The 61,962-nt window shown below is 37.7% G+C and overlaps 1 protein-coding gene across 1 annotated transcript; it reads right to left on the bottom strand.

Annotated features, from left to right (window-relative positions):
- Nucleotides 1-13,490: 13,490 nt before the first annotated feature.
- GPR63 (G protein-coupled receptor 63) lies at nt 13,491-58,050 on the bottom strand. Its single transcript, XM_011955168.1, has 2 exons — nt 57,695-58,050; nt 13,491-19,253 (listed from the first exon to the last, which is right to left on the bottom strand). Exon 2 carries the CDS (start codon nt 19,101-19,103, stop codon nt 17,844-17,846), a length of 1,260 nt encoding a protein of 419 aa, XP_011810558.1. The 5' UTR covers nt 19,104-19,253; nt 57,695-58,050; the 3' UTR covers nt 13,491-17,843.
- Nucleotides 58,051-61,962: the final 3,912 nt, after the last annotated feature.

The raw sequence follows: 61,962 nt of genomic DNA, 5'->3' as shown, positions 1-61,962 counted from the left end.
GAAAGAAAGAAAGAAAGAAAGAAAGAAAGAAAGAAAGAAAGAAAGAAATCTTAAATCTCAAACTGGTAAGCTAGATGCCTTAACACATCCTTCCCACTACCTAAGCCACTTCATCACCCACTCTTCTCCCTCTCCCTCTTTCTTCTTCTTCTCCTTCTTCTTCTTCCTCTTCTTGTTTTCTTCCACAAGGTCTTGCTCTGTCACCCAGGCTGAAGTACAGGGACGCAATCTCGGCTCACTGCAACCTCTGCCTCCTGGGTTCAAGCAATCCTCCCACCTCACCCTCCCAAGTAGCTGGGACTACAAGCATGTGCCACCACACCATGCCCGGCTAATTTTCGTGTTTTTTGTTTGTTTGTTTGTTTTCGCTTTTGTTTTTTGGTAGAGATGAGGTTAAGTCATGTTTTGCAGGCTATCTACTATTTTCTTCTTATGCCCCAAGAAGAAAAAATCTGTGAGAAACATTTAACTACAGAAGAAATGTAAAGAAATCAGCTATGGTATATAGTTATTATGAAGAATGAGTTGTATCCAGGTAGACCAACCTATAAAAACAGCCATGATCTATTAATTTGAAAATAAAACAAAGACATTGTACAACAATATATACACCATGACCCGATTTTTGTAAAATGAATAAACAAGAAAACAAAACTAAACACAATAGAAGTTCATAAATCTCTGTGAGCCCAGAGGAATATACACAGGTACATCTAGCCAAAGGTTAGTATTAGCTACCTCAGGAAAGTACAATTAGAAAGAAGAAAGTAGAAATTAAAGTTCTCTGTTGTATTTCTATGCTTTGACTTTTGAAAATAAATATTTATTATCTTATAATTAAACAAAACAAAAATGTAAGGGATGAAAGCTAAACTAAGGAAGACCCATGTATCATACATGAGAAATAATTTTTGATTCAGTTCAGTATTTGTTCAGTGTAGGGACTGATTAGATATATAATATTACATATGGTGCACTTTGCTAAAGTAATAGAAAATCTGATTCAAACTGGCTTAAATAAGGACATTTATTGGTACACATAACCAGAAGTCAGTCATGACGTGGATTTTAGGAGTGACACCTGTGCATTGATTTCATCCTCATTCCGAAGGAAAAAGAGGCAGAGTTCTGAGATACATCTCCACGTCCAGAATATGAGCAACCTCCTTTTTGGAAGCTACCCCAGGAGATGAAGGAAATGCTTTCAGGAAATCTTTCCTTGTGCTTCATCAGTTCAAACTGTATCACACTCCTAATCATGATAAACTCATTGGCAAAAAAAAAAAAGGAAAATTTAGATCAATCAAACTACTGTTAGAGTGGGGTGTGAGGATGGCCTCTTCTGAGATATTCAGGGATGAATATTCAGGGATGAATATCTGAACAAATTTCCATTAGCAAAGAGAAAGAAGAAATTGTGGCTTTGGTCAAACAACAGTGAACAATGGTGGCATGTCTTTACCCTAAGAGTGTTTACACTGTTGCAGAAGGCAAGCAATAAAAAGAAATTCTAACTGTGAAGAGTGTTATGAAAAGGGAAGTATATACAGTGCTATGCTTTCAGAATAGATAGCAAGGATTTACCATTGACAAGTGGGGGTGCGGAAGTTTACAGAAGACCACCCTGAGGAATGTTTAAGACCTGAAGAAGAGAGAGGAACTCTACTAAATCCAAATTTATGACTTAAATTAGATAAGTAAAATAACATTTGTACCAGAATTTCACTGAATTCTTCTCACTCTGCACTGACCCATAAAGCTTCACTAGAAACTTGTGATCATTTGTATCTCTGTTAAGGGAAGGGTCAAGGCACATCAGAATTCTTCTCAGCTTATGGCAATTTCCTGACATGCTAGTTGCTACCTGGTTAAGTCAAACTGCTTAAAGATAAATTTTTTACTAATAACATATGAAGACATGAAGTCCAGTAGGTGTGATATGTTTAAAGAACTGAAAGCAATGCCAATGGCCAGAGCCTAGAGAAACCAATGCTAAGGTTACATCTGGTGTATGTTAGGAAAACTCCCACAAATTATCAAGGAAAAGACAAATGCCCTGACAGAAAAATGGGAAAAGTAGTTCACGAGAAATAGAAAAAGGAAATAAACATGAAATATTGCTTGGTCTACTAACAATAAAAGAAAAGCATTTTGAAATACATTCCATTTCTCATTTACCAAAATAAAAATTAAAAACTAATTCTGGAGTTCAGTCTTCAATTAGGACATAGGCATTTGCTACAGTGAATATAAACTCATACAACTTTTCTAAACAGCAATTTGACAATAAGTCCAAAATTTCAAAAATGACTGACTGCCTTCTGAACCTCACAATTCAACCCCTTGGAATTTATCTCAAATGAAACCAACAAAACCCACAAGTGTGAGTAAATATGTTCAGGGATGTTCATCACAGCATTTTATGTAATATTGTAAAGCAATACTGAATGGAATTGTTACTGAGTGAAAAGCAAATTAAAATAGTATTAGAATCTGACTTCTCAGCCAAGTACAGTGGCTCACACCTGCAATCTCAGCACTTTGGGAGGCTGAGGCAGGAGAATCACTTGAGGGCAGGAGTTTGAGACCAGTATGGACAACATAGCAAGAACCCGTTTCTACAAAAAATAAAATATATATAGCTGGGCATGGGGGCATGTGGCTGTAGTCCTAGCTACTTACTTGGGAAGTTGAGGTGGGAAGATGGCTTAAGCCCAGACTTTGAGGCTGCAGTGAGCTTTGATTGCACCATTGCACTCCAGCCGGGGCAAGGGAGCCTCAGAAGAACTGCAGATTAAGGTCTGGGTGGTGTACAGGAATCTGGAGGAAATCTTGGGCCAGGTGAAATATCATCCCAGGAAACTTGCAGCCATGATTCCAGAGGCATAATTTGAATTATAGTCAAGAAAATACAACAAATTTAGAGCCAAGCATCAGATCCTGGGAGTAAAATGAAATCATAAATTGAAGAATTAAGAAATGAGCTCAGAAGATGGGAAAATCTCATTTATGAGTATGTGAGGGCCATGAGACACATAGGATGTTTCAGGTGCACTTTTATATGGATGCCTGTTTATCACAGTTGACCTCCAGTACCAGTTCCATGTGATCCTCCACCCAAACATTTCTGAGCCATAAGCCCTATCCTAGTGTACATCCATCAGTGGTAATCAGTGGTATTTACTCAGACTTAAACAAAGTAGCTGGGCCTATGCACCAGGACCCAGGGGACAGGATTTTCTCCAACTACTACTCTATGGGACTGTGTCCAGCCCACCTGGATTCTATGAGCACCCAGTGTTCATTGTCTTATTGGAATAGTTAGAAGAGGGAAGAAGACACGAAGAAAAGAATAAGCTAGAAAGAGAAGAAGAAAACTAGCAGTTGCACTTACTAAAGCAGACTACAGCATTTACAAATCATCAGATAAAGGGCACCTTGAATAGACAGAGGTGAATATTTACAAAAGCAGCTGGTTTCCCTGGGATGTAACTGTAAATGTACCCACTGATTGTGCAGCAGCATTCTTCCTCCACTCACATAGTTTATGTCCAGCCCTCCACCAATGAGAAGATATGGCTGGCTAGTCAGTTGACCTTCTATTCACAGACAGTTAACTTTGTGGCCTACAGTAATAAATCATAGACGTGTCTCAAAAGCCTTCCTGGTGTCAAACACTCTGGTTCTCATTGACCCGGAATGAAACCTGTGCCAGCAACCAGAACTTCAAGATACAGCAATGCATTAGCTGATGCCCCGGGAGAGACGGCAGATGGGTGTGAAGGCATTGGTGCCAGGCTGGAATGACCTAACATGGCCTGAAATACAAATCCTCATGCAGATCTGGGGAAAGTCTGTTTAGTCACAAGTGTGGGATTGTTCATCTGTTTGTCTTTCTTCTCAGCCAGGATATCAAGACTGTCAGTCATTCTGCCTCATCCATAAATTTCACAGCCTGGGATACAGAGCTCATCAATGCCATAAGGAAGTGAGGACTCAGACTGTGTCAGAGGAAATCTTTCTGGCATGGGTCTGAAAATGGAAGCTGAAGCTATACACGGACTAACTCTCCTGGGCTACTATCAAACAGTGAGGGAAACCCACAGTCTCAGGTGAAGGTTTTCTCTCTTTGGGATGCTGTAACCACAAACAAGTGGCCACTGTTGGCTCTACTATGCAGAAATGACTTTGTTTTCACCAAAATTCATTTCCTTTTCATCTGGGGCACACAAGCTAGACCATATTTCTGCCTCTACTGCAGGAAGGTGTATCCACATAACCAACTTCTATCCACGGGAATATCTGTGAAAGTGATGGAAGCCATTTTCAAGTTTGGCCCATAAAAATCTTCCAGGTATCCAGGCATGGTATCTTTTTTATCACTGGCTGTATATTGTAATACAGCTGTATATTGGAATACTAGCTGTATATTGGAATACATTGGAATCTGCATGCTGAAGATACTAGAGCTTCCATCATTCTGGATTCCTGGGTGACTGCTTGGAACCAACGGGGGACATTTGAATTGGATTGTTATATGAAAATGAAATCAACTATTCTTATATTAAGCAATTGATTTGAGGGGTTTATTGTCACAAAAGCTATCACTACTTTAATGAATACACAGATTGATTTTCCTGTCACATTTGTGGGGTCACGGTAATACACCTAGAATAATGTTTGGACCAGTGATTACCCAGGCAGCCTGAGGAAGCATGGCTAGAGAAAGAATTTTAATTCCTTTAAGAGGAAGCAAAACTAACTGCTAGAAAAATAGCCCCAACAGTCAGAGTCAGTGGAGGAAGTCATTCACAAGATATTAAGCCATAAGACTTTAGCCAGGATGCCAGTGAGCAAGTCAAGTTGCAGAGCATGAAGACAATCAGAGCACATGGTATGGAACAAGGGCAGAGGAGATGTGAGGGCAACAAAAGTCTGTTTTCTTCAAATGATAATAGAGAGAGATTTGAAGGCATAAAAGAACTATGTAAAACCAGGTAACTTCAGCCCCTACCTTTAAGCCAGCTCTGCACCGCATTAACTTCCTGAGGTCTTTACACACTGGCATCATATCCATTTCTTAAGGTTTACAAATTCTTGGGTCATTTCCCAAATTCTCTCATCTACCGTTGGTGTGCACTTGTGTTGTAATAGATTTTATTATTATTTCTGTGTGATAAGGCCAACACATCAGGAAATGACTGCCATTGAAAAGATAGTTTGTGCTACTAACAGTTCCCAAGAAAGAGTACATGTCACGCCATAGGAGGCTATACTGGGATCTGTCACAGGGCAGAGAGAGAAGGGGAACTGCGGGCTGAAGCCTCTATTGTGCATTGCTCAGGGGTGAGGCAGGGTATGCAGACTTGGGATTGGCTAGTGTGACTAATCCAGCAGGCTCTGGAGCCTAAGGGCTGTTCCTAATTGTCTGAATGGGGGAATTAGGGCAGGTGGGGTTTATGGCTAACTTAGGGAATAAAAGCTTGATAGGGAAGGTGTTTGTGGGTATGGACTTAATTAGCTGCTCAAGAAGGGCAACTGGCCAGCCTCTAACCAGGGCCCCCAAACTAGATCAAGACAGCATTTGAATAGCTGTATTATAACCTGTCCCACAGTGACAGTGTTTTGATGGTTCACTTACTAGCCCTCACCATATCCCATGTCCCAGATTTTAATTTTTGTCATCTGCGTGATTGCTGAGTATACCCTTGAGTAAACCTGGATAATGGTTTCCTTTCCAAAAGAGGAAGGAACTGCTGTTTTTACTCTAGTGTTACTCCTAACCCTTCTAACATCCATAGTACTGCCAGCTACTTTGGGAATTACATTGAAAGCACCCAGATAAGCACTCAGGCTACAGAAAGGGTCAAATTTCCATGAGACTCTGCTTCTGAGAATCAGGGCTTCATGACCAGAGCGACGGGCCTCCAGATCTCCTGAGATCCCATGGTCAAGCTAGCATTCCTGAGAAAGGAGGTGTTTGGCTTTCAGTTAATGAAGACCTGAGTAGGAACTTCACCAGCCTGAGTCCCTACTCACTACCTAAATCTTTTCTGCCTTTCTGACGGTCACCATGTCTGAAAATTTTCCCAGGAATAACCTAGCACAAAGAAACTACCATTGTTTGTATTATCTAGATCTCAAAAGTCTTCTATTGCCCTGGCCTCCAGAAGCTGCATGCCTGCCTGGCCTGCCTAGATTTCTGCCCTACACTCAGACCTTCTCTGAAGATATAAGAGCCAATAATGCTTAATAGGGATCTTGAATTCATTTCCTGTGTCTCTTGCTTGCAAATGAGAAACATTTTACTTTAGGCCACAATGTGGTTATGTATGTTTTACCTGTATCAGAAATTGTGGGGTGGCACTGCTGCAAATTATCAGCGCTGAGTGGGGTTTAGTAATGCTGAACCTGGTATATACTGAGATGAAGAAGTGATGAATAATGTAGACAAATCACAAGCTTAGAGCCAGCCGACCATGGAGGAGTTGAGGACAAGCTGAGCAGGGCCAGAGGCAACAGGATGAGTCATGAGGCCCAAGCTAGGTTGATTGGGACCATCGGATTCTAAAGGAAAATCCTTCATGAATGAGGAAGAATAAAGTGGAGGAAACAAAAAAGTACAGGTAAGAGGTTGGATTGGCAGTATTACAACGTAAAAAGCACCTGAGTTTCAGTGTCTGTACAGACACAGGTTTAAATTTTTGTTCTGAAACCAGCCCAACTGTCCCATAGAACTGATGGTTATGATTTCTTTTGAAAAAAACTAGAAATTGACCCTTGTAGTCTTAAAACTTGAGAAACTTGCATTGTCTTATCTGAGTTCCTTTCTCAGGAAACCAACCATCAGGCCTCCCAGACAGTGTCAAGAAACTGAAATTTTCCAATCTATCACTGCATCTGGACAACGAGACATCAGACCCAACACCTGTCACGATCGCCTAACCAACCACTTGCTGCCTGTTAACCAACTCCTCTTCCTTACCCTCTTCTCTAATTCCTGTTTTCCCACGTGGAGTTCCATTTCTTCCCTGCTATATAAACCCCTAATTTTAGTCACTTGCAGAGACAGATTTGAGATTGATCTCCCATTCTTGGCCGCAACACTAGAAGCCTTCTTCCCTGGTGATACTCATCTCAGTGACGGGCTTTCTCCATAGTGAGCAGCAGGACTTAGAAGGAACCTCTGGTGTTTTCATAACAGTACCCCCACTTTATGAGTCCTGTAGCCTCTTAAAATTCAATTAACCACTTGAAGCTTTAAAGATTTATAAAATAGAATAATATCTACCTCCCAGAGTCATTATAAGGACTGGCGATTATACATTTAAAGATAAAGTATTTGCATCACCTAGCAGGCATCAAATAAATGACTTCCATTAATGTAATTATTTGGTTGTGGACTTTCTTTGGGCTTAAACAGCAATAAAAGTCTTAACCAGGAACTGACAACCAAAATCATTATTTGTAACACTTACCTCGCTTCAACCAACATTGAACCTGTATTTAGCATTTACATATTTTAGAACTTCTTCATTAAGCAAAGTAAACACCTTTTATATGTAAAAGTCTGAGCTAGCTACAAAAAACACAGTGCTACCCACTCCTACCCCATGCACATACCACAATGTTTCCTGGTTTTGTTTTGTTTTGTTTTGTTTTGGAGACGGTCTCACTCTGTCGCCCAGGCTGGAGTGCAGTGGCCAATCTTGGCTCACTGCAACCTCTGTCTCCCGGGTTCGAGCAATTCTTCTGTCTCAGCCTCCCAAGTAGCTGGGACTATAGGCACACGCCACCACGCCAGGCTAATTTTTTGTATTTTAGTAGAGACGGAGTTTCACTGTGCTGCCCAGGCTGGTCTGGAACTCCTGAGCTCAGGCAATCCGCCCACCTCAGCCTCCCAAAATGCTAGGATTACAGGCATGAGCCACTGCACCCAGCCAACGTTTCCTGTTTTTACAGACTATCCATCTTTGTTTTAAATGGTCAGTGTTTTAAAGATGTGTTACTAAATTTAAGTTTTCCTCACTTCTATACAATAGTAGACTGATTTGGCTGCCTCTTTGTTCTTCTAAATTTTTTTTTTTTTATTAAGCCAACTGTTTGTTCTGGCACCACGTTAAAGTATGTACCTTTTAGTCTATTTATACGTGTCACATCTTGGATTGACTTTTTATTCCCAGTTTCTTCCTGGCAAAGACAATGAACACAGTGAGCATACTTAATAAATGTTACATAATAATAACTATTAAATGTTCCTTAAAAAATCTCAAGCAGATTTTTTATCTTTAGCTTCTACTTTGGGATAATTATATCCTTTCACAAAGCTATTTATAGCTCCCATCAGGAAGAACAACTAAAAAAATGTGTTCACAGTCCTGCCAAAACTGTGGTGAAAGTGATTTAAACTCTGAAGATCCGTTGCAAGTGTTCAAAATGGCATTCGACATATGTATATCTAATTCCAACAACAGAAAACTTTTCCCAACCCGAATCTCCATGACGGAGGTGGTCATGGAATATGACTTGTGCATATCCCCATCATCATTCATTCTGATTACCCAAAACAGTCACAGAAACACACCTTACATGCTGGTGTTATCAGTCCATCTGTATGTGCACTCTTCAGCTGCATCATAAGTCATGTTCTCCTTCTACCCCATGAAGAGCCTGAGCCCAAGCATATTTAGTTGAGACCACAAGATGCAGTCACAGGGCAACCTTATAAATAAGTGAAATGGAGGACCTCTGGCATGACATGAATTGGAAATCATAGGGTCAAAAATATATATATATATGGTTCAGAATTCAGGGCTGCCGGATTTAGCAAGTACAAATTAGCAATCTTATTCACTCTACACATTAATCCCCAAACTTGCCTAGATGGTATAAGAAAACCCCCAGATTACTTTCTCTCTTAAGTCCAGGAAGCAGGTTAGAATAGTAGGTGAGTCACCAGAGACTGAAGACATGGGCGTTGATCTCAGTTCTTGCTAGCTAGAACTTATTTGGCTTGGAAAAGTCCATTCTAGTTTTTATCAGCAAGATTCTATTATCAAAAGGTCCACTTCCAGACTTTGAGAGGGTACTGCTCTCTGTGAGCCACCATGGTAGATGCTGGGGAAACCATGAACAAGCCTAGTGCCCGGCCCTCAGGGAGCTTAGCATCCAGTAGGAAAGAAAGTGTAATTAAAGGAGAAAGGTGGGGCTAGAAATAAAGATCTATATCTATATAAGAAGTCTTAGGTTAGGGAGGTGGGAAGAGGTGGCTGGCATCACATCTCTGTTAGATTACATTTTTATATTTCCCTTCAGTATGCCTCTTGTTTTACTGTAGATTTGTTTTCACGAGAAGGCTTTTGCCCTCAGGAGAAATCAAATAGAACCCACTGCTTGGCAACAGCAGCCTTCGCATAGATTCACATACAGTGATGTCTTGCCTTCTAGGTTAATCATAGCTTTTGAGATTACCTTTGGGGAAACTGTGTAAGAAAAATCTTTTTTTCTCTCCTGTCAGAGAGAAATGTCTTCTGTGCCATTTGCAGTTACCTTGCTAATAAGTCCACAGAGAGGTGGTAAGTACAGAAAGGTATCTCTGGCTGACAGCTTCCCCAGGAGTCCCAACATCCATGAACAAAGAGTTCTTCCAGTTTAAGTCCAGCAAAAGTGATAGCAATACTTACCAGAGCAGGTGGGCTATGGAAGGTCGGCTTAGGTCCCCTCAGAAGTTTAAGTCCAGACAGCGTAGATGAACTCCTGAAAAAATGTTATCTTATTTAAAATACTATAAAAGTTCCATTATTATTGCTTCTACTAATAAAAACATACCTATTTGATAAAGATATTTTCCAGAATCATTTGTCTGGCCTCTTTTTACTTGAGAGCAGGTTTTTCCAAAGCTTGCAACCTCACTATTCAGCCCTTTCCTTTCTGACAGTAAAATCTCACTGACTCAAATGAAGTGGGAAAGAGCTCTAAAGTTGGGAGCTGAGGAGTCTGGTTTGAATCCCAACTCTGTCTCCTAACTGCTGCAAAAATTTGGTCCAGTCATTTAATTGCCCCAGAACTAGTTCCTTGTCTGCTTACTAGGGCATAATGTATTCAAAAACCTCTAATGGAGGTTCTGTCACAAAACAGATGATAAATTACATAATTTAACAATATTCTGTCTCATTATTTTCAAATACATCTAACAAATTACAGTACCACAGTTTTTTGGGACAGTTTTTTATACAAATTACTCAATCGATTAAGCAATTCTAATTCTTATAATAATCATGAGTTTAAGGGTATCTTAAAATACTGCCATTTTACAACATGTTGAAATTTTGGTGACACAGCAAGAATTTCAAAACTGGTGTGGGGACCCAAAGGGCCCAACTTTGTGCTCAGTACTATCTGATTAATCTTTGAGAGTTAAATATGCTCCAGTAACAATTTATATTATTAATTGGTTTAATCAACCTTAGATAAACTATATACAAACCAGTGCCTACTTATCCTACATTCCAAACTGATGGGTGTTACTGTATTTATATATATATATAACAGATAGGTTTTTTTTTTTTTTTTTGGACAGAGTCTTGCTCAGTCGCCCAAGCTGGAGTGCAGTGGTGCGATCTCAGCTCACTGCAACCTCTGCCTCCTGGGTTCAAGCGATTCTCAGGTTTCAGCCTCCCAAGTAGTTGGGATTACAGGCATGTGCCACCATGCCCAGCTAATTTTTGTATTTTAGTAGAGACAAGGTTTCGCCATGTTGGCCAGGCTGGTCTTGAACTCCTGGGCTCAAGCAATCTGCCTGCCTCAGCCTCCCAATTGCAGGGATTACAGGTGTTAGCCACCACACCCAGCCAAAGATAGACATTTAATGACATGCAGAGAAGTCCCACTGAGTCAGTTTATATATGAAGATGCCAATATCATTCTGATCCCCACACACTGATCTCTTCTGAACACTGGTTTTCTCTTCAGTCATTGTTTAAAAAAAAAAAAAAAAAATGTCTACTAACAATATTAATTGAGTGCATACCACGGCCCAGCTCTGACTCAACACTGGGGATGCAGCAGTAAGCAAAACACTGCCTTACTGGCTCAAGGGGCTCAGTCTGGTGAAGGAAATCACCACTTCTTAGGGTGAGCTCTTTCACAGGAGTTTTCCTCTGTGGAACTGCTGGAGTCCTTGGCAGTTCTTCTTTATTCTTTGGGTTTTTGGTCCCCAGAACACCTAGGCAGGTGGCTCCAGCAAGGGTAGGGTACAGGGGAGAGCAGTGATCAGGAAAGTCTCACACTGCCTCCTCCAACATGTAGGCCCCACCCAGCCTTGCCAGATCTTCATCACCTCCAGCTCCCTCATTCTTGGCTACTACAGATAACTCCCAGTACTTCAGACAAATTAGTACATAATGGAACCCCAATTATGCACCAGGGTGAGAGTCTATTCAAAAGGAGTTCTGGGATCCATGTGATCTGAGGAAATTAGTTGGGTGCTCCAATATTTCTGCTGCAGTCAGCAGGTTCTGTGAATGTTCTATGACATTACAGATGGTGTGTCCCAGGCTCTAAGGGCCCCAGTCAGCCTAATAGTCTTATTTATGACTTATCCAAATACAGTTCATGACTTAAAAACAAGACTAAACCAGTCTCAGTTTAGCATTAATATCCCCATCTTGCAATACAGATTTTGCTGCTGATTTTCTGATGCATTAAGAGTAATACTCATTCAGTATGACATTTAGTAAGCTCCACTCAAGAGGGGATTGGTTCAGTTATCAGAGAATAATAGGGGAAGGTGGCCTAGATGTGAATCCTAGCTATTCCTGAAAAATGTACTTAACTTCTTGGGAACAGTTACCTCAGCTAGAAAAGGGGAAATACTGTGCATTAAACAGATTGAAGGTGTATTTAACCACAATTAGAGGCCAAAATATGGCATCTGTTATTATTGGTACTATTATTGTACTTTCATGCTTAGAATTAATAACTATAAATGCTTTTAAATTCTTTAAAAGTATCACCTTTGATAAGTATCACAGAAAATGAGAACTTATATAGAAAGGATACTCGTTTACATAATCATCTGATCAATTACTCCCTTTTAAGGAAGTTTCAAAATCAAGTAAATATCAGAGCAAAATATGGTGCCCTGTGATTATGCATATTAAACATAATGTAGTCAGAATGTGTATCCCATCCTCTGCAACAAGTTTAACTTGGTCATTTTGTTATTAAACTCCCACTTATGCAACACAGATTTATGTGGCTGTATTTTTGGACCACCACCTCCAGCATCATAGAAGGATTTTATTTCAGACAGTACTTTAAATTTGGAGATCTCCATTGTGATGGTCTTCTGATGAGTTAATTTAGCTAAGCTATAGTTCCCAGTTATTCCATCAAATACTAATCTAGGTGTTGCTGTTAAGTATTTTGTAGATGTGATTAAAGTCTATAATCAGTCCACACTAACTAAAGGAGATTAATAATCTGGATGGGATTGATTCAAGCAGTTGAAAGGCCCAAAGATTAGAGCTGAGGTTTCCCTAAGGAAGAAACTCCATCTGTGGACAGCACCTTCAGCCTGTGCCTGAGAGTTCCAGCCTTCCCTTCCTGAAAGCCTGCCTTTCATATTTCGGACCTGCCTAGCCAGCCCTACAATCATATAAGCTAATTCTTTGCAATAAATCTTAATCTCTCCTACTGGTTCTGCTTCTCTGCTTAAATCTTCACTGATACAGCCATGAAACCCACTTTTTTTTCTTTTTTATATTAAATCTAATTGACTGCACCTTGATAGTGAAGGCAGAAATTGCTCTATAAGAGTTCTCTTTATTAGGGATGAATTGAGTGGGGTTCATTAGTCTCATAGTAGATGTGACTATTCTTTTAATTCAACATGTTGCTTTAATATCTATTTTGCTGTGTCTTTCTTACCTTTTTGTGTCAGAAGGAAACATCAAATGTAGATTCAATAACAACCTGCTTTTGTAAATCAACCTTCTTTTGTGACTTAAAACCCTCATGTTTAACTGGCACAAAACTGAAACTCTTATATACAAATAAATGATGTTTCCTATGGATTTATAAGTACAGAAAGGCCTTTGCTTTCAGAAATGGAAATGCAGTATGAAATCATTTCATCAAAATAGAAGCAGACATTATCATTGCTTTGCCAAACTGACAATCTAATTTTAAATAATTCAGCAGTAAAATTTTCATCACTTTACTAGACAGAATTTCTTAAAGCTGTTTAACAGTTTTATAACTCTACTAACAATTGTTGACTATACTACTAGTTTTTTTGTCATATCATCTTGAACTACTCTGAGAACTTCTAAAACTAGAATACAGTTATATGCACACAGGTCTTGAGGTCTAATTTGAAAATAAGCACAATTTGAAGCTAAATTCCGCTTTTAACAGAAATTATTATTCATGATAAACTTTTCTAAATGAGATGCAGTAGTCCTTTTTTTAAAAAAAACTCCACTTTAGAAATGTTAAATATTTATTTATTTTCTTATCAGGAGCTCTTTTCTTGGTTGTGATAAGAATATGCACAAATAACCATATTTTTTGATTTTTTGATATTTAAATATTAGAACCCATAATTCAAGGTGTTTCTTTTTCTCCATATAGGTCAGTTACTATTGTAAAATAAATTAATTTTAATCACAAAGGTCTAGTACCAATAGATATCTGAGAAACTTATAATTTGCCTCCAATAACAAACTTGTGCTTTGACATTTTTTATTATAAAAACTGAGTTTTCAATGAAGGCAGTTTAGCAGGACTATAGTTGTGAAAATAAATCTGAATGTAGCCATTCTTTAAACTAAAAATCATTGTAGAATAAAATGTCAAGCAAGTGAAAACTTTTCCGTGATATATACAGAAATGATACATACATAAATATTTTCACATAAACAAAAACAAAGATCAAGAAAAAATTTAAATATCTTTGTGGGCAACAGAAATACAGAGATTAAAAAGGTTATTTTTATTTTACTTCAATGCTTCCATCGAACACAACTGGCAGAGCAATAGGAATTAGATAAACCTTTACATTTCTTCAGGGAATTACATACAATAAAGACACCTTTCTACAAGGAAATAAAATATTAGCATAATTAGACTGCTGACAGTCATGACTTTCAATTTAGTCACCCTGTTTGCTCTACTGTGAAGCTATATGCTTTATCAGTATTTTGCCAGTTGGAAGAAAATAAAGCTAACACTGGCAAGATCCAGCACAAACACAGGTGGCAGCAAATTAGGCACAATGTTATGTGGATTTTCCTCTCAATGTGGATTACCCATGCCTAGAAGATAATGGCTTGCAACGCAAAACAAACATTGTGGGATAAACCAGACAATATTTAAATAGATATATTTTCTACAGGAATGTTTCCTGAAGTGTTTCCCAGGGACTACCTGAGCCAGAGTCAGGCAGAGTGCTCAATAAAATAAAAATGCACATTCCTGGGCTCAACCACAGACCCTCTGGGGGCCCAAGAATCTGTACTGCTAACAAGCTCCCTTGGGAATGCTTAAACACATATTAAAAGTTTAAATAACATTACTTCATACTATTTGGAATTTCTCTTGCATCTTTCTTTTGACCACAAATATTTCATTTGTGGTCATGCTTCTTACTAGCCAGAAGGAAGAACAGGCAAACAAAAAACCATTTCGGATTATGCCTGTCAGCACTGAGAATTAGTAGTGGTATCTTTCCCTGCCTCAAGAAAATATGGGGGAATAGGCAACAAATGATTTTGCTCCTACATTTCTCAAAGGTGCTCCATAGTACTTATTTTTAAAGCTTTCAAAATGTATACATAATAAAAATGTTCAAAATGATTTGTAAACTCTCATCAGATCAAGATAATCCAGTGTAAAAAAAACTGCTGTTCAGTGTTGTTGCTGAATTCTCACAAAGACCCCTTCATAATCTTTGTTCACAAACAGGGAGCGTCTCGGCAGGCACTCCAGAACTCTCACCAAATGAGGCACTGCCTATTAAGTAGCATGAAAGTACCTAAAGACTGCCCATAAAACAGGAACAAAGAAAACAAAGCTCAGTTTCAACTCCAGCCAAAAAGGAGTCTTCATGACCTACCAATATGTAAGATGAATACAGATCATGCTGACTTTCCTCAGAGAAAGTCTAATAAAAAAAAGTCCTTATCGATATCTGCTTGAAATCTAGTTTATATTGAAAATGGAAAGCAAAATACAACATGCTACTAGTATCTACTACAGTGCTTATGTCCTATAAAATCCCTATGGACAAAAACAATTTTACTTGTGAATAAAAATTAGAAATGAAAGGGGTAGGTGACTATCATTTGAAGATAATCCCAAAAACATGTTGAATAATATGCTTGAGTCCCCAAAGAGCTCTTTAACTGGACAATGAGTTCCAACACCAGTACAATTTCCTTAACAGCAGGGTTTCCCAGGTCTTTCATGATGTCATCAACCTTTCAATGCCCTAAACTCCGGATACAGTGCCACAAGCTCTTCAGATATTTAATATTAAGAAACAGCTAATGAAGTAAAATGTAAAGAAGTAATACTAGAGACCAAAGAGTGAGGTGATGCTGAAGTCAGCTTGGCTCTTCAAAAATCTATACCCTAGTATGGAGGAAAGCACATTTGAGTTCGACAGGACATCAGAGATTCATCTAATCCAACTCTCTGGTTTTACAAATGAAGAAATAGAAGCTTATTTTTTCCACTGGCTCACAAAGCACTAACATCCTGAAAAGATGCTATAAGTCCACAGTTAACTTACTTAATTAATCAATGATGTAGCCAAGTGGCTATACTTTCAGCCCTTATCCCTGTGGGCTGTTTTATAAAGTGAGCCACTGGTAACAGAGAAGCTGACCAAGGTCCTAGATGCACCTGGGAGCAGACTGTCAGCAAGAGAAAAATAATTTGAAATGTCAGACATGCCCTATTAAAACTTGTTCTAGGCTCAGACCAGGGTTCATTTTCCCTTCTTTGTAGGAGACACACATCTGAGTACGTTCACAAACTCCAGCTCTGCTAGGACAAGCATTGGGGCAACAATACTGTTTTGCCCAGAACACTTAGAACTGACACAGGTGGACAACTAGAAACCCCCAAACCCGCAGGCTCAAGACCTACACACAGCTCTTTAATTTCTCAATAATTGTTAGTCACTTGTTTTGCAAATCAAAAACAAAACAAAAAAATCACTGGATTTCCTTCATAGCCTTATTTATCTAAGATTTTTAAGTCTCACATTAAACAGTGGTTGTAAATCAGGTGTGGTGGCTCACACCTGTAATCCCAACATTTTGGGAGGCCAAGGCAGGCAGATCGTTTGAGCTCAGGAGTCTGAGACCAGCCTGGGTAACATGGTGAAACCTTGTCTTTACAAAAGAAAATACAAAAAATTAGCTGGGTGTGGTGGCACACGTGTGTGTGTGTGTGGTTCCAGCTATTCAGGAGGCTGAGACAGGAGGATTACCTGAGCCTGCAAGGTTGAGGCTACAATGAGCCATGATCACATCACTGCACTCCAGCCTGGGTGGCAAAGCGAGACTCTGTCTCCAAAAAGCAAAAAGTGGTTATAAGTGATTTTATTTTTTCTTTTCTATTTTCCAGTGTTTCTGTAATGCCTTGATATTTCTTTCGGTAGTAAGAAAATAAAGGCTAATTTTTAAAAAGAATATTATAGTCTAAAACATTAAAGGATGCATAGAGTTCCCTCTTGACTATGAGACATCTAAACTGAATGAACTGTCTGTGTGGCACACTGGAACAGCACAGCCTCAGGATTCTGACAGATTTTTGGATCCCAGCTCTACCATTAACCTTGGGCAGGATTTTAGTCCCTCTGAGACCTGCTTTCTTCACCTCTAAGAATGAAAACAATAATACCTACCTCACAGCATCCTGTGAGGATAAAATGATGCACAGTGCCTGAAACGTAGGTCCATAAATGTCAACTCCTTCTCCCTATACTCCACAAAAACCCTTGAGTAAAAGGAATCACCACAGCCTGCACCAGCCACCTGCCATCCCCCTCACTACATTCACCTTTTAAATTTGCAAGGATGCTGTCTCCTTGATTTTGTGCTATTGCTCTGAAGAGTTGCTATTGTGCTTAGAAAAATTTCCACATTTTATGTTCTCTCTTTTACAACTGTACATGCAGATAAAACATTTTTTAAAACTATCTTCCCATAAATGATAATGTACATGTTTCCTAAAGCACATATCATGTATAAAAACAATTCTGAAAAATAAGACTGAATTAATTTGTACACTGTCTCTTAAAGTGCACCAAAGTAAATAGTAATGACCTTTAAAATGTCACTAACCTTCTTGGGTTAGTTTTTAAAATAAAACTAAATATATATTGATTGAGATGTTTGGCTCCAATGCGATGGTAAAAAGCAGCAGTGTCTTCCAGAAAAAAAAAGTCTTGATAAACTCAACTAAGCATACCTTAGCAGCACATAAAATGCCTACAATTCAATATAACTGCAGGCTCAATAAAGCACAATCCTGATTCCTACTATGAAAACAAAATCAATCAACGAAAAACCCAAAAACTAAAAAAAAATCTCCTCACCCTAAATTGAGGATTTCTATTGAACCCTGGAGGTAATATTTGTAATCACTTTCCTATTGTTTATTCCTGGTAACAGAACCATAATTACCATTCTTTCTTTACATTGCTCACACACACATACATACACAAAGTCTATAAAAAACAATAAAGTATAAGTGGAGAGGCTATGAGAAAGAAACTTCAATGTCAATAAAGAACAAGCATCACCCAAAATGTCAGTCAGTTCCAATATTCACACCACCGTCCGATGTTCCCCACACACATAGACCGCACTGGGACGTATCCGTCGCCTTGTGTGACCAGGGAGCTGCGGCAAAAACTTGAAGGACTTAGGCATCATGTCCAGGCAAGCATCATGGAATTTCTTAATCCTCCAGTAGTAGATCAGTGGATTCAATGCAGACTTGAGGTAGCAGAGCCACAGTAGCCAGGTGCTAATCTCAAAAAAGTTGTGCTGATAGTAAAAGTGCTTACTGAATGTTGCCACAAGGCTGTAAGTGGTGAACGGGGCCCAGCAGACAATGAAGACAGCAAAGAGAATCAAAATAGTGGTGAAGGCACGTGTTTTAAAGCCCATGTCAATGCTCATCTGGAAAGGTCTCTGTAGACTCATGAGACCCAGTTTGCTGGCCTGGCTGAGGCATATACCTTCAGGGTAGCTATGGATCCTCAAGGCATTGTGCCGAAGGGTGTTGAGTATGCCCATAAATGAATACAGTATTACCAGGAAGGGTATGAAGAAAGAAATGAGAGAAATCAAAATCACATAAGCCTGGTAGCCTGGATTGGTTGTGTACCCAAACACACACTGGGGAGCTCGGGAAGGTATCTGCAGGTCAGGGTTTCCTACGGCTAAAGGAAAAGCTACACAAAAGGAAGTTGCCCAAGAAACTGCAATCAGAACCTTAGCTCTATATGGGTTTAGCTTATCCTGCCTCTGGACTATAATAAGGAACCTATCTATGCTAATGATGAGCAGGATGGCTACTCCTTCTATCACAAATAACCAGAAAAACATAGCAGATACCCTACAGAAGAATTTTCCAAAAATCCATTGGGTAGTAAGGATAGTTACCAGGGCAAAGGGCATGTTCAGCACTGCAAGCAACATGTCTGCAAAAGCCAGGCTGGCAAGGAGGATGTTAATTGCAGATCGCATGGCAGCTTTTTGGTAAACCATGAGGCAAACAACCAAGTTCCCAAGAAAAGACACAAACAGAATGAATATCATTATAGCAGAAAGGGTAATCTGAAGAGGCAAGTTTAGGCTCTTAAATGCTGCTGGTGTTGCAGGCACAGCTGTACTATTCACTGTCAAGGAACTCAAACCAGTGGGAGCCATGGTTTCAAAACTGTATCTAAGCAATGGACTGATGTCAGGATGCTGGAATGGTGGAGGGAGTGTAATATTCATGTAGGTGTTTTCATACACTACAAATGTTGTGTTGGATGTCCCGGTATGGAAAGCAGTCAACACTGCCGAGAAGACCATGGTTTCAGTAGGATGGAAGATGCAAGCGGAGATGCAGGTGTTCTTCAAGCATTTCAACACAGAACAGCAGTATCAGGTTCCATTGATGGGCTTGGAAATACATTCTGGAAAATGGACAATGAGTTCCATCTTCCACAAGAGTCCTTTTGCCTGAAAACAAAACCAAAACACAAAAAGTAAATGAGAAATGAGATTTGTAAATAACATTTAACTCCAGGGCTGCCTTTCATCATGAAGGATCAGTTTTGCTTTTTGACCCTTTAAAAATATTTTAGCCTCCAGTGTAATCAACACTAAAATACTGTTCTGTTATCTTTCGTCAACCATGGTGGAAATTTCATGACATTCACATATAAAGCAAAAGTGCAAGGAATCTCAAAACGTATTACTACCCCAAAGACAAAAGTTATAATTTTACTGTTAATTTTTAAAATATTTCCAGTGGCTTTAATTTTAATTAAATGTTAATTTTAATTTTCGTGCTTTTCTATAGTCACTATTAATACAGATTTTTATTACCTGGTTCTCCTGAGAGCACTATTTTTTTTAATTAATAGTTCTTTGGTACAAGTTCTTACTCTAATTTTACATTAGCACAAAACCAGACGACAAAGAAACCTAAAGCAGGTTTCCTATTTCACACATAACAATTTTTAGTTCTAACATCCTTATTAAGTAGGTACTAGGTAATTGTCAATGAAGATCCGAAACATTTTATTGGCTTGCTTTCTATTTATTTATCCAATTAATTCACCAATTTTTTTCATTTTTAGTTTTTGAATTAAAAACTCATTCATTTTTAATTTCTTTCCAGAAGTTCCACCACCAACCGTACTGGAAAATTTACTCAAGAGGAGAAGAAAAAGTCTAAGTAAGAAGTCTTGGTAATATTTTCAGAAGTTTTATTTTATTAAAGCTCTCTTTGTTTCTTATAGTCTCTCTTCTCTCCCAAGTCCACTGACTTTCATCCTTTCTTTTCTGATATATATCCATGTATCTTCTCTATTTTCTTCTCCCTAAATAACCAATCTTATTTTGTGTTAGCAACTTGATCACAATGTGTCAACCAAATAACAAAGTTAGAGAAGTTAAAGGAGAGATGACTAAAAAAAATTCAGGTATGAAGAATCTACTCCAGAAAACTTACCAAGATATTTAGTTAGCTTGCTCCAAAGAGTTTCTTATCACATTTCTCTTATCCTAACCCCCAATTTCTTAACCAGATTTCTGTAGCTCTAGAGTTTTCTGTAAGGGACTTTCTTAATCTGCTGTCTTACACATTTTGTGGTATGGGTTTTTCCTTATGTAGGTCTTTACTGGAGAGGTAACCTCTTTATAGTTAGAAAGAAGTCTCTGAATTTCTGGCTAGATTCCTTTAATAAGCTCTTAAAAGACTGGAAAAACATAAATGTACAGCAGTTTAAAACAAATTGCAGTTTACTCATAATTTTGACTTAGAATCAGTCATTGAACTTCTTTTTTTTTTTTTTTTTAAACAGAGTTTCACTTTTGTTGCCCAGGCTGGAGTGCAACGGCACGATCTCGGCTCACCATAACCTCCGCCTCCCACATTCAAGCAATTCTCCTGCCTCAGCCTCCCCAGTAGCTGGGATTACAGGTATGTGCCACTACGCCCAGCTAACTTTGTACTTTTAGTAGAGATGGGGGTTCTCCATGTTGGTCAGGCTGTTCTCGAACTCCCGACCTCAGGCGATCCACGTGCCTCAGCCTCCCAAAGTGCTGGGATTACAGGCATCAGTCACTGCACCCAGCCTAGTCATTGATTTTAAGGGTCATTGTCAAAATTTCATTCATTCACTTACTAGTGTATGATGGGCAGGAATATCACATTTCTAAGATCCAAGATCCAGCAATGTAGCCAAATCAGGGACTCTCTACCATACCTATAGTTCTACAATCCCATTTTTTTTGTCCAGGGCTGCCTTTATAAAAAAGAAGAATCCTGATCTACTCCTTCAAAATATCAACTTTACTACTTACTTTCACTTCTACAGTTTAATTTCTTTGCCCTTACTAGATTTTATCTATCCTCACATATTCACTTTGTAATACAAAACATACCTGGATATGATGCCACACTAAGCCAGCTGCTCTTTAACTTTATTAACCACAAAGGGGCCAGTGGAAAGACAGCAGTGGTAGTTGGAAGATTTTACACCATAATCACCATCAGCCTCTACAGAAGTACCCTAAATATACATATAATTAAGACTAAAGGCTGTGCGTAATTATAAATTAATCTCAATACAAGTCTACCTCTATAGAGGTAGAGGTAATTTCTCTAGAAAAATTATAAATAGACAATTGTGTATTTTTTTATCTACTAATGTGTCTTTCATTTATACCTCTTGTCCTTTTGGTTTATATACTTTGTTTGAAAAAATCGCTTTACTGTCATTTCAGTGTGATTTTGGGGATGTGGACTGTGGTCAGTCTGCATTTTTAACCAGAAATTTAGAAGCCTTTTATTTGCTCACCATTTTCGTTTCAGTATCTGGCACGTAGTAGGTTCTTAAACAGATATTTGATGAAAAAAAAAATTCTTCTTTTTTTTTATTTATTTTTTTGACAGAGTCTCACTCTGTTGCCCAGGCTGCAGTGCAGTGGCATGATCTCAGCTCACTGCAAGCTCCGCCTCCTGGGTTCACACCATTCTCCTGCCTCAGCCTCCAGAGTAGCTGGGACTACAGGCACCCGCCACCACACCCAGCTAATTTTTTTTTTTTTTGTATTTTTAGTAAAGATGGGGTTTCACCTGGTTAGCCAGGATGTTTTTTAATGTTTTAAGGCAAAAAAAAAAAAAAGCAAATGGTATTGTGGTAACTGACTTAAGAAAGCAGAACAGAGAACAATTTATTCTCAATACTTCCAGGGAAATATGCTTCAAAGAAACTGAAACAATCCTGTAGATCCCCAGAGAATCTCTGGATGCCAGTTACCAGAGAGAGTATAGGTAGAGCTGAAAACTGGAAAGCTGACTGAAAATCGGAGACACTGGAACCCCACTCCACACCTAGTTCTCCTCCTCTCTGAACAATCGTATGAAAGCACCTATCTCCATTTCAGTAGCCCAACTCTGTGGCACAACTGAACCTGAAAAGCACCAAACTTGAAAATATCAGTGCAAGGCTGAAAACGGGGAAACTGAGTGAATGCATATTCAATTTGAGAACGTAGCTCCTTTCGCCATCCTGCTCTCAGACTGCCAGAAGCCAGGAACATGTTGCCTATGCAGAAGACTGAAAGGCTGTAACTAAATAGCCACAGAGGAAAAACCTCTAGATACTAATATCTGATGGTAGAATGCCAGCTTGGTGCCCAGTCACCTTGTATATGGAAGCCCACCCACTGTCAAACCAGCCCATAAGCAGAGACTCTAATCAACTTTTCAGTGACTATTAAATATAAATAGTCAATTTCTCTAAGAAATACAGAGTTTAACAAAGAGATTAAACAAAGACATTTTTGTAGTTAAACATTAAGGGAAATAACTTGAATTTAAAATACTAAGGAACATAGCATGAACAGACTTAATAATGCCTTTGCTTCGGTACCTGTACAGTGGTCTTCATTCACTTCACTCCTGGCTCACTGGAATGTAAATATTCCCTGGCCTTCTTCCTTTTCTTATGAAGTATAATAACCAAAGCAGTGCTCTTGAATGCTCACAGTAACTACATTAAAATATTCTTTCCTCTAAGCATTTCTCATCAAGTATCACTGTGACCTGAAGTTTCTTTGAATTTTATATAAGACTAAGTAAAAAAGTTTCATACTTAAAATTTGTATTTCCAAATGAAATAGGACAGTAGTAGCACGAGATTAGCAATTAGCTTAGGTTGGTAACATTTACACAGCAGTCCTAATGTTAAATCCAATCTAGACTAGTCTTTATTTGCCATTTGTTGGAAATGTTTAACAAATCTTCCAAGTGAGAAAAATTTTAAATTATGTGTGAATGTGTGCACATGATATATGCATACATAATACACATATGTTTATACAAACACACCACATGTATGTACATTTGTAAAACTCACATATGGTAGAAGTGACTGGATTTATGATTCTCTCTTATTGCATCTACAGAAACAATGCTGGGGTTATCAGGTTAATGATATAAGTGGAGTGTTTTATATTTGGAGTGTGCCAGAATGTCACATTTATAGGGCTTCAGTAGCTAGAATGGTCAGTGGAGGTTGCGGTATTCTCTTGGTTCTCTTTCCTTAGTCTTACCTGCCACTGGAGTGCTTTATTTTATTTTTTTTAAGCAGGGTATATCACCCAGGCTGGAGTGCAGTGGCACAATCACAGCTCATGGCAGCCTCAACCTCCCAAGCTCAAATGATCTTTGGAGTGCTTTAAATACTTGTTTTATTCTCCGAAAAGGCTATATTCTTCTAGAAGGCAGCCATTGATTTTATTAATCCCATTGCTCCCTATACCCACTATGATTTGCACACAGTCCGATAAATATTTAGATAACTAAATTCACCTGCACTGTTTTGTGGGATCAATTTTTTGTTTACTCATTTTAATATTCATGAAATCCACACATTTTAAAAGTAATTTTAAGGTGATCATCAAACCCTGTCCCAACCTTCACCACCCCATTTCTGTTTTTAGTAATAGTCATTCTTAATTAAAGGTTTTTTCATATATTTATTCTTTATATATCTAAATAACATGAAGAAATTACTTTTTGGTTTATCAATTATATATATTAACTCCTGATTTCCTGTAAGTACAGATGTAGATTTAGCTGTCACAGCATTGCCCAATTTATTTCTTTTCCCTTTGTATTATCAAAATCTTTATTTGAAACTTTTAAGTTACAGTAGTGTAATAATGTAGTTATATAAATAGTATACTTACTGATAAGCCAACAGAATATTTTCCTTTCTTAACTTTTAGAAATCCTAAAATTAATAATTCACTTACATATTTATTCTCCATTTTTTTTTGTTTTGTTTTGGCTGTTTGGATATTTTTGTGAAGTTTTTGTTCAAGTCCTTTGCTCATCTTTCAGCTGGGTTGTTTATCTTTTTCTTATAAATTTGTTAGTATTTATATATACATATATATACATACACACACACATACACTTTTTTCCCCAAAGGATGAGGCTGCATAATTTATAAGGAACAGAGGTTTATTTTGGCTCACAATTCTGCAGGGTGTGTGAGAAGCATGGTGCCAGCATCTGCTCCTGGAGAGGTTTCAGGAGGCTTACAATCATGGTGGAAGGTGAAGGGCAAGAGTAGGAAAAGAGAGCAAGAGGGGTTAGTGCCACAGCCTTTTAAACAACCAAATCTTGCGTGAACTCAGAGCAAAAACTCATTCACTATTCGGAGGACAGCATCAAGCCTTTCATGAGGGATCCACCCTATGACTCAAATAGCTCACCAGGTCCAAACCTCCAACATTGGGGATTACATTTCAACATAAGATTTGGAGGGAACAAACATCCCAACCATGTCAGTATCATATTCTATGGTACTGCTTCTATTCAGAGCAGAAGTTTATGGAAATCTCATGATTAATGAAGTTTGGGCTCAGTACAACTCCCACTCATCCCAGAACTCATGCCATGGTTATTCTACCAGTTTTGAAATGCAGTATTAGAACAGACAAACTCAGCAGATTCCCTCACTGGTTCTCTAATCTGTGGAGCAAGGGCTATAATGGTAGGAAAGGTTAACTGCAAACCCCTAGAACTATCTATTTCTACCTGTGAAAATAGTAAACCAAAAGCAACATTTAATTCCTGCAGAGATTGCAAAGATTAGAGTCACCATGAAGGACTTGGAAGAAGAAGGTGATCAATTCTGCCATATCTCTATTCAAGTTGCCTCTTTGACTTTGTAGAAAACAGATGGATTCTGAAGAGTGCAGATGCTGTACCAGATGTGGTTTTACTGATGGAGCGCATCAACGTATTTCCTGGCATCTGGTATATGGCTACCGATCTGTCAAATTCTGATTTTCTCTATATGTGTTAGCAAAGACTACTTGAAGCATTTGCTTACCCTACTATCCTACCTCAGGGCTCGGTCAAGTCTCCAGCATACTATCATAATCTAGTCCACAGGGACCTTGGTTGTACATAGAATGTCATGCTGTCCATTACATGCTGACTACATCTTTTAAATTTTCTAGGGGTCTTAGTAGTATTCCAAGATATCCCCTTCGAAGTGATAGCTCTCTTGCCTACCACTAATACAGAGACACAGCATTTAGTTGGCTTTTCTGGACTCTGGAGGCAACATACACCTCATTTGGGTATGTTATTCTGACCTACTGATCAAGTAGCTTGAAAAGCTGCCATATTTGAGTAATCAGTAATAATAAGAGAAGGCTCCACAACAGATCCAGGCTACTATGAAACCTGCTCTGCCACTGAGCCGAAAGATTCACTGGTGTTTTAAATGTCTGTGGCACACAGGGATACTGTATAGCATTTGGCAGGGCCCTTAAAAGTCAGACCAGATCTTTAGTATTTTGGAACAAAGCTATGGAACATGAGTGCTCCACATAAACTTGGTGCTGTCTGACCTTCTGAAGCCATACAGTTGGGTTTGCATGGAGCATTTCAGCCTTATGCAGAAGGGTATGTATGAAATCAGACCTGGCAGGTGCTCAGGGTACAGTTCGGTTACATGAGCAAATGGCTGAGATTCCCACAGCTCCTATTTTTGCTGTAATGATCCTCTCTTTAAACTTCACCTGTGACCTCACCGAGAGGAGTTTCTCATGACCAGTTAACTAAAGAAGAAAAAAATTTAGGCCTGATTTATTGTGCAGAGTTGTAGCATTACAGCCCCAGTTGGAAGCCCTTAAGGGCAGAGCAGAGAAAACCTCCCAGTGGGCAACATTTTGAATACTATACTTGGTTGTTCATTTTGAAGAAATTCATGCCAGAGATGAAAAACTACATTCATTCATAGACAGCAGCTAATGGTTTGACTGGCTAGTCATGTAAATGCTCACCAAATAGCAATTTTCAATAGAAGAGCTTGATAATCAGGCAGACAAGACGACCTACTCTATTGAGATCAACTAACCTCTTTCTCTAGTCACTCTTGTCCTTCCCTAAAGGGTTCGTGAACAACATAGCCATGGCAGAAGGGACAGAGGTTGTACATGTGCTCAACAACATGGACTTCCACTCACCCAGATCAATCTAGCTATAGCCACTGAACACGCAACATGGGAACACAGGGAACAAAACTAAACTTACTGAATATGACATAATCTCCTGGAGACACTAGCCAGCTACTTGGTGACAAGTGGATTACACGGACTACTTCCATGATTGGTGACTTTGCTTTTATTAGAATATATCCATATGCTGGATAATTTTACCAAATTAGGCCATCAAGCATAATATCAATATATTTAGTATCCTGTGCCTCCTTCCTTTCACACAATATCCTACACATATCAGAAAAAAGTAATCAGAAAGTTAATAATCACCTCCACTGTGGTTACAGATTTCAAATAAAAACAGTGGGAACTCAAAAAAAAAAAAAAAAAAAAACTTAAAATTTTGTTTTTTAAGTATCCAGAAGCATAAAGGAACAGACATTTCAAGATATTCAGTATTCAAAGGGGCAATCTGCATTCTTAAGAATAACCTTTCATCTCCTGAGTTTTGTTAGGAAGTATAATATCAAAGAACTGCCTTAAGCTCTTTGAATATGTTAGCTTTAAAAATTTCACAGCAACTATGATATTCCTACTGCTATAATATCCATTTTAAGGATGACAGAACAATTGCACAGAATGGTCAAGTAACATGTCCAAGGTCACATGACTAATAACGGGCAAAGCTGAGAATTAAACCCAGGAAGTCTGTTCTCAGCCACTATGCTATGCTATAAAACAGAGAATATAACATACAGAAATGCCACCAGTACAAGAAAAACGTAACACTTTGTTTGTTTTCTTTTACACATCACTTGTATATTTTCAAAAACATATTGCTAAATTTAAAAAGCAATTACAATAAATTTAGAAATGATGTGGAAATGAATCAGGATTATATATATATATTTTACCAGGATATTCATGTAAATGTAGGGCTCTATGCCTTGATTACAGAAGTCTAGGTCTGCCAAAAATATATGACACACGGAATGTAAATATGCATGAAAAATACAAATACTTTTTTTTCCTTTCAAAAAATAAGACTCAGTAAAAAGAATCTTAACAGTACTGAATTTGCTCGGTGTTTCCCAATGCAGATGATACAAATATCTGGTAAAAATACAATAAAGCTCCAAAGTAATGAGATTAGTTTTCCCATACGGTTGCTAAAACTGGAGTGACCACCTTTTAATCACAATTTCACGTGAAACAAAGTAAAAATTCTACAATCCCAATAGAAGTGAATATTTAGTGAGTAAAAGGAAAGATTTCTTCAGGCCAGTTCTTTCAGTGCCCAAAAGAATTCCCCAATGCTGCAGTAATATAAATGCTGGCTGTTTTTCAGAAGAGTTTCACAGGCTGAAGTCCTGAGAGTGTCCATAAAACTCTGCAAAGCAGTCCTCATCAAAACTGGGACTGCAGAGAAAAGAAGCAAAAAAGTGGGACACCTACACTGAACTCCAGTCAACTAAACAGGGCCAGCTTCTTTCTTTATCTCGTCCTGCCATCTCTAATTCTTCAAGATGGTTTTATTTTCTTTCCTTTCTGCTCCTTTCCTTTTCCTCTTCTTTTATATTATTTTGACTGTATCTCTATACTGAAAATTTTCAAAACCAACCTCACTTTCTAATTTCCAATAAAAGACCATCCTTGGATCCACATACATGCTGGAGTATACTGGCTTTACCAGCCCATTAGAATCATAGCCTCTCTTCTACAACTTCCATCTCTAACCCCTCTAGGAGAATCCTGCTATCTTTGCCTCACCAGTTAGGCCTTCAAATGGCCCTGTATTCAGAGTGCATGCTAACTAATGTGTCTAACTGCCTATTATTTCTACCATGACTCAGACTGCAAATCTTACAAAAGAGATAGAAGCACCATATTACAACTTAGAAAGAAACTCATTATACACAATTCTGCCTTGATGTTAAAATTCATTAGGCTGCCTAGACAGAGATATAAAGATATACAGATTAGATACAGATACAGGCATGTATCCATATCTACAGATAGATATTAAGTATATATACAACCAAAAAATTATTTCATGGTTCAATATGTTCTCTTTATATGAAATTTGATTTGAATCATTTTCTGTATTTTTCTCTTCCTTCAACTCCATAGTAACCCAGTACTACATAAAACCTATCAACTTTCACAAATGCTAAGAAAATGTCATCTAAATATGGCCAACCTCAAGCCTTTCCTAAATTAACTTACTATAAGGATGTCAAAAGTAGAGAAAAAAAAATCTGGGTAATAGTCTTGGCCCTTCCATTTATAAAAGATGTTCAGGCAAGTCAGTGAACTTTCCTGACTCTTAAATGTCCTTATCTCAAAGATGCAGATAAAAACCACATCATAGGTTGGTGAATTAAATAAGATAGATGAAAGTGAATTATAAACTACAAAGTGATATCAAATTACAGCATATTATAACCATAATCTTCTACAGACTTCTCTTGCAGGAAGTCAGGGAACCCGAAGTGAGGGACCCGCTGAAGCCATGGCAGAAGAACATAAATTGTGAGTATTTCATGGACATTTGTTAGTTCCCCAAATTAATACTTTTATAGTTTCCTATGCCTATCTTTACTGTAATCTCTGAACATAAACTGTGAAGATTTCATGGACATTTATCACTTCCCCAATCAATACTCTTATAATTTCCTATGCCTGTCTTTACTTTAATCTCTTAATCCCATCATCTTCATAAACTGAGGATGTATGTCGCCTCAGGACCCTGTGATGATTGCGTTATCTGCACAAATTGTTTGTAAAGCATGTGTGTTTGAACAATATGAAATCTGCGCACCTTGAAAAGAACAGGATAACAGCGATTTTCAGGGAACAAGGGAGATAACCATAAAGTCTGACTGCCTGAAGGGCTGGACAGAACAGAGTCATATTTCTCTCTTTCAGAAAGCAAATAGGAGAAATATCGCTGAATTCTTTTCTCAGTAAAGAATAACCCTGGGAAAATTAATGCATTCCCAGGGGGAGGTCTCTAAAATGGCCACTGTGGGAGTGTCTGTCTTATGCAGTTGTAGACAAGGGATGAAATACACCCTGGTCTCCTGCAGTGACCTCAGGCTTGCTAGGATTAGGAAATTCCGGCCTGGTGAATTCTAGTCAGACCAGTTGTCTGCTGTTGAACCCTGTTTCCTATTAAGATGTTTATCAATGACAATGTGTTCCCAGCAGGGCACGGACGGACCTTCATCAGTAATTCTAGTTTCGCCCTGGCCTTAGTGATCTCACTCTGCCTCTCTGCCCTTGTGATACTGTATTGCCTTTGAAGCATGTGATATTTGTGACTCATTCCCTATTCGTACACCCCTCCCATTTTGAAACCCCTAATAAAAACTTGCTGGTTTTGCGGCTCAAGGGGCATCATGGAACCTGCTGATATGTGATGTCACCCCTGGAGACTCAGCTGTAAAATTTCTCTCTTTTGTACTCTTTCTCTTTATTTCTCAGACCAGCCAACACTTAAGGAAAATAGAAAAGAACCTACATTGAAATATGGGGGGCTGGTTACCCTGACAGATTTTGACTATGTTATGCAATCAATATCTCTATTATAGCCTATTGGTGGAGTATGAACTGGTACAACATTTTGGGAGTAAGAGTAGGCAGTACTTCTTAATATTAAACAATTTAAATATTATCTAGAATTCTACATGATAAAAACACTAGCATAAACATGCAGGTAAGAATGTTCATTGTAGCATTACTCCATAGTGAAAAACTCAACATCTTTTTAATACTCATCAATAAGATAACAGTTAAATAAGCTGGGGCACAGTGGCTCATGCCTGTAATCCCAGCAGTTTGGGAGGCTGAGGCAGCCTTGAGGTTAAGATCGCTTGAGGTTAAGAGCTCGAGACCAGCCTGGCCAACATGGTGAAACTCTGTCTCTATTAAAAATACAAAAATTAGCTGGGTGTGGTGGCACGTATCTCTAATCCCAGCTACTCAGTGGCTGAGGCATGAGAATCACTTGAACCCAAGAGGCAGAGGTTGCAGTGAGCTGAGATTGTGCCACTGCACTCCAGCACAGGCGACAGTGTTAGACTCCATTTCAAAAAAAAAAAGATAACAGTTAAATAAAGTGCGGTACATACATACTAGAAATACCATGCAGCTGTCACAAATATGTCAATCTAGAATAGTGACATCAGAGAATGTTCATTATATACTAAAAAAAAAAAAAAATTAACATGCAGAATGACACACAACATAGTCCCATTGTTATGTATGTATGTAGATGTGTGTGTGTATATATATATACATGCATGTGTTTGTGCATATGTACATACATATAGACAAACAGACCAAATGGACAAAAGGGATTTCTTTTCTGGTATGAAATTAAGGGAGTAAAATATTATTTTACCCATACACTTACAGTTTTGTATAATTTTTTTCACATTAAATCAATATTGATCTTGTACTATTCTGTCACACTTTTCTTCCTGTTTCCTGTATAAAATTCCTTGAGGATGCAAGCTGCAACCTATCTTTTTTGTAACATATCTGACCTAACACAAAGCTATGTATCCTAGTGTTGCTTAAGATACGATAACCATTTATGTCACTCTAACCATGGAAAAGAAGGTAAGAAGCAAACCACAGTCTGCAGATTCTGCAGGACCTGGGCTCAAGCTTCTCAGGGGTCCCAGCAGAGACCTCCCAACAGCCCCGGTCCCAGTCCAATCCTCTAAAATGCTGTACTCACTGCATATGCTCTAAAGGTTGGCCTTGATTCCACTGATCCCAGGATGCTGGGAAGAATCGAGTGGCAACACTATGAAAAAATTGCTGTTCTAAAATTACTCTTCTATCCCCTAATGGATAATCAGAAACTGGCTGCTAGTAAAGCCTAGGAGAGGACTAAGGGAATAACCCACGTCTTCCAGCCAACTCATCACTGACAGCGGAATAAAACAGATAGGAATCTGAAATACTGGTGTTACTCAAGAGTGTCTGCTTTTGTCTTGAACAAAATGAAAGTCTAAAAGAAAGAATGCCTAAAAGAAAGGAGAGCTCTTGTGACATTATGGAGCATCTCTCTCTCATTCTGGGCCAGAAGCTGCACTTGAAAAGATGTCACATCATGTTCTTCTATTATTTGCCACACTCCTAGCCAAGAAGAAGTTCACTTGGTCTTCCCTTCATTCCCATCTTTCCTCTCATCTAAGAAAGAAAAAAAATTGCAAACTAAGAGAGGAAAGAAAAAAACGTATCACATATAAGTTTATATTCCTTCCTATATTAGGCCCTTGCTACATATCCAGAGATTCTAATTAAAACCAGGAGAATGGTAGTTGAAGGACACACCAGGATGGAAGTATACTCCTGAGTTCTGTTATGAAAAAGGTAGAACCAGAAAAAAAGAACCAACCATTTCACTTCAGAAGCAATGCAATTTTCAACTTTATTTCATTTTTTTTTTTAAAGGCAATCACTTTCATTGGGCAACCTACTTTGCAATTAAAATGAATAGTCCATAAATTTAGATCACTATAACAATGTCTACATTTTTTTGTTGTTGAATTCTGTTATTCTCTGGTTTACCTGTAAATAGAGTCAAAGGAAGCTTTGAAAACAAACCAAAAAAGAATACACAATAATCACATAGAGTGAGACAGGGTAAGGAAGAGCTTATCTAAAGTTAGTTTTTATATAGGGCACATCATCATGGTATCAAAATTACCTTATATGCAAGGCATATCTAACCTAAAACCTATATGCAATAAAGCTAACGAAAAAAATGCTGTGTGTACATTTTAAGCATGAACCACAAGTAGTGTTCTATTTATAATGCCATTCCATTCCTAATATATTTCTAATTCCAACCAGAATATTCACCACAAAAAAAGAAGAATTTTCTCACTAATGTTCAAAGGAACACTCAGTTTTTCCATGGACTTTTAAAAAATTAGATTATTAAACACAAAGATTTATTTGCCTTCCTGTTACTTTATCCCAAAAATACTAAAAAGAAACTAAATGCCAGCAAGGGCTCTGTTTCAGAGAATATGCTAAGTGACTTCTGATGACAATTAAAACTGAAACTCAAGTGGCAGGAAAGGTCAATATTTAATAGAAGAGAAAATTAATTATAATTGAAAACTTTAAAATGTATTTTTAAGTGGCTAAAAGATTAACCTTTTAGAAATGCAAAAAGCAAAAGAAGTGATAAGTCCTATGGGTGACAGGTTTTGTTCATATTCCCTTTGTCTCCTATTTCTATTTCTTTTTATTTTTTTATTTTATTGATGCATATTTTACGTAATTGTGTGGTACATGTGACCATATGTTAAATGTATAGAATGCGTAATAATCAAGTCGGGGTATCTGGAGTATCCATCATCTAGAGTATTTAACATTTCTATGTGTTGGGAACATTTCAAGTTCTCTCTTCTAGCTAGTTTGAAATATAAAGAACATTGCTGCTAACTATAGTCACCCTACTCTGCTATTGAACATTAGAACTTATACCTTCTATCTAACTGTATCTTTGTATCCATTAACCAACCTCTCTTCATCCTCTCTTCCTCTTCTGGTATCTTCCTAGCTCCCGGTATCTATCATTCTATTCTCTACCTCCAGGACATATCTCCTTTGACTCCCACATGAATAAGACATCTGGTACTTGTCTTTCTGTTCCTAGACTATTTAACTTACCATAGTGACCTCCAGTTCCATCCACCTTGCTGCAAATAACATGCTTTCATGTTTTATGGCTAAATAGCACTCCATTGTGTACATATACATGTTCTTTAGCCCTTTGTCTGTTGATGAACATTTAGGTTGATTCCATATCAATACTGCTATGATAAACATGCAACCACAGGTATCTTGGATATACAAATTCCTTTTGCTTTGAATACATACCCAGTACTGAAATTGCTGGATTGTATGGTAGTTTTACTCTTTGTTTTTAGAGAAAACTCCATACTGATCCAGTGGTCATTCAGGAGCATGTTTAATTTCCATTTATTTGTGAAGTTTCCAAAGTTCCTCTTGTTATTGATTCCATTGTCATCTGCAAAGATACTTGATATGGTTTCAATTCTGTTGACATTTGTTTTGCATCCCAACACATGGTTTATCCTAGAAAAATGTTCCATGTGCTGATGAGAAGAATGTGTATTCTGTAGCTGTTGGGTGAAATACTCTGAAAATGTCTGTTAGGTCCAATCCAAGGTTTCTCTGTTAATTTTCTGTCTAGATGATCTAACACTGAGAATGGGGTGTTGAAGTCCCCTACATAGTCTTTAGTCTCCCCTACAAGTTTGTTTTACTTTTGAGATGTCATCTATTCTTTGATCTTTATCTCTGAGCAGTGGCTACAATTATATATTCTCTGTCTCTGAGGAATAACTATGGTTTATTAACATAAGAGTGAGCCATAAAGATGGCATCATATGAACATCTGCATAAGATTACCTGATACTAAACTGGAGTAAAACAAAACCTTATATAAAAAGTGGTATACTTGAAATGTAGGATATAAAAAAATTACTATAAAAATGCAACAAAAAAGAAAACAATTCTAGTACTGTTACTTCAAAGCAAAAGAAAACTATTTTTTGTAAATGACATTCAATGGTACTCAGAAAATAACCCATAGACTTGTTCAATCTCCAACTTTATATCTCATACATACAATAGTATATACATATAAAACCTTAGTAAGTTTTCAAGCAAAGGAGGAAATGTAAATTATAGATGAGGAAGCTGAGCCACAAACTATGTAACTTGCCCAAGGTCACATAGCTGGTAAACAGTAGAGTGAGGATTGGAACTCAGGTAAACTGCCTCTCATCTTTGAGTTATCATTTTACTAGGGGCAGAAAAAAGTCTTATCCCAGAAAAAGAAACAAAATTTCAGATGTGCAATTATTATAGCTACCAATTCTTGAATGTCTACCATGTACCAGACCTTAACATATATTATTGCTAATCCTGACAAACCACCCCAAAGACAGAAGTTATGTTCCCCATTTTCGAGAGCATTAAACCAAGGCTTAGAGGGCAATGTGCCGCCAATCACAGAGCTGGTGGGAGGGCTGGAATTAGAACCCAGGGTGCCTGGCTCCACAGTTTCTGCTCTTTCCAAAATATTTTACTGCTTCTCACATAACCTATGAAAGAGAATGGACTTTTATTCCACGTAATATAGCAATTTGCAATGTTAAAAATGCTGTCCCTCATCCCCGGTCTAACACCTTGAGGGTTTTATTTTTAGACCAGCCTTTCCCAAAGGCTTCAAGTTTTCTACAGAACTCCATTCCCTGAGGGCCTGAGGCAGCATGAGCGCAAATAATGTGTTTTACAAAATGACCAAAAAAAAAAAAAAAATGTAGAGCAGTGACTAAAACAAGGACATTTCTGTGAGTTATATCATACTTTCACAATTAATAGAGCCAAAATGTGGATAAGGAAAATTCCATTATCCCTTATCCTCAGACACAATTTTCATACTGCTGACTAAAAATTACACTGGATGATTTCTTGAAATCCAAACACTTAAGACTTGGATAAACTATGGGAATGAAGAATGTTTTAGATTTTCTAAATTTTTATGTGCATGCTTTAGAACTCTGAAATCAGTTTAAAGTGGTCTAACACTTCAACTCCTTCAAAATGCAACTGGTAAGGTTGACACTCACCATTTATATGAATGCTTCCAGGAGCGAGATTAATTTAACTTCATGTGAGGAAGCCAAGATATACAATTCCCCTTTTAAATTTGTGGAGATTTATAAAACAGGTACTTTCTGATATATCACAAAGGAGAATTTGATCTTAAGTTAGTGATTTGCATGGATGTGAGAAAGAAAATAACAACTCAAAATTGGAATGGCTCTGATTCTACTTATAGGAGGTATCTAAAATAGTCAAACTCATAGAAGAGAATAGAATGGTAGTTGCCAGGGACTGGGGAGAGGGAGAAATGGGGACGTGTTCTTCAATGGTTATAAAGTTTGTTATGCAGCAAGAGTAAGTTCTAATAATCTGGGGTACAACATAGTACCTGTATTAACAATAGAGTATTGCGTATTTTAATATACATTAAGATAACAGATCTGATGTTGTGTTCTTACAAGAACATACACATACAAAACAACATGAGGAAAATTTTGGAGGTGATGAATATGTTCAGTGCCTTGGTTGTGGTGAAGATATCGCAGGTGTACGCATATGTCCAAACTCTTCAGGATGTATATATTAAAGGTGTACAATTTTTTGTATATCATATATATCAATAAAGCTAAAAAATGTGATGCCTCATGAACTTAGACTTGAGATGATGCTCCTAAATAGACAAACTTTCATACAGATAAACCACCGAACACAGCATGACATAAGAAAACATTCCTCAAGGGTTTCCTGCCCTTCTCTCTACATTATTTTTTAAATGTAATCCGCTTCATGTTAATAAGACCTGTACCACATAACAGATACCAAGACAGAATACAAAAGAAAAGAGGACACAACCCTTGCCTTCAAAAATATTAAAACATTATAAAGATTAATGAAAAGGCTAATTATTCTGGTCTATTAATATAGTATCTTCAAATGCATGGATTCTTATTTGTTAATACAGGCAATATTACATATTAAAAATTCTTAAAAATCAACAAATAATAATGTATATTCGCAAGTAAATCACAAATACAAGGTGCAAAAAAACAACAATTGTTTGAAACAGTGTTCAGTCTCACTCAAGCAAAAACAAGAATTCAAACATAATGGAATATTAATTTTTTGTCTAGATTTTCAAAGGTTTAAACAAGATGAAAATAATTCTAGCAAGTTGATACTCCACCAATGGGAATGTAAGCCTATAGTAATTCAGGAAGCTATTTCAACAGCCTTAAAAACATTCCTAGAGACTTCCACTTCTAGCAAATAAAGTCAAGCCTGCAGCAGACAAACACTCCCACCAAAAACAACCAAAAAAGCTGGATAACATTTTCAAATCTCTTTGAAGACATCTAAGAGCCACCAAAGCAGGGAGAACCTGAGAGGCTATGATCTGAGAGAAATGAAGTATAGAAAAGTGAGGCACTCTGCAATTCGGGTTATTTTTCACCTGAAGGCATGAGCTAATTCTGAAATGCTAGCTCAGAGGTTTTCTCAAGGCAGCTGAGAAACCGAGAGCCTGCAAAGTGGCAGCTGAAAGGATTAAAAGCTGCTGAAAAGCTTGAGAGTCTGGTAAAAGAGGCAGCCGAAAGGCTGGGAAGCTGGGTAGAGCACAGTCTCAGTGGGCTGGAAGCTGGCGTTCTGGGTTCATGGAAAGGTTGGGAGAAACAACATCTGAAAGACGTCACTCGTGGAATAGGCATGAAGAAAAAATTGAATAGCTCTCATAACAACCAAATATCAGCCTCTAATTAGCTCAAGTAAGTTTCTTAACATTTATTAAGTTTCCAAATCAAATATATTTTTAAGGCACAAACAGGATGTCAAAAGCACTGCCTTTATAAAGAGTGATAAATTCACCAAAAGGTGAAATTACAAGAACAGAAAGGCAAACCAAAAGGCGGAAGACATTTGCAATCACATACTGACAAAGGACTTATCCTTTGAATATATATATTTAAATGCCAACAAATTTGTAAGAAAAAGATAAACAACCCAGGCTGAAAGATAGGCAAAGGATTTGAACAAAAACTTCACAAACATATCCAAACAGCCAAAACAAAACAATACAAAACAAAATCCACAACATATGTAAACGTGTTCTTCCTCACCACTCATCAGGGAAATGCAAATGAAAATCACAAAAAAAACCCAACAGAATGACTAAAGTTGAAAAACTAAATATAAAACATAGCAAATATTGACCAGGATGTGATGTAAATGAAACTTTCATTCACTGGGCGTGGAAATGGGTAACTAGATAACAGTATGCTGTCTATGGTAAATTTATAGTTATGCCCACTCTGTTACCCAGTAATCCCACTCCTGAGTAATGAACAGAGATACTTAGATTTGTACACCAAAAGTTCAATACAAGTATATTCCTGGAAGCATTATTTGAAATATTAGAACAGCAAAAATGTCCATCAATAGAACTGATAAATCAATGTCATTATATTCATATAATCTAATACTCCACAGCCATGAAAATGGGCAAAACTACTATAACACAATACAGGGATGAATCTCACAAATATAACATTGAACAAAAGACAGACACAAATATGTATATACAATATTATTCAATTTATATAAAATTCAAACACAGGCAAAACTCATCTATGATGTTAGCAGTTTATTGGTTACCTTTGGGGAAGAGTAGGAGTTATGACTGGGAAAGGGTTTCTGGGAGGTTCATATATTCAGTTTCTTTCAAATTTCACTGAACTGTGCCTTTATGATTGGTACATCTTTCTGACTCTTATGTAGAACTTCAAAAAGTTTATGAAAATTAAATATTAAAACTTTCTAGAAATTTTACTCCTCAGGATCCATACTTAAGAAATAACTTTATATTACCCAAAGCAATCTATACATTCACAGCAATCTTTCAAAATGTCAATGACATTCTTCACAGAAATATTTTTTAAAATGCTAAAATTTCTATGGAGCCACAGAAGATCCCTTATAGCCAGAGTAATCCTGAGCAAAAAGTTAAAAAAATTTCATGGCTGGGCGTGGTGGCTCAGGCCTGTAATCCCAGCACTTTAGGAGGCCAGGGCAGGTGGATCGCCTGAGGTCAAGAGTTTGCGACTAGCCTGGCCAACATGGTGAAACACCTTCTTTACTAAAATTACAAAAATTAGCCAAGTGAAGTAGTTCATGTCTATAATCCCAGCTACTTGGGAGGCTGAGGCAAGAGAATCACCTGAACCCACGAGACAGAGGTTACAGTGAGCGAGATCACGCCATTGTACTCCAGCCTGGGCAACAAGAGCAAAATTCCTACTCAAAAAAAAAAACAACAAAAAAATTCATGTACATCATAGTAAGAAATTTGAAGCAATCTAAAGGTTTACATTTAAAAACAAAATTATGTGATTTATAAAATAGAATGCTGCACAGCAACTAAAACTGTTCTTGAAGAATATTTAATGACACGTGAAAATATTATGCTAGCATATTGAGTGAAGAAAAGCTGTATACACAATACGTTCCCACTATGTTTTGAAAATTTTTTCAAAGACTTAGAAGAGAACATATCAAAATATTAACATGCATCAGAGTGGACAGGCAACCTAAGAATGGTAGAAAATTTTTGCAGTCTACCCATCTGACAAAAGTCTAATATCCAGAATCTACAAGGAACTTAAAAAAATTTACAAAAAGAAAACAAACGACCCCATCAAAAAGTGGGTAAAGGATATGAACAGACACTTGTCAAAAGAAGACATTTATGCAGCTAACAAACACATGGAAAAAAGTTCATTATCACTGGTGAATAGAGAAATGCAAATCAAAACCACAATGAGATACCATCTCACACCAGTTAGAATGGCAATCATTAAAAAGTCAGGAAACAACAGATGCTGGAGAGGATGTGGAGAACTAGGAACACTTTTACAGTTGGTGGGAGTGTAAATTAGTTCAACCATTGTGGAAGACAATGTGGCAATTCCTCAAGGATCTATAACCAGAAATACCATTTGACCCAGCAATCCCATTACTGGGTATATACCCAAAGGATTATAAACCATTCTACTATAAAGACACGCACACACATATGTTTATTGCAGCACTATTTACAATAGCAAAGACTTGGAACCAAACCAAATGCCCATCAATGATAGACTAGATAAAGAAAAAGTGGTATATATACACCATGGAATACTATAGAGCCATAAAAATGAATGAGTTCATGTCCTTTGCAGGGACATGAATGAAGCTGGAAAGCATCATTCTCAGCAAACTAACAGGAACAGAAAGCCGAACACCGCATGTTCTCACTCTTAAGTGGGAGCTGAACAATGAGAACACATGGAGACAGGGAAGGGAACATCACACACTGGGACCTGTTTGGGGTGCAGGGTGAAAGGGGAGGGAGAGCTTTAGGACAAATACCTAACGCATGCGGGGCTTAAAACCTAAATGATGGGTTGATAGGTGCAGCAAACCACCATGGCACATGTGTATCTGTGTAACAAACCTGCATGTTCTGCATATGTATCCCAGAACTTAAACTAAAATAAAATAAAAGAAAGAAAGAGAAAGGAAAACCCAACTAAATTATCGAAAAAACAAAAAACAAAAAACGGGTAGATCATGAGGTCAGGGATGGCTGGGTAACATGGTGAAACCCCGTTTCTACTAAAAATACAAAAAACAAAATACGGCAGGTGTAGTGGTGGGCGCCTGTAGTCCCAGCTGCTCTGGAGGCTGAGGTGGGAGAATGGCGTGAACCTGGAAGGCGGAGCTTGCAGTGAGCCGAGATCGCGCCACTGCCCTCCAGCCTGGGCGACAGAGCAAGATTCCGTCTCAAAAAACAAAAAACAAACAAACAAAAAAACCATATATTTCTGACCAGTAGGACAGTCTGTGGTACATTTTTCTCCAGCTTTTCTTTTCCTTATTTTCCAAATCTTGTAAAATGAGTAATTTTCTTATAGTCAGAAAAAAAAACTTCTTGAACATTTCATATATTATAAATATATATGTTAACATTTCCTTTCAATGATCGTAAAACATATTCCTTAAAAAAAAAAAAAAAAAAACTTTGTTCCTTAGGAAATACATTAAGACAGCAAGATAAGCATTCTCCTGTCTATCTCATTATGCCTGTTGTCCATGGATAAAACGAAATAAGGTATTTAAACATTTAGAAACTAGTGACAGGAGGAACTACTCAAATGTACCTTGTTAGGTAAGTGTTACTGTTATTATGCAACAAATGTACTCTCCTCGGTAAACGGCACATGTTTCTTATGAAAATAGGATTTTGTTATCCCCTAAAGAATAAAATTTAAATATGGTACTTTACCTAGTCACTACTTTTAAGTGTACCCCATATTTCCTGCAATTACTTACCTAGTAATCTAAAAAAAACTCTTTGTCTTTTCACATTAATCTCTAGGTCATCTTTCCAGTTTCCACAAATATTCCCTCAGAATCAATGTAATTTTTTTAAAAAAGCAAAACGAGCCAAAACAGCATGCTTATTTTGTTATTTTCATGCTATTCCACTAGAATTTTTTTTTTCATCCGGCTTTAGCATTGAACTGAATTTCTGGGTAGAGCTCAGCATGCCACTCACTTTTTTAACCTGTTCCCTTAGCAACTCTGTACTCATCTGACCGCATATGCCTATCTTCACAATTAGACATTTAATTTTTCCTTAATAGTCACAAATCTAGCACGAATTTCCAAGGACTTAAAATTAGTTTATCTAATCAAAACTAAATGTTTCTACCATCATACTGGTGGTATTTCTTCTAAAAATGCTGGTTCTCTCTTCACCGCATCTCACTACAAATGATTTTGGCGTGTTTTTTGGAGGGAATAACAAGTCAGTCGGGGAAACAACAGTCTATCTATTGAGCAGTTCCACACTCTTCCTCCAGAAGCTCATTGTGCCCACCTTGGCAGTGGTCAGAGTGCCTGGTTGCTATTTACAAACTGTGTGTCACTGGGCAGGTTACTGAACCTCAGGTTTTTCATCAGAAAAATGGAGATGATCATAGTGCAGTTTAGTTCATGAAGCTATAACAAGGACTAAGCGAGACAGCAAATGTTAAGTATTGACATACAGTGCTCAGTAAGTATGCACTAGCAGTTTCACTTAAGTCAGAAAAGAAAATCACATCCTCTACAACACTAACCATTCAGTGACATTTAGGATTCTACTCCTTCATCCTTGCAAATGACTATTTTTCCATACCTCACCTCAAACTGAGTTTAAAGCTCTTTCTCACTTCAAGATTCTGTGCTGTGATTTTTGATAAGATGTCTTTGTTTCTCTTCCTGTAACTTACCCTTTTATTTCAGAAAAGTGACTTTCAAATATCTCTTTTCAGAACAAAAAATAATGGTACAGCTTCTTTTGCCTTTTCACGACTTTAAACAGTGTCAGAATTCTACATATTTCTTACTCAACTTTCTAGGAATAGTCTACTACATCTATGCCAAGAGTATTCCTCTATCCCCAGATGCAACTGTAGTCTAGCTTACTTGTTTTTCATAACAATACTTTTTGTCGCTGACTGTGATTATCCCTGAGAGCTCCCGCCAAGTCAATTCAACAAATAGGTCTCAGGCAACAATCATGTACCAAGCCCATATATGACATGATATCTACTAAAAACAAGTGAAGGACACATATATATATACCATGGTCTCCTCTTTCTTCCCACACCAGATAACATCACTATCTGAGACAGTTCAAGCATAATCTCTTGGCATAACAGACACATCTGGTAGACTCCCTACCCTACCACCCTACCACTCCCCCATCAACCAGGTACCTCATTTCCAAGGGTATAATAGAAATTTCATAGAACATAGAATCAGAAGACCTTCACAACACCATCAGATACCTCAAATAACCTCATGATTGTATATACAACAGTCAACCATACACACACACTTAAAAAAAAAATCAAAGGATAGATCCTCAGTCCTTTGGTCCTGCACTATGTAAATGTAATGAATTACCATAGCAAATTCCAATAATGAACACAAAGAAAAATATAGAATTATGAAATTTTTTCATGAGTGGGAAACCAGAAAACAACACAAGGGAAACATCACTGAAATAAAGATCATTCTGCTCTAACGTACACCATTTCAAAATAGGATTGGTGAAGAGCAACGTTGACTCATCCTCAAAAATAACAGCGAATCTGTTTTGACCTTGATTCACTGCTATGATCAAAATAATTACAGTTAGAAAGGTTCTGAAGAAAAGGTTCTAAAGGTCATACTAAAAATACTTAGAATTTTAAAATCTATGAAATAAGACTTCAGTTTTAGTATTCAAAGCGACCACCAGATAAAGACAAAAGAAACGTTGACAGCGTCATCATGCGTCAACCGAATTTACCTTCACTTGCACATCTTTCCCTGATACTCAGTCTTCCACCATGCTATCCAAGTATACTATATAAATCTTTGGCATATACTTTTCAACTTGACTTACACACTTCTTTAAATACATTTCCATCCTTCCCTTAACAAACAGTTGCTAAGCACCTGCTCTAAACCAGCTTCTGACTAAGCACTACTTACAATGGGAAACAAACTGGATATATCTCCTGATCTTATGTACAAGTTCATCAGACTCACACTACTCACATGGTAACTCCTGAGTTATGCCATGATGTATGTGCTGTGAAGAAAAACTCAGGATGCTACAAGAGTGAAAAACAGTGAAAACATAATTCCTCATTTACAGTCATGTACTGTTTAATGACATTTTAGCTAAGGGCAGACCACTATATGACAGTGGTTTCATGAGATTATAATGGAGCTGAAAAATTCCTTTCATAAGATTATAATGGAGCTGAAAAATTCCCATCACCTAGTGACATCGTAGCCATCACGGCTTTGCAGTACAACACAATATTCATGTGTTTGTAGTGATGATGGCATAAACGAACCTCCTGTGCTGCCAGTTGTATAAAAGTATAGCACATACAGCACGTAATACTGAACAAACATAATAAAGGATGTTACTGGTTTATGTACTTACTACTGTACACTTTTTGTTGTTATTTTAGAGTACTACTTATTAAGATTTCTAAAAGTTAACATAAAACAGCCTCAAGCACATCCTTCAGTATTCCAGAAGAAGGCATTGTTATCACAGGAGATGACAGCTCCATGTGTTACTGCCCCTGAAGACTTTCCAGTGGGACAAGCTATAGAGGTGGAGGACAGTCATACTGGCCCTGTGTAGGCCTAAGTTATTGTGTGTTTGTGTCTTAGTTAACAAAAAGCTTAAAAGTTAACAAAAAAACTTTTAATAGAAAAAGGCTTATAGAATAAGAATATAAAGAAAATGTATACAAATGTACAATGCACTCATGTTTTAAGATGTTATTACAAAAAAATGAAAAAGTTTTAAGAAATTAAAAAGTGTATAAAGTAAAAAATTTACAGTAAGGTATTATTGAAGAAATTTTAAAAATAAATGTAGTGTCACCTAGGTATATTGTGTTTATAAAGTCTACAGTGGTGTACGTTAATATCCCAGACTTTCGGCCGGGCGCGGTGGCTCAAGCCTGTAATCCCAGCACTGTGGGAGGCCGAGACGGGCGGATCACGAGGTCAGGAGATCGAGACCATCCTGGCTAACACAGTGAAACCCCGTCTCTACTAAAAAATACAAAAAACTAGCAGGGCGAGGTGGCAGGCGCCTGTAGTCCCAGCTACTCGGGAGGCTGAGGCAGGAGAATGGCGTGAACCCGGGAGGCGGAGCTTGCAGTGAGCTGAGATCCGGCCACAGTACTCCAGCCCAGGTGACAGAGCGAGACTCCGCCTCAAAAAAAAAAAAATATCCCAGACTTTCACATTAATTCACCACTCACTGACAGAATAACCTTCCATCCTGCAAGCTCCATTCATGGTAAGTGCTCTATACGGGGTACCATTTTTTCTCTTTTACACCATATTTTTACTGTACCTATGTTTAGATATATAAATGCTAACAGTTGTGCTACAACTGCCTACAGTATTCAATACAGTAACATGCTTTACAGGTTTGTAGCCCAGAGGCAATAGCCTACACCATAATATAGCCTAGGTGTAGAGCAGGGTATACCATCTAGGCTTGTGTAAGCACACTCTATGACGTTAACACAATGAAGAAATTGCCCAATGACTCATTTCTCAGAACAGTTATGTGTCCATGTCTTCTTATAACACTCTCTAAAGCTCATGCTCTATGACAGTATGGTATCATCTACTAAGAGGAATCTCTAAGTACTAGGCTAAAGACTAGCATATTTTAGTTTTCAAGTTATAGTTTCTTTGTTATAGTTTGGTAGGCAAAGAGTGGGAAAGAATAGGTCATGAGGAATAAGAGCAGAAAGAAAATAAAGACCAAAAACAGATGTCTTTCACCGTAAGAACAGATAAAATTTTACAATATGCATGTGGTCCTGAAAAAATGTCTTCTAAAATCAAATTGCTGGCAAACCATTTTAAATTCAACAATATTTAATATTTCCTGAAACCTTCCTAGCTGAAAGACTCTACTGAATCCTGTTATAAAGCAGAATTCATCTAAACAAAAAACTAAATCCTCTAAAACAACCCCATTTCTACTATTTCTAAATTTTAATATTCAGTCAAGTTTTCTGTGCAACCAACAACTGGAAAGGACTACTCCAGGTAAAAGGGCTATATAATTATCATTCTAAATTCAAAGTACTGTATGTCACCTACCAACATAAACCTTGCTCACTCCCCACCAAAAATATGACTTAGCAAAACAAAATGTTTTAAAGAAAATCTGCACTATTCATTTTGAACTTTTAAAACTGAAAAAAAAAAAAAATCAAGATGATAAAATGGCTGTGTTCTTAATACCAAAGAACAATTTATCATCATGCACCACAGTCACAAGGGAGAAAGGGTCCAGTGGGAGGTTGTGGTGTTTGGTTGTTACTGGGTTTCCCACTGATAGTGTCGCAAGTTATTGTCCCCACACAGTAAGACACCTGCCACTGGTCTTCTAGTTCTCTGCTCAAAGATTAAAGCACCGGTAAAAGCTTTGCAAGATCACAAAGAGCTGATGCAACTGATATTAAGACTGATAAGACCAAAGGCCCATAGGATATTCAATGGCTCAGCATTAACTGTGCACACAAAAGTCAGAAATGCAATTCCTGGATTTTCTCTCAAACCAAAGACAGAGAACGAAAAGTATGAAATACTGTTTATAAATATCACTGCTTATACTTACGTAAAGCTTTTCCATTTGTATTATACCTCACTCATGCTCACTCTTCATTTTATTTAGTCTAGCAAATAGGGCCCATGAGAGATTGATTAACACCAGAAAGTGATGTGTATATGTGTATGTATGTGTATACTCAATATATATTCAATTAGGGCAAGAACCACTGCAACAATGTGGCCCAAATGCTGAGTTTGTATAACAGGTGATGAAACTAAATGTGAAAATTCTTATATGCAGAATATTTATTACACTGGAATTGAGCAGGAAAAAAATCAGACTTGAACATAGGGTCTAAGAGAAACAACATTCAGCGAAATGATCAAGTCTCAAGTTTGTATAAGATAAAAAAGAAAATTCTCCTTCCTACAAGGGCCACAGACTAAATGGATTCTTTATAAAATGTGGCTTTTGATATAAGGGTCTTCTATCTACTAAAAAAAAAAAAAATAGCTACTAGAGGGACTGTTTGCAGGAAGTTTATTCCAACCTAGAATCTAGATATGAGCAAAGATCTTACCAAAGTGAGATTCTATTATGTATGCTTCCAAGATTATTTCCATTTTGGTGCCTATTTACTCAAGGTGAGGAAAAGTAAAAGGACAAAAAGATAAACTTTAAAACTGAAAATGTAAAAACAGCACAGAAAATAGTAAAAGCTTAATTTTATGACATGGAAGCTTAATTTTATTCCATCATCACCTGATGAATGGAATCATTCTCCAAAGATAATCAAGCTAATTACCTTAGTCTTTTTTTTAAAATTTATTCAGCTTCATTTGCTACTATATCTGCTTTTACTGCTAACGTACAGCAACTGAGTATTGAGAGATATAATGCTGAAGTTCTTCAACCTTTCTAGTAACTAACTGTCCATCATGACCAAGGTTGCATCCACATCACTATATCATGTAGGGTTAAAAGTAAAAATTTGAAGATGCTATAAAAACTAAAAAATAAAAAATAAAAAGAATGAAAACAAACATTACTTTAAAATGTTTACCAAGATGTACCATTTCAAATAAGCATAAAATAACTGTTCCTTTTTAAAAGTGAAGTACCCAGAAGAACCCTGCAGTTTGCCATCTTTAACTTGCTTTTGAGAATATAAGTAAGGAATCTGTGAACCATGGATGGCTTTTTAACTGCAGCTACTACCATTTTAAAGGCAAAGCCTAGACATATGAAGGAACAGAAAGCTAAATGTGACTGGCAATGTCTTTCCAGCTGGAAGATGAAACCAAATTTAAAACAAGGAGCTGGTAATAACTTTCTAAAAAACAAAATACAAAACTAAATACTACATGACTGTAAACAAAATGAAGTTTGGGACTGAAGAACAGAAAATGCTGACAATAACATTATATACAGAAATTTCTAATTTATTAACAGAAAAATGTCAAATTAAAAATCGAAATTAAAAAGAGAAAGGTATTTTGCTATCATATTGTAATACATTAATGTCTGCTTTGTCTTTTCAAAAGCAAATGCTCCACAGTAAGATTAGTTAAGGTCTGCTTATTAATCTGAATAACAAGGATATTCTATTTTATACATGTTTATGATCTCAGAAATAAAATAGTGTCTTTAGTATAGTCAAAATCATTTGAGTTGCAATTATAGAATTAGAATATTTGTCAGAATACCTCAATGGCAACCAGGGACTTCATGGGACCAATATTTGCTAGGGAAAAAGTGAACAAAAAATAAACTCTACCATGTCAAAGGAAACAGAAATAAAAATTATATTTTATTACATGAACAAAGTACATCATGGAAAAAAGAAAATAATCTCTCCCAAAAGATCTGTAACCTCAAGGTACATTTTAAGAAACAAGGCATCATCAAACAGAAATCTAATTTAAAATGTGCCGAAGTCAGTACACCACCCAAGCTAGTAGGCAACAGGAAATATATTTCCCCTCTGGAGGAACTCACCTTCAACACAGGCCTGAAATAATTACTGCAAAATTCCAAGGCAAGTGAACACAGCCTTAAAAAAAAAAAAAAAAAAAATCACAAAAACCTCAAAATAAAGTAAGATGAGAGATTAAGAGCAAGGGGAAAAAAAGACAAACTCACAAAAGACTTCAGTTATAAAATTATTAGACAAGGAATATAAAAATAATAACTGGTTAGAATTATGACCAGAAGACAAGCAGACTTGCAAATAAAGTTCTACATATGAAAACTATAACTGATATTAAAAACTAAATCGACCAGAAGACAAGCAGACTTGCAAATAAAGTTCTACATATGAAAACTATAACTGATATTAAAAACTAAATCGACAAAGTGGCATATTAGATACAGTTGAAGTAAATAAACTGCAAGTTAGAACACAGGAAGTTTTTCCAAATACAATCAAGCGAAAACAAGGAAAGGTAAGAGATAAAAGAGATGAACTAAGGAAGAAAAACATAGAAAGTCTACCAGACATGGAATTGGAGTTCTAGAAGGAGATCATAAAATTAATGAGAAAATATTCAAAAGGATTGTAAATAGGTTTCCAGAATTCCTGAAAAATGCTAGTCCTCAATGTAGTCTATCTAATGCCAAATATGTTAAAATTCATACCCAAAAACATCAGATCAAAAATTCAGAATAGAGAGAGATAATATCTTTAAGGAGAAAGAGAGCATCTTCAAAAGATCTTAGAAGGAACCAGAGTTTGGAAAGATAGGTTCCCTTACAAAGAGAAAAATGAGCTTGACTGCTTAATTCTCAACGATAATAAAATTCAGAAGACAATAAAATGATATTTTTGATACTTCCTTTCAGCAAATTAAATTAAAAGGATTGTCACAAACAAAAATCTCTCTCTCTCTGCCTCTCCTTCTCTCTTTCACACAAACACACACTCATTCAACAAAGGAAAATTAAAGGATATGTCAGGCAAAAGAGAAATGATCCCAGATAGAAGGTCTGATAGAGAAGAACAAACTGGGTGGAAAGACATTAATGAATAAATGGCTAAATATAACAGACACTGTATAAAGCAATAAAAGTAATTTCTAACTTGAGAGAGAAAAAACAGGCTAGAACTAAAATACTCAACAACAACGACATGTAAGTTGGAGGAAGGTATTATAAGAGTTAAACAATTCCTAAGAAATGAAATGTCACAGACTGGGTGGCTTGAACAATAGAAATTTATTTTCTCACAGTTCTGGGGGCTGGAAGTCTAAGATCAAGGTACTATCTGGATGCATTTCTGGTGAGGCCTCTCTTCCTGGTTGGTAGACATGTATGATCTTACATGGCCTTCCCTCTGTATGCAGAGGGAAGAGAGAGATCTCTGTATCTCCACAGAGATCTTACTGGATCATGGCCCCACCCTTATAATCTCATTTAATCTTCATTACCTCCCTATAGGCCCTATCTCCAAATATAGTCATATTGAGGATTAGGGCTTCAGCATATGAATTTTGGGGGATACAATTCAATTCCGTAATAGAAGGCAAGGATATTAACTTTAGACTAGATAAAGATGAGTATATATTAAAATTGTCTGGGTAATCACTAAAATAATAGATGTAGAACTTATAGCCAATCTCCTGACCCCCCAAATAAATAAAAATAGTAAAAAAAAAAAAAAAAGTGGGGCAGGGGGTCAGTCTATCCAAAAGAAGGCAAGACAGGAAAGAAGACAATGAAAAAGCAGAATAGAAAATACATAATAATATGATAAATAAATCCAAGTCACTCTTCATTCTGAACTCTCCAGTTAAAAGCAAAGCCATATGCTATTTACAAGAGACACATCTAAAATCATAAGGATATAGATCCAACATCAAAGCCAGCAAGTAGGGAAAGGTGTGTCAAGCCCATCATAATCTATAGGGGACTCTATATCATTTTATTACTATCAAAGAAAAAGAGACTTTAATTCAAATTATACTATTAGAGATACAGAAGGTATGACATATGACAAAAGGGTTAATTTCCCACAAAAATATTTGAAAATCTAAACTTGTATGCATCTAATAATAAACCTCAAAAACATATAATGTAAAAGGTGAATTAACCAGATGAAAATAATAAATCCATAATTATAATCTCTCAGTAATTAAATGATCAAGTAGATTAAAACATCAAGAAGGATAAAGACTTAAACAGCACATTTAAAATTTTCATCTTATGGAACACATGAAACTGCATCCAGAAACTAGAGAATACACATCGTTTTAAAGCTACACATGGAACACTTATTTGTAGAGAAGACTTGCCATTGTCCATGGAGCTAACCTTAACAAGAATCAAAGAACTGGTAAGATACAGACCACATCCTCTGACCATGTCACAAAGAGTTTAGAGATCACCTACAACCACAACAAAATATGCTTAGAAATTAGGAAACATGATGCTCATTAACTCATGGATTAAAGAAATCACAGAAAATACTTAGGACAGATGTGGTGGCTGATTCCTGGAATCCCCACACTTTGGGAAGCTAAAATGGGAAGATGGCTTGAGCTCATGAGTTCAAGACCAGCCTGGGCAACATAGCGAGACTTCATCTCTACAAAAAATAAAAATAAAAAAAATTAGCCAGGCATAGTGGCATGCACCTGTAGTCCCAGTTATTCAGGGGACTGGGGTGAGAGGATCGTTTAAGCCCAGGAGGTCAAGGTTACAGTGAGCCATGATCACACCACTGCACTCCAGCCTGGGCAAAAGAACAAGAACCTGTCTTAAAAACAAAGAAAATACTTAGAACTGTATGAAAACATAAAAAATTCTGATAAGCAGCTAAAGTGATGATTCAAGAGAAATTTATACTCTGAAAAAGCAAGACTCAAAACTGAGCTAAGCACTCAACCTAAAAAATTAGAATAAAGGCAGGAATAAACCTAAAAACATGGAAACAAAAGAGTAAAACCGAACATGTTAGAAACAAATATATCAATATTTTCAAAGAAGCAACTCTTGGCTTTGCTGATCATCTCTACTATATATCATATATTATATACAATAAATTAAACAACAAAAAACAAATTACAGCTACAAACAACACTGATGAATCTTAAAAAATATAACAATGAGCAAATGAAGCAAGCATAAAAGTATAAATATTTACAGTAGTAAAATTCCCTTTATGTAAAGGCCAAAAATAACCACACAAAGAGGGTTGATAAAGCAAGAGTTGCCTCCACGTGAGGAATGAGTACAGAGGAATGCTAGGTATATTTCTTAACTTTAGTAGTAAGTCCATGAATATTCAATTTTTTAAACTTAAAGATATGATTTACGCAATTTTAAATGTACAATGTGCTTCACAATAAATACTCTTTAAAAATAACATGGCAAAATCAGTCTCTAAAGGATATACTGAACTTTCCTATAAACAGTGAACGTCCACAAGATCTCACGAAAAAAAATTTACCTGTTTAACCTATTCATGTCTGTTACATTCCACACTGAAAATATAGTTCCTGTTATTTGAGATAGTAAAAAGGAAAATGATACTTATCTAAACAACAAAAAAAGATGTATTCAGCACTTACCCAAGTGCTAAAACAGAGGTAAGCACCAGGTATCAAGGGAACAGATAACCTAAGCCTGACTTAGAGAAAGGAGGAAAGGCAACTATTCCACAGTGAAGAAAATAATGTCTGGAAAACAGTAATTGTCCCAGAAAGCATGTTTGGGAGTACACGTGTGTTTACCTTCTACATTCAGAACCAAATTCTAAAAATGAAAAATGCAAATATAACTGCATTCACTCGGATCATGTTTGATAGCTAAAGATAATTTTAGTTTCAAAAATAAAAGGGAGAATTTCTCTCTACATCTAGCCGTCAGTGTTTAAGTTTCTATCTTTTCCTGACTTTTGCTCATTTTATAGCTCTAGTTTTGTTCCTCGAAGTGACCACATGCTTCTGTAGTAGCCAGAGTGATACTCAACTGATTTCAAAAGGTAATTTCTGGCTAAGAAGAAGTTTCATATTATTGACAGAAAGAAAGAAAGATACAAATATATAGATAAAATATAGATGTAAACAACACATGCACATACACATACACACACAGCTCAAGGCTAAATTTTGTAAATTTAAACCTTCCAAATTTATTTTAAATGTTAAGAGTCCAGGAGTTGGCAGAAAGTGCAGAAAACAGAATATTTTTACATTTTAGAGATGACTCTACAGAAAATGACATTCATTCACTCTATCATTCCACAATTATGTATCAATATGTGTGGACAAGAGGGCAGCTGGCAATACAGTCAACTGAAATTGAAAAAGGGACAGCATTCTCACGGCACACTCAACTACTGTACCTGTTTAGCTGGAGGTAACATTTATAGTTATAACTGAGCACTCATGAATGGTTTGGGATTGAGGCTAAATCTCTATATACAACTAGGGTTACTTCATTTGGAAAAAGCAATCAGGTCTGGGTTCAAACCCTATCTGATTTGACTCTTTCATATTATACTTACTAAACACACACACACACACACAAAACTGTAGAAGATAAACAGGGAAGACAACGATTAGCTCTACAGATTTTATATTGGGAATAATAAAGTGCCTTGAGGGCAATGAAAAATATCAATGCCCTTTTATTCCTCCCCAAAAATTCTACATCTAGGGCTTTACCCAAAGGGAATAACCATAGATGCATATAAAAATTGAGCTATAGCAAGGCACAGTGGTTCACACCTGTACTCCCAGCACTTTGGGAGGCTGAGGCGGGCAGATCACTAGAGGTCAGGAGTTCAACACCAGCCTAACCAACACGGTGAAAACCCCGTCTCTACAAAAAATACAAAAATTAGCCAGGCATGGTAGTGGACACCAGTAATCCCAGCTACTCAGGAGGCTGAAGCATGAGAATCCCTTGATTCTGTGAGCTGAGATCGTGCCACTGCATTGCAGCCTGGGCAACACAGTGAGACTTCATCACAACATAAATAAATAAATAAATATAAAAAATTGAGCTGTAAGATAGTCATTACTGTATAGCTGAAGAAAAAAATATATCCCCAATAAATTATGATACATCCATAGAATATTATTCAGAATTTAAAATGTTACAGATCATTCCATGACAAGGGAAGTGGTTCATCTTTATGTGAACATTACAAAGCAATAGATATACACTAAGGGCCATTTTTAGAAATTAAAATATCATAGTATTTTTCTATATGTATATAAAAATAGATACCAAAATACTAATAATAGTTATCACTGGATGTAATTCTTCTTTTCTTTTCTTTTTGCTTGTCTGGATTTTCTAAATTTTCTTTTCTTTCTTTTTATTTTTGAAGAGAGGGTCTTTCTCTGTTGTCCTGGCTGGAGTGCAATGGTATGATCATGGCTCACTGCAGCCTCAACTTCCAGGGCTCAAGTGATCCTCCCATTTTAGCTTCACAAGTAGTTGGGACCACAGTCGTGTGCCACTCATACCTGACTAACTTTTTTTTTTTTTTTTTTTTACTTTTTGGAGAGACAGGGTCTCCTCACATTTCCCAGGCTGGTCTCCAACTCCTGGGATCAAAGAATCCTCCCACCTCAGCCTCCCAAAGTTCTGGGATTACAGGCATGAGTGGCCATGCCTGGCCTCTAAATTTCCTATAATGAACAAGAATAACTTCTAAAAGAAGAAAAAAATCTATTATATCATGAGAGTAGAGGGTAGGAGGAGGGAGAGGATCAGGAAAAATAATTAATGGGTACAAGGCTTAATACTTGGGTGATGAAATAATCTGTACAACAAAGCCCCACAGCATAAGTTTACCTATGTAACAAACCTGCACTTATACCCCTGAACTTAAATAAAAGTTAAAAAAAAAAAAAACAGATTTGAAACCTTGAAATAGTAACTATACATGAACTATAGAAACAAAAATGAGAAGTTCCCAACATTACCAAACCTGTAAGTGGGTGCAAATTTATGTAATTTATAGAAAATGGAGAAACCTGATACTCAACTTATACTCAAATCTCCTATCATTCAAGAAATGAATAATGCAAAAGAAGGAAAAACATCTGAAGAAGTGCTGAGTGGGAACAAGCTGAGAGAAGAGACTTTCTGCTAGTGCTAGACAGTGTGAAACTTTAGAAGGTATCATGGTTTATGCAGGGTTAATCAAAATGGAGTAGGAAGACTGTGTGCTTCAAATACAAGGGAAATGGAGTAAGTTAAAACGATGAAAAGAATGGCTTATTACAAAAGCACACTTATCTGAACCTTTTTACCCTCTGGAAGACAATGGATGTTATGCCTACACCCAACTCCCTTTGTATCCACATCCTCCCAGGATCAACTTAGAGCAAAAAATCCTGCACCAGACGGCCTCAGCCAAATACCATACCAAACATATGGGATAGATTTAATTGATTCTTACATAATTTTCAGTTGAAACTTACTCTGATCTAAACTTCAGGCTTCTTTAAATGCCTACAAATGTTCTCTCTCTAAAGTTACCTACGCATTTGTTTTCGTTTTGTTTTATATTGTTATTGTATAAAGTAAGAAGATGTAAAGATGCCTCACTTTAGGAGAAAGGTAACAGCTAGAATACAGAATCATGTCCCTTCTGCACCAGCCTCCCCAAGGCAGATCCTTAGAAGTTTCCACAGAAAAGAATTTACCTTAAATATTTTTCAAACACTTTAATAACACAGAGTGAGCTAAGTCAATTGAGAGAAAGAAGTTAACCAAGAAGCTTTGCTCAAAAACCCTAAAAGGTATGTAAAGCTTGTAACTATAATAACACATAAAGGTTTAAATTGAAAATGATCTAAGAATTTGAAAAAGATCTAAGAATCAATTAATATATATGTCAGGTGATTGGTACAGTATCTGGCTGGGGGTGTTTTTAATCTAAATTGGATCTGGGAAGATGTAATTCTTTAGTATATCACTCAAAGGAAATGCTGATAATAATAATCCTATTATTAATTTCAATAGGTAACTGCAAGATTACCCCCATACCTGCAAATATACCATCTATTCCCCAAGACCTGAGAGCTGTGTTAAAATCCAACTTTTCTAACTCTTCATTATGTTTATAACAAACATGAGTGAGCTTTCCTGTATATTAAGCTAGAGTTGCATGCTAGAGTTTTCTGAATCTTCCGTCATACAAACAGCAATGAATGTAAATCTTGTCCATATTTACTGGTGCAGAGGTTAGAATGCATTTTATCCTACGTGTCAAATTCAAAGCCTGAAACAGCTTGCTGTCAGCTTCGGAAACCATTTTTACAAGCATGGCACATTGCCTCAAGCCAACCAAATACTAAAGCATGTTGGGCTGCCCACACTTCAAATCATTTGGAATGTTCTCCTGTTTTGTGGTTGCAAAAGTACCTATTTTGTGGATCATCTAGTTCAAATTAAGGGCACATCTAACCTTAAACAGAAAATTCCCAGGAAATTGAAACTAGAACTGACCAGGATCACATCAGCTCTGAAGGTCTATGATCTCAGGCTCATAGTCAAACATGTCATATGCTATGTTTCAAAAGGTGAGGAAATACAACATAAACTCTGTGAAACTCATTAATATGTTTTCAAGTAAACACTAAGAATTCATCCTAAATATACATATGTCATAGTTGCAAAAAAAAGGAAAAACTGCCACCTGCAACAAAGTAAAGGTCATTTGCAGCAAATATAAACATATTTCTGGTAAACAGCTAGCAAATTAAAGAAAAAAAACAGCCTAATAGATTATTTCATTTCATTTCTAATTTTCATACATATGCTGAAATGTAGCAGCTTCAGCTGTGAAATGTGGTAACAAATATACCAAAGGTGAATGAAATAGTTTTGCTTGCAGTAACTAGAGCATGTATTTATACATATTGTATTTACACATATTGTTCTTCCAAGCATTAATGGGTCCATCTCTCAAATCAAGCGCTTAAGACATCACTTCACAAATTTGGAGTACCAGAACTTCCCCAAGGTTTGCCTCTCATGCCTTTGAGACATACTCTCTAAATTCCAGACCTATGAAGAATGTCCTAAAGGTTATTTTTGAAGTGTTAAAAAAAGAAAACACTATATTGACAAACTAAATTTTACCTAGAATTTACCTATTGAAGTTTAAGAAATGCCTGGTTCAATTATCCATTGGTGGGGCAATTCAATTCATTTGAATAGATAAATGTGGTTAGGATATGGCTCCCTGATCCAAGCCTTGTTAAGAGTTCAAGAACATATTGAAAACATATTTAACTTAACTGATATTGACTAAAATGCTGAAAAGATGACAAGCCCTAGCAATAACTATTTTTAGCTGATCTTTTAGACCTGCTGTTCTTGGTGCACATGTATTATTAGGTCCCTAAATGGTTTTCGTGGTTTTTATATATTCAATAGTATATATAGATATGGTATATATAATTATACTATATATAGTATGGATACATAAATATAGGTATATGTGTGATATGGATATATACATATATAAATCCACGTGTGTGTATCATTTCCAAAAGACTCATTCACAAAACAATCATCCCAAATTAAATAAACCATATACAAAATCTCAAGGTGCTCAAATAACTCTAGAAACTAAGTCGCATCCACCTAAGAACACTAAATTCTTACTTTCTTGCTTGTAGTCCAGCAAACTTAAGGTAAAATAGTAACTACATTGGGGTTTTAGTTATATTTATTTTTCCTAAGCAAATTTTCTCCAAGAATGCTCGGTTTGCTGAAAATTTTCAGAAAATGCTTGAGACGGTGAGTTGTTTTCTTTTTTTTCAGTTTCGGTACTGGTATATTTTACAGCTAAGTGACAAAATTGTACTTAGAGATGAGAAATCTATATCCCAAATAAAATTTGACAGTATTAATGGTGATTCTGGGACGATTTTCTTCGAAAACTTCCCACTGCAAACAATATGTTTCCTACACTATGCCGTCTGCCTTGGCAGTATACTTTTCACACACAAAATTGTATGTAACGCATATACCAGAAATACTTCAAGGCACTCTTTTATTTAAGCTCCCACATTCTGTTTTTATTTTTCAAAATGATCTGGATGTTCATAATTGATGTGATCAATTATGTCACTAACATTTTGGCTATGCAACTCTTTACAAAACATAGGGACTTCATCAGCACCTTCGATTTGTAGTTGGCAATGTGAGTGAATAAGGCAAACAGGAATAGAGGTGTGGCAGAGACCTGGGGGTGTGAGAAAATGGGGCTTCCTTTACCCACAGGACATGTGGGAAAAAAAAAAAAACTTAACCACGTCTGCGATAAATGTACTTTTATGTTAGGTTTCATCAAATGAAACACGTATTACATACCTCGTCCATAGATTAGAATGTCTGAAGCAGTAACAGCTTATGCAAGAAACATGAGGTTCTATCCATGATTCTTAGAAACACTACTCCTAGAACTGGTTGAAGGCTTCTTAATCCAACACATAATGAAAAACAAGCTCACCAACAAACAGAGAAATCCTATTTTAAAAAACATATGGTTTAAACTTCATCCTACCTCACTAAAAACCTGCATGCGAGACGGGCGGATCACGAGGTCAGGAGATCGGGGCCATCCTGGCTAACACAGTGAAACCCCGTCTCTACTAAAAAAAAAAAAAAAAAAAATACAAAAAACTGGCCGCGCGAGGTGGCGGGCGCCTGTAGTCCCAGCTACTCAGGAGGCTGAGGCAGGAGAATGAAACCCGGGGGGCGGAGCTTGCAGTGAGCTGGGATCCGGCCACTGCACTCCAGCCTGGGCAACTCCGTCTCAAAAAAAAAAAAAAAACCTGCATGCTACTACAGGGATGCCTGTATTCCCTAAGTGTCGAGACTGAGTCTAAACATTTCATCAAAGGCTAAACAATCAATGAAAATTTGGGCTAGCCCTGGGGGAAATTTTCATAAAGATATGTTGTTGGGTTTTTTTTTTTAAGTACTCTGAGCCTCCACGAATATTTTATTATTAAAAAGAATGTTTCCGAAAAGAGGCAGAGGAGAGGAGACTGAAATCAGGGCGACGCTGAAAATCAGCCAACACACACAGCGCTGCAGAATGAACCACATGGAAGAGGGAACCTCTCGTTTAACTGTTGGAGCGCGAAGGGACCTTTTGCTCCCGCCAACAAGGTAAATTTCAGCGCTCAAGCAGCGAGACCACCGTGTAAAAGTTCAAGTGGAGCCCATCTCCTTCCTCCTACTCCCAGCACTGAATTCTCGACCAGAACAGCCCAGCAGGGAAGGAGCCGGCGCGGGGTGCACCTCAGCAGGCGACCGTTTTCCTAGAAGGCCTAACCGCTCAGACGGGCAGGGGAAGGGGGCAGGCGGCCCGGGAGAAACCGAGTCCCGGCCGGGCCCCCACCGTGTGGCGCCGGCCGAAATAACTCCAGTCCAGCTGCAAAAATCCTCCCGAAAACCCAAGCTTCTCTGGCACAACTTCGGTCTCCCCAGCCTCATTTCCCCCACGCACACTGCCAAACCGCTCGCCCTGCCCAGCGCGGCGGATGCAAGCGCTCCCCGCCCTGGGCGGCTACCTGTCCCGCGGGCCGGAGACCCCCAGCCTCACCTCAAGCGAAGGGCAGCGCCCGGGCGCCCGCGGAAGAGCCCAGGGAGCATGGCCCCATGTAGTCCCTCCCGGAACTTTCCTGACATAGCACTTCTCTCCTCCGCTGCAGAGAACAACGCTGCCAGGCGGAGGAGGAAGGAGGACGACGAGGAAGAGGTGGTGGCGGCGATAGAGGCGGCGGTGGCGGGAGCTGGAGCTGAAAGTGAGGAGCATCGCGGACGAACGCCGCCGCCTCGCGAGCTACCGAGGGGTTCCCGCCCCCAGGGTAACCAACGCTCCCTCTTAAAGGCGCCGGCCCCGGTTTTAGACCGTGAGGTGAGTGGGAGGAGAGGAGAAAGAGGGAGGAGGCAAGTGAAGAGGGAGGAGGCAAGTAAAGAGGGAGGAGGCAAGTAGAGACTGAGAGATCCCGGGAGGCCACGCCCGAGCTGCCCTAGGGCGGATCGCCGGCCCCTTTCCGCCGCTCCCCGCCTTGACCCCCGTCTATACTCAGCTTGCGTCGCTCCTCCACCTGGGCAAAGGCATGGAGGGTACCGCACGTGCGCCCACCCGGCACTGAGGCAACCCTCGCCGTTGGCCTGCGCCCTGAAACCCGCGCCCCTCTCCCAGAGGGTCGCTCCGCCCCTAATCGCTGGCAGTCTTTTTAGGGTCCTGGTTTCCCGCTCCCACGGCCTCCAAAGTGCACCTCCAGTGGCGACTGCCCAGTGGAATTGCGTTCCCCGAGGCTGCTCGCGTTTCTTCCTTGGTTATTCTTCCTCATTTCCAACACAGTCATGAGGGTCTCACCCAGGCGCCCAGAAGACTGAAATAACTCAAAGCCAGCTGGGGCCCCTAGACTGACCCCTGAAGGTGTCCGTGATGTGTGGCAGGGGAGACTTGCCAGGTATCCTTCTTTATCTGGTGCTCTGTTCTCTTCCAATGGCCAATTGCCAGCTGGCCTCCCAGTGGATTTCTAAAACGATTCACTTTCATCAACAGATGGGCTGTAAAGATGCCAAACAACTCAGGAAGACCCCCTAGAAAAAGTATCGCCTTGAGACAGTGGGAAATGCTGCTTTCAGTGACAAGTGATATTTTCAGCTATTATCAACATATGTGATCATTACTGAGGCCACAGCCGCCGGTGGTGATGCCCAGGAGGCTCCCAGCATCAGCAGCTATCATCACACTAGGAAGAGACCACAGCAGCGGTGGGCATGAGCAGCAGAGGGTTGCTACTATCCACGGACTTGTTTTTCTACCTCATGGTTCCAACCCTTGCTTCTTGGACCTGTGGGTCTTCAGCATAGTGTTGTGCCATTTGTACATGTTGTGCCATTTGTACATGTTGTGCCATTTGTACATAGTGTTGTGCCATTTGTACTCTGCACCCTGGCTCAGGAGGTGGGCGGGCAATTTGGAGTTAAGATCTAGCTTGGGTTCCAGAGCACCAGTCCTAGCACGAAGCTCAGAGAGTGGCATTTCCTCGTTCACACAAAGGCACTTGCATGGGCCATCACCACCCTGAGACTGGACTAGAACATCTCAGTTCTTTGCCTCCTGCCACCTACAGCTGTGAAACAAGCATTTGTGTTGAACTTGAAGAAGGCGGCAAGAAGAGACTATGCAAAAGGTTGGAGAAACTTCTGTAACCAGATGGAGAGGAAATAAGCCCTGGGCTCTATAAAAGCAGGAGACATGATCTTGCCTGCACCAAACTTTTAAGATGGGAAAGGAGATTATCAGTGAGAAAAAGTGAAGTCAGGATAGTTGGATGTGCCTGGCACACAACCCAAACTGAGTTAGCAAAATCTACAGCAAAGGGCGTTGGAATTTATTGGTTCATATGTTTACAAATCCCACAAGTAGAACTGGAAAATACACACACACAAACATGTTCTTAGACATCCTTTTTTCTCCTCCAGATGGTCAAAAAGCATCGGGACTCAATTTCTCTCCCTGTCTTCATTGTGCTTTCATTGCACTGGTTTTATTTTCTCTGAACAAAGGGAAGACCTACATCTCCAGTCTTAACATCCAACCTCCGTAGCAATTAGTTACATCAGAAAGAGAGCAAGCTGAAGAATGTTTCACCAGACCCATGTGGATCCTGCGCTCATCTCTGAACTAACCATTGTAACTATGGGATGGAATGCACACTGCCAGGCTGGGGTCATTTGCCTGTAGCTACAAAAAGGTCAAGGGAAATAGCTGTATGTACCCCTCATATATACCCAAACCACAGGGACCAAATAGAAAGGAAAAGGTTTCCCAAAGGAAAATTAAAGTGTTGTTAATAAAGAAGGAAAGAGAATGTTGGGTAGATAAAGACTATAAATGCCCACTACAATCCCCATTCCCCAGTATACACACATCACCACCACTGTCACCAAGAGGACTGACGACCTCTCTGGCTCCTTTACCAGTAGTCTCAGGATCAGAAAAATGAGAATGCAGATGGTCATGGAGGTGCTAGTGATCGAGCCAACCAGCCACATCCTTTGGCCTCCAGAGCCACTGAAAAGATCCTGAGTGATATTTGTGACATTTCACAAACCACCTGTAAACAAACAAATGATATATAAACCATAATTGTATTCAATTATTTTTGTCCCTAAATAGTAACCCTGCCTCCATGTACCTCAAGCCCACATTCATTGTTAGGCCTTTTTTAGTTCTGCAATCAACTCAATTTGATAAGAGCTCATAGAAATTCCCTGATATATATACACACACATACCATATATATACACACACACTGTATATATATACACACACACTGTATAGATACACATACATACATATATACACACACACACATATATATGTATATATATTCATTCAACTTGGGGGGGGGAAGTGGCCTACAAATAATCACATTTCAGTATCCAAGTGCCAAAGAACCCAGCTACGTTTTTAAACTTCAGTAACTTTATCTTTTTGGAGATAAAGATGTTGTCTTTATCTCTGAAAAGGTGTTTATATTTTGCCTACCAAAAAGTGACAAAAAGTTTCAGACTTTTTTGAGAACTTTTCTTTTATGGTAGTTTCTAATAAAAAAAAAAAAGTTTTGTATTTTTTCTTTATTTGTGCATTTTATAGAAGTCCTTATATATCATAGAAATATAGACTAATAAACTGGAAGAGACTTTAGAACAATAAAACATCTCCTTCATTTCAGAGCTGAAGAAATGAAAGCTTAGAGGTTGACTTGTATAGGGTACATAGCTGTTTTTTAGTGTCTGTGATGTGCCTAACACACATGTGCTTTTGCTAGACATTTCAAAGGATATAGAAGCAAAAACATAGAATGTAGTCACTGTCAAAGAGACATAACTATCTAAGATATAAGACAATTATAGAACATCACAATATATAATTTAGTGTAAAAAATGTGTGATGATCTCTTGTGTGTTAAAAATAGACATCAGAAAAGGAGACACTATGGACTGGAATAGTCTTGGAAACACTTTCTAGAGAGGAAGCAATTAGATGGTCTTTTTTAAATGCAGAGAAAAAAGGAAAAGTTTTTCCAAGCAAGAAAGCAAACAAAATGAGAAGGCATTGATGGGAAAAAGATCTTGCCACTTGCAGGAACAGAAATGAAACCTGTACTGTCATGGTTTAGAAGAGTGTTTCAAACTCCAAGTTATGAAGTCATGTTACTGGATTTTGACTAGTATTATTATTATTTTTGTTTAATTAATTAATATTATACTTTAAGTTCTAGGGTACATGTGCACAACATGCAGGTTTGTTACATATGTACACATGTGCCATGTTGGTGTGCTACACCCATTAACTCGTCATTTATATTAGGTATATCCCCTAATACTATCCCTCCCCCCACCTCCACCCCATGACAGGCCCTGGTGTGTGTGATGTACCCCATCCTGTACCCAAGTGTTCTCATTGTTCGGTTCCCACCCATGAGTGAGAACATACGGTGTTTGGTTTTCTGTCCTTGTGATAGTTTGCAGAGAATGATGGTTTCCAGCTTCATTCATGTCCCTACAAAGGACATGAATTCATCCTTTTTTATGGCTGCATAGTATTCCGTGGTGTATATGTGCCAAATTTTCTTAATCCAGTCTATCATTGATGGACATTTGGGTTGGTTCTAAGTCTTCACTATTGTTAATAGTGCCACAATAAACATACATGTGCATATGTCTTTATAGCAGCATGATTTATATTCCTTTGGGTATATACCCAGTAGTGGGATGGCTGGGTCAAATGGTATTTCTAGTTCTAGATCCTTGAGGAATTGCCACACTCTCTTCCACAATGGT

This window comes from Colobus angolensis, unplaced genomic scaffold (genome assembly GCF_000951035.1).
Source record: "Colobus angolensis palliatus isolate OR3802 unplaced genomic scaffold, Cang.pa_1.0 Scaffold398, whole genome shotgun sequence".
Lineage (NCBI taxonomy): Eukaryota > Metazoa > Chordata > Mammalia > Primates > Cercopithecidae > Colobus > Colobus angolensis.
The sequence above is the reverse complement of the archived record's forward strand: the minus strand, read 5'-3'. Positions and strand labels throughout refer to the sequence as shown.

Coding starts and splice junctions, on each gene's coding strand:
- GPR63 (XM_011955168.1), bottom strand. CDS start 19,103: ATGGTCTTCTCGGCAGTGTTGACTGCTTTCCATACCGGGACATCCAAC.